Genomic DNA, 72089 nt, shown 5'->3' with positions numbered 1-72089 from the left:
CTGGGAGGGACATTAACTGTGATTAACCACCATCCTGATGGCTTTATGCTACAGCTTTGACTGACAGTTTAAAAATTGGTTTCTTAATTGACACGGGGTCTGGCTACGTTCACACTGCAGGGCTTAATGCTCAATTCCGATTTTTAGAAAAAATTAGATTTTTTTGCAAGGCTGTTCACATTTCCAATTAAATGCGACCTTTTGTGATCTCTTGTGTGAACGTGAAATGAACCAGAAGTGACCCGCATGCGCAGAAGAGTACTCAACTGTGCAACGGTGTTTGCGGAAGTAGCTAACGTTAAACATGGATGTCAACAACAGTGTAGTGAACAGCGGAGCTCTTTTAACAATATTAAAGTTATTTACCCAACGGAGCCAGCACAATTACAATCTTCTCGTTTTATGAAGAAAATTAAAAAGAAGCAGGAGAGCAAGGTTTTTGGCCATGGCGTTTTGTGGAGCAGTGTTAGCAACGTCGGTACAGAGAAATGTTAGTTTACGGAGTCACAGCCAGGAGTGGTGGGATACTGACGTGAGTGGCTCTTCTCGTTCCCGCCTACTTCAACGCAGAATTATGATGTTTGTAGCGTATCAATGACGTACGGGTCGGATATACATGTGGCCTGGCCGTTCAGACGGAGGTCGCACTTCAAAAGATCGGATACATATCGGATTCAGGACCCCATACCGAAGTGGCCTGGGTCACATTTGAAAAGATTGGATCTGTTTCGTTCAGACTGTAATGAAAAGATCAGATACAGGACGCATAGCTGCAAAAAAAAATCGGAATTGGGTCGTTTCAGCCTGCAGTGTGAACGTAGCCTTAAATAATGGTAATACCTGATAATAACCAATCTGGTATTTTCTGTTACACAAATACTGACACAGGTGATGCAAATGCTGTCAAGACAGACAGACATGGGGCAAACAATAGTTAGGTACTTGAACAGTACTTGAAAATGGATTAGATAGTTTATCTTGGTTAATTGTATAGATTAGCATGTATCTTGGCATTTTTAACTAATCAATGTCAGGGATTAATATGTTTTCCTCCTCACATGTTTCAGACCCCCTTTACCAGCAAACAGTTGACCCAATTGCCATCGAGGCACCAGGACAATGGAGGACAAGGCAAGTAATCAGCCTAGTACATTTGCCCAGTCTGTGTATATACTGTATTTACTAGTGGTTAAAAATGAGGGGCTTGTACTCCACCATAGAACAGACAAAAGACACCTGTGAATGAACAAAGGAGAAAAAGAAACAGTGAAAAATAATGCAAAAGAAAAGGTATAGCAAGAACTTAGTTAAAATTAGTTGGTTTTGCTTAAGAAATGCCTCAGATATTATTATCCAATATAGGAAAAATCAGGCCCAATCAGATGAATGAACTGCAAATTCTTACCAGGGACATGAGAGAAGTCAGGTATTTCCAGCACAGCATGAATAAGTAGTTGGGACTTGATTTTGTCATGTGATAAATAAGTTGTGTGTAGAGGATTTAGCTTCTTTGGCTTTCCAGCATTGATGTTGTATTCTGTTGGCTTTAATGATGTTAAGGTTTATAGCCTGTGTGTGATTTACCATTAAGGGCATATTGTAGTCAAACAACAGGAATACATACATCACCCCCTGCAGGTCACAGTATAACATAACAACACATAAAGATATTGTGGTGTTAATAATATACAATGCAAATTAAAGAAATAAAATTGCACAGACCCTCGGTCTTTCAAATTTGAGAATTTTAACAGTAGGCCTTTATACTGTAGGCTCAGTTGATTTTTGTTAATTTTACTCTTATAACACAAAACACTCTCCTTTGACCTCTGTAACCATGATGAATTGGCCCAAGAAGCAAGTGAAACAGAAGAGCAGGAGGAATGTTTCTCCCCGTCCTGCCCTGTGCAGAATCACTGGGAACAGATCCATCACTGATGTCGTGACGGCTTCCACTGGAACAAACTTCAAAGGGATAGTAATATAGTTATGGAAGAATATGAGAGTGAGTAAATAATGACATAAGTTTTATTGTTGGGGGCGCTATCCTTTCAAAGCACTGAAAGCTGTTTTTCCAACAAACACCAAATTATCTAATTTACCTAAATAATCATTTAGTAATTTTTTCTTTTTTGTAAAATAAAACCATATATTCAATGTAAATATAATCTTAGTTATACATATAAATGTTAAATATAAATATTAAACTATCATTCAGAGAACATGCAAATTAGTGCATTTGTATTTATATTTAAATTCCTTGTTGATTTTATATTGTAATAAAAAACATTTCTAGTAATTTGCAGTTCAAGGCATTACAACTTATTTGTCTGTTTTATGTCACCTGTATCTGGCCCCAGCAAAATAATTATGATGAAGAAACAAACAGCCCACAACTGAGGGAGAGACATCATGGCTACTGCCTGGGGATAATCTATGAGCACTAGTCCTGGACCTGTCAGAGACAGGGTGGGATTGGATGTTGGATGCAGTCAGTACCAGGCCCGTCGCAACAAGGCAGGCAAACCAAGCAATTGCTTGGGGCCCCGAGCTGACCTGGGGCCCCAAGACAACGACTGGTTAAGAATAAAATGCAACGACACTGTGTGAGCGCCCCTTTGATCGTCAATGCAGTAACATGTAATGACACTGTTATCGGGATCCCCCTCAAGGGGCCCCCTCTCAGTTGTCGCTGACAGCAGCAGGCCAACCAAGTCAAGTGATCTCTGCTTTTTTTTATTCGAACGGAAGGAATATTGTTACTGTAATATGTTTTTTTTTTTTTTTTTTTAACGGGATAAGGAAAACGCAGATCAGAAATCGCAGACTGCAAGGAGTCAGCAGTGTTTTGATTTGAGGGCTCAGGCAAACATAAAGAGAACGTCGTGGCGTGTTTCGATTGCAAGAATCGCGGAATCCAGTCATAAAAACGGAATTTACAGTTTAAAGCAGAATGACAGGTAATTTGCCAAATTTTGAATGAATGAATTAAAAATAGGTCATTGCGCTTACATCAAACCACGATACGGACTAATATCTGTAAATATTAAGCAGGAACAGTCTGTTTAAATATGAATCCTGCATGTTTTGCGTGTCTCTGTTAATGAAAGGAGCAGAAGCGCGTCTTCCTTGAAGACGCACTTAAGCGCGCGTGACGCTCGCGGTGATTTCAGTCTCGCGTCTGATGTCTCACTAAATAATAATGTGAACGCATGAACAACATCTACAGAACTGCTCTTAAAAAAAAAAACTTTAGTTTGCTTAATTTTCAATAATTAAAAGATAAATTAATGTTTGGTGTTTAATGTGCATCTCAGAAAATGCTTTATTTAAAAACCCACCTGAATGGCACTTAAATGCACTTAATTCATCTGTCAACTTTATTGTCATTGTTCAAAGTACAAGTAGTACAGACAGAGAAACAATTATTAATAATTAAATGTTTTTTTGTTTTGTTTTTTTTTTATGTATGCATTGCATTCTATGCATTTAAAAAAAAAATCTAAAAAAGGAAACTTAGTTGTTCATTTAACGCACCCCTGAGCTGGTAATAGTGACCTCTTTCAATATGCTAACAGGGAAATGGTAAAACGTACTTCACAGGTAATTTCAGATTTTTGTTTCAATTATTTCCCAGCTACACCATCAACTTCATCCTCAGCATCAACAGATGCATCACTTCTCAGTGCTGATTTTTCATCTATAAAGCACAAGGTACCACAAGCTCTATAATTATAGCTGATATCCTGCACAGCCCAGAGTTTAAACTAAGTATGTGCTGTCATATTATTAGAAGAAAAAAAAAAAAACAGTGCAAATCACTATTGAATTCCCACCAAACTATTTTTTCAAGCAGTATTTGCACTGTAAACTTTTTTTAATTTATATAAGGTGCGGGTGAACTTAAACTGTATGGATATGCTGTGGTTCCTGTAGGCTTTGCGTGTGTGTGGTGTGTGTGTGGGGGGGGGGGGGGTGTTGGGTTGTTGTCGGGGGGCCTCTATGTCCATTTTGCTTGGGGCCCCCAAATTCCTTCAAACGGCCCTGGTCAGTACTCATTACTTTAATAAAGTCTCTGTTTGCCACATTTCATTATGCTTTCAATTCTCCTAATACAGTGTGTTTGAATGTTGCACGAATGTTGCATTACCTCTCACCTCTGTAATGGGGATTCCCTGCTATTGGGCCATAAAGCCCAAGACTGTTAACACAGCAAAGATGGCCACTAATCTGATGTATGCGTTCAGAAAACAAAGCCACAAGCTGTCCCTGATAAACATTGATTATAAAAACACATCCACATAACGTCATTCATTGTCTTGCATTTTCTGGCTGAGCAACATTTTTTCTAATAGAACAATGCAAATATAGTTATTTTTTTAATTGTTGATTCATCCATTTTTTTCTATTCTTTGTTATTTTACTGAAAGCTCAAATACTAACCTGTAGCAGTTGTTGTTATTTATTGTAGCTTGCCAAAACATTGAGAGTTCCAACAGACACACTGTAGGAAAATAAGATCCCAGCGCCAACCTCCAACCAAACCTACACACCGCAATTTCAATATATCATACATTGTAACAGATTTGATAGATTTGCAAAGTTGCTAGTTACTAAAAAGAAAAAAAAAAAGAACCTTTCAGTGGTATATCAAAAGTGTTAAATATGATGATATTCCAGTGATTGAAAGTGGTACACTGTACCACAACATGACCTTATTGTCAAGGTTCTTGAATTTGCTGGCTCATGCTCTCTGTGTGTACTTGGTTGTGTTGGAGATGTGGCCACTGATTACCACTCACCTGATCACCACCAACAGCTGCAGTCACTTTTCACCTGCCTATATATGTGCTCATCCCACTTCCCAAGAATGTCATAAACAATATGCTTTTGTTTTGGTAACACTTTATTTTGATAACCCGCTTTAGACAGTCTGTTAACAATAAGTAACTTTGCAATTGCGTGTCAACTACCAGTCATTAGAGTATTAATAGACTGTCTGTTTAATGTTTATAAATGTTCTTGCAAAACTCTGTATGACTGTAATTATTTACTCCCATAACTCAGTAGCTGCAGGCATTGAATTAATCAGCATTGTCCGGTTGAGGATCAAATTCTTTGCAGCAAGATTTATACAGTCATCTAAGAAAAAATAAATAAATAAATACAAAAAAAAAAAATTAGATTTTGTGATTTTATATTCATCAGAGAGCAGCAGATGGGTGTATTGTTTATTTATTTAGATTATCATGTCTTCCAGGTGTTGTCACAACCGGCCCATGGCAGTTGGGAGCTGAAAGAAGAGATGAGGAAGAAAAGCGCCCAAGCCATGGCAAAAGTGTTTGCATGGGAAAAGAATAAACAAATTTAATTACACAATATTTACAAATTTCTGATTAAAACTTTTATAATACATGTAGCAGAGGAATGGAAATCTCCCAATTTTCAACCACATTTCCTGCCACAGCCAGAAGAAACTCAAAGACTCAGTGACCTCTCTCTTCTGTTTGTCCTTTTATTCTGTCCATTCCACACAGTTTTCACACATTTCCATTGATGTCCAGGCTGCACAAATTCTGGTTAGCATTAGTTTCTACAAATGTGTCAAGGTATTCATTGACTGATCCTCCCCAGCTAAACTGACAAACAGGTTTACATTATTTAAGAAACAGAAAAGACAGAATAATGATAATATCCAAATCTTATGCAATAGTCATCCAAAATTATTCAAATAAAGTGGCTAAATGAAATAAAGTGACCGGTTTTAAAAACATAGTTTGATTAATTAATATGTAAAACCTAAAGCTTCCAGTTTAGGAAGAAATTCAATGTAGAAGACTTGTTCTTTCAATTACAGTTTTTTTTTTTTTGGTTTGGTACAACATTTATAAATAAGGTGTGCATTTTCTTTTAATACTAATATCACAACAGATCATCAAAAGTGTACTATTTTTTTTCAAATATTTCAGCATATTTTCACTTGTCTTAGTATGATCCACAGAATCAAAAAGAATCCTTTTCACTACACAAAATAAGTGTTGCATCTATAAATGTTTTATTCACAGTAACAGCCTTTCATAAAGCTGTCATTATCAAACTTTTCATTTGCATGTCTTCTCATTCAGTTACATTTGTCTATTATTTAATCTAACTCATCTGAATGGTTAACCAGTTAATCATTTGGTGCATCTATGTATAGATACATGTAGAAATATAATTCAGTAGATATAGTCTCTAAAGAACTTGCCTGCAATTTATGGATAATCAAATGTAATTAATAATTTTTACACTAGTGATTAATTTCGTAAGGGTAAGTTTTAGGAATAGGGTTAATGTAGGGGGATATAATATACAGTTTGTACAGTATAAATCCCATTACTCCTATTGAATGTCACCTATAAAGATAGGAATACCTACCTGACAAAATCACCCAAAACCTCTCTTTGAGGATGTCCTGATTTGTGAAACTGTCTGTTTTTGCAATTTGTGAAAATACAGCAGGATACAAGGGAGAGGAACTGATCAGAGATTGATCAGAGATGTATCAGAAGAAGGGAGACAGATGGCATCAAATACAGTATTTTGCATTACATTGTGCCATGTGATACTGTATGTAGTGACATACCTGTATACCAGGGTAGAGACAGCACATATAACTCACCTTCCATCTGAAAAGTTCAGTTACAGTATAGATTCAGTCATTGTCAGGGTTATGGGCTGTCTGTGTGGGCTTGCTCTGTGTGACCCAGTTTCTTCCTCTTGTTAATGATTAATTCGAATCCAGGTGTGTCTACTCATTAGTCCCTTAATTCTCTGTGTATTTAAGGTCTTGCCCATTCAATTAGTTTAGTTGGTTCTGCATGTCTTTTCCGGTGTCTTCTATGTTGTGAGTGGTTTATTAAAGACTTTGATATTCAATAACTCTTTGTTTCCTCAAATCAGTCATCAAATCATCATAATAATTTTGTAATATGTTTATTTACAGGACTGTGAAACAAGCTACCCTTAAAGTGCCCCATAATGGATTTTTTTTATTTAAATGCAGTGTTGTAACACAAACATAAAAGTTCACCGAGTATAAAGTTATTGTCTTTCAAAAGAAAGAGTCGACTCTGAGTCATGAAAACGAGTCGTTTTTAAAATGACTCCTAAGCTGTTTCAAGTTGACATCAAAAATAAAAACTCACATATTTATGCCCGCCCACATGCAGACCCAGGAAAACTTGAACCTCCCCTCCCTTAAACACAGTAGGAGCGGTTTCCTGCAGAAGAGTGTAACTGCAGCCTGGAGATCTCCAAATGGGGGTGGAAACTCCAAAACGTGGTGGGAGCAGTAAACAGGAGCTTCTTCCCATTGACAGACAGGTACATGACACACATGCAAAAAAATGTTCTCCCAATCCACTTCAGTGCAAACTCTGCCCGACAGCTGATTATAAAGTTTTTATTGGTTGTGTAATATCAATTGACTGACTGCAAGGAGGGTGCTGAATAGCATGGTAATGAAAGTTGCACTTCAGGAGATGAACAATTAATAAGATTGTGTGATATGATATAGTTCCATGACTCCCCAACTGGACCTCACCGGACAACGGCACCTTTTTAGTTACTCCCAGCATCACTGCCCCCCTCCTACCCTGTGTATTTCGTGCCCTGGGACGCCCCCATTGCTTGGAACAAAGATATAGAGTAAAATATTTCCCCTGTACTGGGAAAGCTGGCATGAGAGCTCGTGGGTTATTTTAATTGACATCATGAAGCAGAGGTTGAAACTCAGGTTCGAACACCACCTGCCACCACCAGCCACCACCAGCTTTGGGCTCTGCTCTCAGGGAGGATATTTATTTATATAGCATATTTTATTTTAAATGAACTAGACACAATTATTCATTTAGACAATTTTATTTAAAATGAAGTCCATAAAAATTGCAAATGGTGACAGTCTTTTCACGAGGAGACCCCATCCCATTTTTGAGGTTCTGCCTACTTTTGGAGTTCAGGCCCCATTTTGCATATCTCCAGTCTGCAGCTATACCTACTTGGATTCCTGTGGAGAAGACGTTGTGCTCTGCACTGTGAGGGTAAATCTGTATGGTACACGTAAGGCTTAAAGGGATAGTTCACCCAAAAATCATAATTATGTTATTAATAACTCACCCTCATGTCGTTCCAAACCAGTAAGACCTCCATTTATCTTCGGAACACATTTTAAGATATTTTAGATTTAGTCTGAGGGCTCTCAGTCAGTTCAGTCAGTGTACTGTTTGAGTAAATGAATTACTCCAGGATATTGGTTTGTTTTAACTCAGAGGGAGTGTCAGCCACATTAAAAAAGTTAACAGCGTAAGTCATTTGTGGATTAATGCGTATTGGAGGAGCGAACCGTTTAAAACGATTCAGTTCGATTTGGTGAACTGGTTCAAAAAGATCCAGTTACATTGAATGATTCGTTCACGAACCGGATATCACAAACTGCTTTGTTTTGAGCTCTCTCATAACAGACATGGAAGAGAAGAAAATGCTGAATAAAGTCATAGTTTTTGCTATTTTTGGACCAAAATTTATTTTCGATGCTTCAAAATATTCTAACTGACCCTCTGATGTCAAATGAACTACTTTGATGATGTTTTTCTTACCTTTCTGGACATGGACAGTATACAGTACACACAGTTTCATGGAGGGGCTGAGAGCTCTCTGACTAAATCTAAAATATCTTAAACTGTGTCCCGTAGATAAATGGAGGTCTTACTGGTTTGGAACGACATGAGGGTGAGTTATTAATAACATAATTATGATTTTTGGGTGAACTATCCCTTTAAGGCAATTCTTCAAACAAAATCGAAGAACAAACTGATATGATGTCATTTTGAACAAAATCAGGCAAAAACTAAGTTTGTTTTGAATTTGTTTCACTTGTAAGATCGTTCGCAGAGAGACTTAGAAGATTAAGAGAAAGCATTTAATTCCTAGAAAGATATTGCAATGAAGCTTGGTGTCGACGAACTGGAGTCATATATAAAACGATCAGTGTTGGGTATAGTTACTTTGGAAAGTAGTTAGTTAGGTTACAACGTTACCATCAATTAAAAGTAATCAGTTATGATCAGTGTTGGGTATAGTTACTTTGGAAAGTAGTTAGTTAGGTTACAACGTTACCATCAATTAAAAGTAATCAGTTATGATACAGCGTTACCTATTCATAAAAGTAACGCGTTAGAGTACTCTTGCGTTACCAAAAATTAAAAGCCGTTTGCAGCGGCTCACACATGACAGACACAGCCCCCGGCCCCTTTAAATGCACCTAGAAGTCGTGACTCCCGACAATGAATAACGTCAGTCATCCGACTAAATTAACACTTCAGGATAACAATAACAGGAAAGACAGTCAGCAATCGGCTATTCCACATGGCGTTTTATTTATTTATTATCACAGAACATATTATTAATCAAAATTCGCACCTAACGTTACCCAGCCCGGGTAGCCTAGGCTTCTGTATATTATGAGCACCACAAGATAACTCCTGATTTTTCTTTAACTTTAATAAATGCAGTTATCAAAGTACAAGTATGCTTACTTGTAAACACAACCATAAACAGGCTTGCAGATTTAAATCCATTTAGAAATGATGAACAACCAGCCAGCCAACGATCTAACAGAAATTAACAGCTGCCTGTCAAACAAAACTGATAACAAACCGAATTAAATCCTTCACTGCCACACAGGCAAATGACAAATCGCTTAATAGCGAACTAATTATTATTAAAGTGTCACTCACAGTCACAAGCCTAAATTCGCTTTAACACAGTCCTCTTACATTTACTCTTCAAAGTAGTGACTAAAACGTAACGTTAAATTTGAGGTAGAATTTTTGGCGGTCGACAGAAGCTTTTCACCAAAGCAGAGTGTGCATTTTACCGTTATGTTCTTTTCTTTTTCGTTGACAAATTGAAAATAATGTGCGTACTTCCATAAACCAAACGCTGTCCTCTCTGCTATCTTGCCGGGAGTTCGAAAAAAAAAACAAAAAAACACCCACACACAGACAGGGTCAGGCGCAGGGCACAGACGCATCACAGCCATTGACTTTACGATCACAGAGCTTCGGCTCCGCTGACATCCGCAGGTGGCACAGTAGACCTAGGACTACTGTCTGACAAAAAGCAGGCTGCAGTCGGGATTTTCCTTTCCTTAAAATAACGGATTACTTTTTTAAAAAAAATAACGAAGTTACTGATTACTTACGCACGAAACTAACGCGTTAAGTTACAAATTTCAGGAAAAAAGTAATTAGAGTACTCTAACGCGTTACTTTGTAACGCGTTACCCACAACACTGAAAACGATGTAGAGAAACATCTGAGACAAGATTTCTTGACCAAAGTCTCTCTTAGCTCTTTTTCTCTTTCCACTGGGAAGAAACTCACAATCACCATCAAGTCAGAACATCTTGGGAATTCATCACTCTTAAAACTTGAAGAACGTGATCACAAGTTCAAAACCTTGAAACCATCAAGACTTTCAACTGAGAGTGCATCCGGACAATCATCAATGACCAAGATAATGCAAGTATTGTACATTTAACTAAAAGAAACAGAGGTTTTGTATGAGCTATAGACCCCATTATAAATGCCACTGATGGTTTTGCTGTGATCTCCTCAAACATGCTGCCAGTGGTGTCCATGATGGAGACCAATGCTGGGGGCTGCTGGACACTGAAGAGCCTACAGGTTTCCACAGACTACATCACTTATGCATTTTCACTAGCAGTCTCCACTCCTTTGTGCTGCCCGATCTCTTCAGAACTGCGATCCACCTCAGTAATGAGGGCTCTCTTACAGCATGTCAAGTCAAGTCACCTTTATTTATATAGCGCTTTAAACAAAATACATTGCGTCAAAGCAACTGAACAACATTCATTAGGAAAACAGTGTGTCAATATTGCAAAATGATAGTTAAAGCAAGTTCATCATTGAATTCAGTGATGTCATTTCTGTTCAGTTAAATCGTGTCTGTGCATTTATTTGCAATCAAGTCAACGATATCGCTGTAGATGAAGTGACCCCAACTAAGCAAGCCAGAGGCGACAGCGGCAAGGAACCGAAACTCTATCGGTGACAGAATGGAGAAAAAAACCTTGGGAGAAACCAGGCTCAGTTGGGGGGCCAGTTCTCCTCTGACCAGACGAAACCAGTAGTTCAATTCCAGGCTGCAGCAAAGTCAGATTGTGCAGAAGAATCATCTGTTTCCTGTGGTCTTGTCCTGGTGGTCCTCTGAGACAAGGTTTTTACAGGAGATCTGTATCTGGGGCTCTAGTTGTCCTGGTCTCCGCTGTCTTTCAGGGCAGTATAGGTCCTTTCTAGGTGCTGATCCACCATCATGTCTGGATACGTACTGGATCCGGGTGACTGCAGTGACCCTCTGATCTGGATACAGACTGGATCTGGTGGCTACGGTGACCTCGTAATAAGAGAGAAACAGACAAATATTAGTGTAGATGCCATTCTTCTAATGATGTAGCAAGTACATAGGGTGTTATGGGAAGTGTTTCCGGTTCCGGTTTACCTAATTAATGCAGCCTAAAAATCCTTTAACGGATTTGGATATTAAAAGCACATTAGTATGTTATGTGTAAGCCAGGTTAAAGAGATGGGTCTTTAATCTAGATTTAAACTGCAGGAGTGTGTCGGCCTCCCGAACAATATTAGATAGGTTATTCCAGAGTTTAGGCGACAAATAGGAAAAGGATCTGCCGCCCGCAGTTGATACTTGATACCATACTTCCTGGTTCTAGTAAGAACTCTTGCTGCTGCATTTTGGACTAGCTGTAGTTTGTTTACTAAGCGTGCAGAACAACCACCCAGTAAAGCATTACAATAACCTAACCTTGAGGTCATAAATGCATGGATTAACATTTCTGCATTTGACATTGAGAGCATAGGCCATAATTTAGATATATTTTTGAGATGGAAAAATGCAGTTTTACAAATGCTAGAAACGTAGCTTTCTAAGGAAAGATTGCGATCAAATAGCACACCTAGGTTCCTAACTGATGACGAAGAATTGACAGAGCAACCATCAAGTCTTAGACAGTGTTCTAGGTTATAACAAGCGGAGTTTTTAGGTCCTATAATTAACACCTCAGTTTTTTCCGAATTTAGCAGTAAAAAATTACTTGTCATCCAGTTTTTTATATCGACTATGCATTCCATTAGTTTTTCAAATTGGTGTGTTTCACCGGGCCGCGAAGAAATATAGAGCTGAGTATCATCAGCATAACAGTGAAAGCTAACACCATGTTTCCTGATGATATCTCCCAAGGGTAACATATAAAGCATGAAGAGTAGCGGCCCTAGTACTGAGCCTTGAGGCACTCTATACTGCACTTGTGATCAATATGATACATCTTCATTCACTGCTACGAACTGATGACGGTCATATAAGTATGATTTAAACCATGCTAATGCACTTTCACTGATGCCAACAAAGTGTTCAAGTCTATGCAAAAGAATGTTGTGGTCAATTGTGTCAAACGCAGCACTAAGATCCAATAAAACTAATAGAGAGATACACCCACGATCAGATGATAAGAGAAGATCATTTGTAACTCTAAGGAGAGCAGTCTCAGTACTATGATACGGTCTAAATCCCTCCTTCCTCCCAGGTTTGGGTACCAATATAACAAAGATCATAGATCAGGGAAGGAGGAGGCAGGAACTAGCAAACATTTAAATATAAAACGTTAAAAATCAAATAAACGAACACAAAATTAAAGTGAAAGCAGCAGCCCCTAAGGAACGACTGCCACATAAAACATAATAAAACCACAACATAAACAGTCCAGGCCTGGTCCTCTCTTGTCCTTCACTTTTTTTAACTTTTTGTTTCACTCTTTTTTATCCATCTGGAGATCCTCCGTGGGTCTCAAGCCCAGTTAGTGGCACATGTGTCGCTCATTATAAGTCACTCTACCAGCCTGGCTCCGTTCCCATGGCTCTCGGCCCTGCCCCATTCATTACAGTATATTATATGTAGATATCTATGCAACATGTTAGTGTTCTAAGAATCTTCAATAGTTTTTGCATTAGCACCCAATTCTGTTGCATATGCAAAATAATATGCTTCGAAGACAAAGAGATGAATGTAACGGAGATGTTCTTCAAACTGACTTATAAATAAAGAGGTGAATCTCATTAAATCTATAAAGAACATTTCCAGGTTATATTTCACCCCAAACTTGAAGTAATAAGAAATTATATTTTTTAAATAGTAAAAGTAAAGTAAATTAAGATTATTTGTTATTGTCCCCCTTGAGGCATCCTATGTTTATGTGTCACAAATGTACACACAAACAGAGAAATCCAATTTGCAGTGTTTTATTTAGGAGAATACAATATCGTAGTCCAGACAGGCAAGAGGTCAATATTCACAAAAGCAGTCCAACACAAGAAACATGACAAACACTAGGGAACAGGAGAAAGCAGGGTGACATAAACCAAGGACTCCATGAAACTGCTAGAAACAAACTAGGTATATGTATGTGTGTGTGTGTGTGTGTGTGTGTGTATATATATATATATATATATATATATATATATATATATATATATATATATATATGACAGGTGAAAATGATGAAAGTGGGAACAGCTGAGTGCAATTAACAGGTGTGCAATTAACAATGATGAATCGGACAAAGGCTTGTGGGAAATGTAGTGCCTGCAGTGGGGTGACTATATGGGGAAGTGAGACCACTAATGGACACCCAGGGATACACAGACCAGACACTGTGACACTATGTGACTTTCCTCTTTCAGAAAAATCCAATTAAAATTATATTACAAATTACCCCTTGCTCTTTCTGTAGGGGGAAGTGGGTGATTGTTGTCAACTGAAGAAGTGAAATAAAGTGGACGTATCTGTAATAAAACATCCCAATACACCTTTGATGGGTGAATAAAGGCCCACAGTAGTAAGATAAATATCCACATTTCAAATGTAATAAACTCTTTTTTTCTCAGTTCTGCTGACTGTGGGGAACCGTAGTTTAAATAAAAAGTACAATTTTCAATTTCAGTACACTTTACTGTTAAGGATTTAAATGACAGGCTTTTTTCAAGATTATATATGTATATCAAATATAGAAACCAATATTTTGTCGGGGGTATTGTTTTATGCTCTTCAGTTCTGTCTTTTGCTTAACATGAAAACACACACCATGCTCACTTGCCCCAAAAAAGGCCTTTAAATGAATTTACAACCACATTTGGGTGACAACCTTAAATTTGAACACAGATTTACACAATAATGCAACCCAAAATAATCTTCTGGCTTGAATCAGTGAATATTCTTAAATCTGTTTATTTAGATTAGATAAGATTTCACTTTATCGGCATTGCACATGTAAGATACAAAGCAATGAAATGCAGTTAGCATCTAACCAAAAGTGCAGGATATACAGTGTCTACAATATATTACAAATGTACATAAATAAGGCAGTACTATGGAAACAATTTACAGATCAAAATCAAACAGATTTTTTATCAATCAGCATGTTATACAGATAGGTGTACTATGAGCATACTAAACAGATGGATTATGTAACAAGTGTATGTACACTATAAGCAGAAATATCATTTATGCTAGTGCAATGGACATTAAAAAAGTGCATAGAAAAATATTCCAGTGTGCAATGGATTATTCAGTATTGTGGATAAACAGACAGTAGTGCAAATAATAATAAGTGGAAGTATTTTGTTGTTGTTGTGTGTGTGTGTGTGTGTGTGTATATATATATATTTCCATTGCAGTTGTTGTCACCATTAATGCGGCAACATGCATTTATGGCTTTTGACCTCTCAGTTGCGAATCTTGCGATGTTACCATATACCTTAACATGTTAGGCTCTAATCACATTTTGTAAGTAGCATGACAGAGAGGACCATTTAGCATGAATAAATGAATAAATAGACAAATAGATAAATATAATTATTTCATTAATTTTTTTCTTCAGCTCACTCAGCGGTGAAGTTGCATTCTCAATACAAATGTGACATTAAAACGTTTAATTTTGCAATATCCTTCTAATATCACTGGAAAGTACTGCATGTTATTGGAAAACATTTTTTTTTTGTCATCATCTGAACTACTAGCACATTATTAATTTATGTGGTTGGAGAGTCACTGACATAGTGGTTTGTGTGTTGTATTTAAAATATGCAACACGCTGACAAACTCTATACCTTTTTTAATTTTCTTGTCTTAGTTTAACTCTGCAAAGACTCTATATCTACAGATCACATGACTGTTAATGTTACCATGGAAGAAATGATCACTTTCTAAAAAACAAAAAAACAAAAATAGATTGTGAACATTTCTCTGTGGATCAGTAGTGGATTCATAGATATACAGTAGCAGTCAGAAGGACATTAACTATTTTGAAATTTATGTTGAGGAATAATGATTATTCATCCGAAAAATCCATTGTGAGTGGTGAATATTGAAGATATGTAGTTCTATTTAAATGTTTTATATGTAAAATACTGTACATCTGTTAGCACTGTTTGACAGTGTTTCCGCATTCAGAACGCCTTCACAGCATGACTATAACTGTACCTTAGTGAAAGCACTGCCTTATTCTATTCACTACAGGGACCCTGTAATAGCATATAGGTCATAAGCTACGGGAAACTCAATTATTTTGTGCAGAGAAGGCTAATAAAATCTAAGCAGCCATGATTGGTGTGCTTTTCTTTGCATGTAAGTACTGAAATTACAAAATCTATCATTAATGATCAATAAATGAAATCTCCACAAATGCTGGTGGTGTTGGTTTAAAAAAAAAAAGTATAATTTTTTTTAGATATCACAGTGAATCTATTCCTTAAATGTCAAGGTATGGTCCAATAACACACTTAATAAACAACTCAGTAAATGTACTGTTGTATTTATCAGGTTGAAAATGTCCCAAACTTCTTACCTTCTCAGGTCAAACGATTCATCAAGCTAAGATTTGGAGTGAAAATTCAGAAGTTCCAGAAGGTGGAAGACTGGAGGTTACTTGCAGCACATTTGGCTTTACAGAAAAGGCAGTTTATTCATATCTGTGTAAAAATGGTAAAGCTATTCGTATGAAAAAAGGGACAACTCGAAAAGACACCACCTTTAAAATAGACAGAATAGAAATGAACGCTTCAGGCAACTACAGCTGTGTGTTTTCAGAAGAGCACTTGGAAATAACCAAAGTGTCAGGATATGGTCAAAATTACATCTTCATAAATGTGATCGGTAAGATTCACAACACTTTTGCTTATAAAATATTGCATTACTTACAAATTGCCTTTTAATATGAGAGAAATGTTGGATATTGAAAGTCTGTGTGTGTGTGTGCGTTTGGGGGTGGTGGTGGGGGGGTGAACTTACATTTAATCCTAAGTTTTCTCTTTCTCGCCACAGAATCTTTTATTTATGCACAGATACATTTGCTCAAACCTGAGGTGCCAGTGGGAAGTGATGCTGAGTTTAACTGTTCGACGTCCAAACCTTTAAACAAAAACCAGTCCAAGAACATGATTTTGGTTTATCTCATAAATAATGGAACACCTGTTGAAGTTAATATTTGGGACACAGAGAAGATGATGACAACATTCACCCTCAGAGATGTCAGGATTGAAGATGCTGGGACATACAGTTGTGTTATATTGTTAAACATACTCCCTTACCGTGGAATGAGACTTCATCAAAATATGAAAGTCAATCTTGAGATTACTGGTAAGAATGGGAGGGGACAAACAAAACAAAACAATTTAGTATTATAATTTAATCAGTTCAGTGGAAGTTGTAAAAGTAGTTACTACAGAAATAATGAACTTTAAAAGAATATACTTGAGTGCAAACTGAATGTAATGTTTTCAGGCACTTAACAATGTCAATTGCAATTACATGAAGATGTGTTTATAATTTAAATGCAGCTATTATATTAGATGAAATTTAGAGTTGTTTTTAACCCACCTAATTAAGACTTAAGCGATGTGCAATTTTATAATGTTGTCTACAATATGGTTAAAGTGTGTTGCCTTCTGTACACCTTTACTGAAACGTGTATGTCATTTATTTACATATATTTGCAATTAAACATTTGTAATTAAGTTGTAATTTAGTGCATTTCAAATATAATAACTTTAAATGTAATAGTTAACAACACACATCAAAGTTAGTTTTACATGTTTATTTAAATGTGCATTAGTACAATATTAAACACATCAAAGTAAGTGCGTTGAAACATGACTAAAGATTTTTAAAACAATGATTTAAAATGTACTTTAAAATAAAACAATTCATAAAACATTATTTCGGTGCACACTTTTTAAGTGTTCTTAATTGTAAAAAGTGCTGTCTTGAACTTGAAAAGGTATTATTTTACCTATATTACATATTATATTACCTGAAAATACCTTATACAAGTATATACATTCAATATAAATAATGCATTATAGTTAACTACAGTACTAACCTATAAGAATTAAGTTAACTGTCAAAATAAGATATTTTTGTGTGTTTTTCTTTGACAGCGACATCTAATAGCAGCATTGACAAAGTCATATTTGTCGTAAGGTACTCTAGCATAGTTTTGCTCTTCAGTCTGTTGCTGGGAATCTCGGCACTGATCCGAAAACGAGGTAAAACTTTCTCTAGATCTGCAAACACTGACATTCAATTTTGTTGAATTGTTCTGTTTAAATCCTAAAAATATTTATTTATTTATTTATTTTTTTTGGTATGCCTGGATGCCTTAGAATCAACAATGAAAGGTCAGTTTGAAAAGCTACAAGAAATTAAAGTAAATTAAAAATGTAAAAACATCAGATATTAGATTTAAAACAATTTTAATGCATTCCTAGTCAACAGATCCCCCAAAAATATCAGAGTCAGAGCTCACAGTAACAAAAAATTTTTTCTACGAAGGTATTCATTTAATGGTTCTTGTTTCTTGTTGGATTATTTCTTATGGAAACAGAAGGTTTGGGTATGCTGTCACTATACATAACATCTGAGCTCATGGATTTCTATTAACTCTATTAACTTGTTTATTAACTTTCCTACATTGCAAAGTTTCCTGATCTCATGAGAAAATCTGACAACTTTACAATGTGGTAATATCATATGAATACGTACAATAATAGAAAAAAAAAATGTAAGCATGAAGTTTCATCAATAGGGAATATATAGGTAGATCGAATTAATTCATACAAATTCTATATTTTGCTGGTCCACTCATTCATAAAAGTTTTAGATATTTCTGTACATAAATGTAAGTGCTGGTGTTACATATTTGGGGATGGTTCACCCAAAAATGTTGGCTTACCCTTATGCCATCCCAAACCACTTTCTGTGGAATACAAAAGTTTCAGATTAGAAACTACAGAAAGACTATATATATATATATATATATATATATATATATATATATATATACAGTGGGGCTCGAAAGTTTGGGCACCCTTTGCAGAATCTGTGAAAATGCGAGTAATTTTAAAAAAATAAGAGAGATCATACTAAATGCATGTTATTTTTTATTTAGTACTGTCCTGAGTAAGATATTGTACATAAAGGATATTAACATTTAGTCCACAAGACAAAAAAATTGCTGAAATTATTAAAATAAGTACAATTTAACTTGATTTTCAAATTCCAAAAGTTTTCACCCCCCAGCTCTTAATGCATTTGTTATTTGTTAGTATTTGTTATTTGTAAGCATTTAGGAGTATACTTCAATTCTACAATACAGATAACCTCAAAGTTAAAGAAATGGACTAAAGCCCCTTAAAACTCCAGTTTCTCGACTCACTTCTTCTGTAATTTTATATCTTACATTAACAAATCTATCTTCCAGAAGTTAACAATCCTCACACATCTGGTACTGGTGACACACAACATGTTGTCTGGTAAGCCATAATTTATGTATAAATATGTTTTGTTCTGTTTTATCTTTGTGTTGTTTTCATCTCTTATTTTTCATACTTCTGACTGATTTCACGTCTTTTGTTTTGTCTGTTGCAATTTCAACTTTCATACGAATGATTGATTAGTTTCTCTCTCTTTTTTTCTTATTTATTTACTTTTTCAACACAAATGCTGTAAATCAATGTCCATAATGACTCAGGAGTGCCTCAGAGTTTGCTGATTCCTCTGAAAGTGGTAGGTCTGCACTGAATGAATGAATGAGTTAATGCGGTGTAATTATTAAAGCAAGTATTGTAAAAAACAGTAATATATACACAGAAATTTAGTCATTTTGTGCTGTGCAGTTACAGTGAATAGCCTTGTCTACATAACACAAATGTCTTTTATTTTTACAGATGAAGAGTATAATGACGTGGGAAGCATTACAGTATGATTAAATTATGCTGTTGCAACTTCGTGGTGTTACCTTTGCTTTTGCTATTTTACAACGGTTGCTTTTTGTGGTCTTTTTTAGCCTGTCTTTTTAAGTTTCTGGTTTAATCTGTTTGTAATCTGTTTATTGTCACTATTGTTGGTTTTTGTTTTATGACACGGACCTACTGACTGATTGTTGACTATCCCTTTAGTCACTTTTTTCATGTAAACATTACTGTAAATTATCTTTCAAGACTGGACATTAACTCCCAGCATTCATACAAAAATACAATATACATACTGTTAATGTAACATTACATTATAGAATACAAACTAATGTTGGTTTTATTTTATATATATATATATATATATATATAAATATTTATATAAATATATATATATATATATATATATATATATATATATATATATATATATATATATATATATATATATATATTATCTGCAGTGTGTTAGTGCTTTCACAAATGTATTGAAGAATATCTCACAATAAAATGCTTGGAATTGAAAGATATTTCACTAGGTATAGATCATATTTCCATGTTTTTTATGCACTTTACAAAATCGACCTTAATCGACGATATTTTAAAGGTTGATTGTACTGTGGAATGTACTAACTGTTAACATTACATAAAGAATACATTAAAGTCAATTTTATGTCATTTAATATGAATAAGTTAAAATAATAAAATACTAAGTAACTTATAAATAACACTGATGATACACTTTGTTTAATAATTGGGCCTTTTTTTGGTTAAAGCATGGGGACCTGTGATGGTATAGATTTGTTTTTCAGAATCAGTAGATATTTTAGCTCCATGTAGTGTTTTTAGTTATATTTGGCTGTGAAAGTAGAGTAATTCATGTTTTCTTCTGTGAAGTCCATTGACAGACCTGCCAACCTTGGAATTTCTTTTTGAGTACCGTCAGGTGGGCGGGTGAGGGGGTTAGGACCTTATGGGTTTTGGAGTGGGGGTAAACAGTTTACAGTTTTACTTTTAGCAATTTATTACTGTTTACTGTGACTATTAAGTACATTTTTGCTATTTACTTTATGTTATACAAAAAAAAAACTTTAATTAAATTTCAGTACACTTCTGTATAGGGCTTGGCAATATAAGCAAATATTATAACGCTGTATTTTTTGGCTGAAATAAAACACAGAATTTATTTAAATGGCAAGAAAAAAAAAAAAAACCCGCTATGAGTGGTTGAACTCTTCATCTTTTTCTGTTGATTGTTTTGAGTACTGCATGTGGACAGGGGCATCACTAGATTTTTGCATAGTTTAGATTGACAAATCGTACCAGCGTACTTTGAGGGTAAAATGCGTAGCCGGTATGCAAAATGCATACATGTTGGCAGGTCTGCATTGCAATAAGTATATACATCTTGTTTTGGAGGAAAGAAGTAGCTCTATCTACCCTGGTCTTAAATTGCTGGGGTATATTTTTAGCAATAGCCAAAAATACACTGCATGGGTCAAAATGATTGATTTTTCTTTTATGCCAAAATTCAGTATTGTATTAAGCAAAGATCATGTTCCATTAAGATATTTAGCAAATTTCCTACCGTAAATATATCAAAACTTATTTTTTTTGATTGGTAATATGCATTGCTGAGAATTCATTTGGACAACTTTAAAGGTGATTTTCTCAGTATTTTATTTTATTTTTTGCACCCTCAGATTCCAGATTTTCAAATAGTTGTATCTCGGCCAGATATTGTCTGATCCTTGTAAACCATAGATCAATTGAAAGTTTTATTTGAAATAAATTTATTCAGCTTTCAGATGATGTCTACATCTCAATTTTGAAAAATTTCCACTTAAGGCTGGTTTAGTGTATACACAAGATAGACTTAGAAAAGAACAAAGGACATCTATACCACAATTACGTAATATTGCAAATTCTGATTTTACAACATAATTGTTCATTTTCAAAAATATTATCTTTATTATCTTGAAAAAATATCAACAAAAAGTATAATGCACTGTGAAGGAAATCTGCTTATATTGTACAAATATTCAACTCATACGTGAAATTCAATTGATACTATCTTTTATATAATACTAACACTAAAATGTCTGTGTATGTCTATTTTTACTGCATAAAAGAATCAATATTTTTGCAGTGCTTGTAAACTAAACTTTCAGAGATATATCAACTGAGCAGAATGCAACGTCTTTAACTGCAGGAAACTACTTTATGTACAACTGCTTCTGTCGGTCTTTGAAGAGGCTAATGCAGTTATATTTTAGATAAATTGTTTCACATAAAAAATGATCTGAATTCTAAATTTCACTACTATAGTGTAGATTTACATTTGAGATACATTGGGTTTCTTTTTAGTAGTATTTCAGTGTAAATGCTTAAAACAGATTAAACTTGTCTAAACACATTTGCATAAAAACACCAAACTGAAATTGAAATAAAATTTTGGTGTGTTCACAAATTATTTGTTTTTCTTTGTTTACTTACATACTTTGTTCACTGTGTGCTTACATAAATGATATATCACAGGGAGATGATGTCTGGGTTTGTTGCAGTAGATAACTCTTAACTTGGAAACGTGCAGAAATAGATCAGAAAAACGCAACCAATGAAACACATAAAATATCCAGAATCAAACTAAACCAAACAGGAAAAATGTATACACAATGCAAATGAGTGAACTAATGAGATAATTAACAATTTATTAGATGACTGAAATGACTGATAAACCATACTGAAAAACTAGAGCAAAGGATGCTGATGAAAAGTCCATTATCATGACAGATGACTTCCGATTACAAAGAAGAACGAGTACAAAGAAGAACCACTTAAGCCATGTGTGTAAAATTGCACCTGATGGAAAATTTGCGAAAGGTTTCAGTGGTAGTGGCTTAGGTGTCTATGGGTATGACCTTTATGACACACAGTACACACTTAATAAGCATATTACAGAAGGTCAGAAGAGGCTAAATATGAATTGGCTGGTCAAATTGAGAAAAATTAAATCAACAGACAAGCAAACATATTTTGGGCAGTATTACAGGTTTTGAACTAATGGCCAAGTGCATATGCAACACATGTATAACCACACACACACACACACACACACACAATCACACATGCACCTCACATCCTGTATTTAACCACCTTCCTATCATTCATCTCTGCAAATGGCGCTTCACTAAAGGTGAAACTAGAAATAGAGCTAAGTTCTGCATCACACATCTAGTACTGCATTCATATATATCTATACATGTCTACTCATATAATAGCTTTAACCACAGTCAGTTGCACAGTAGTGGAAATTTACACAATGACTTTCTGTAGCTCAAATCCTCTGAACTTCAAACGACAACGAGCAAAATGCACAAATTTGCCTGCTTAGCGGGAGCAGCAACTATCTATAAACTCTGTTCAACCTTTTAATTAGTTTCTATAAAACCTGATTTCTGCATGCATTTTGTGTATACTTTGCTAAAAAGATGTCTTCAGTTCAAAGTGCACAGATGCCATGGGTGCATTCATCAATCTGAGAGGTAAGGGATTGTTCCTATACGATGTGGAGGAAGAGGATGACAAGGAAGAGCAAGACCAAGAACAGTCATTTAAGATGAAATTAGAGCTACTGTGACTGAGACTATGTTTTTGTGCATGAAATGAGAGAGGACCGGACACATAGTTCAACCAAATTCGAGCAGATTCTCTGTGGCTCCCATAATCAGTTAGAAAGTTCAAAAGAATAGTGGAAGAGAATCTTGTGTAGAATTGCAAACTACCATGTCAGGCTGGAAAACATGGTCCATGTTGACATAAATAACATTTTTTCCCCCTGTTGCCTGCCTGTGACATAGATGAAGTCCTCTGATTCATTTTTTTAAATGTACTGTATGTATGCATATATATACAGTTGTGTTCAAAATTATTCAACCCCCTAGAGACTGCAGTACTTTACAAATACAAGCTTTTCTGAAGATCCAGGATATAATAAAACTTGCATCTATAACAGTTCACTGGCATATTAAAAGTGATATTGTCAATATATAATGTAATATATTTGAGTTATAAGATTTTTTAATAATACTGCTATGTGATAATTATTCAACCCCTATTCAAAATTGCAGTTATTAAATCACTTATTTGCATGGTGGGGAATAAAACAGTCTCAAAACACAATTAAGCCTTTAGAAACTCTATTAAAAACAGAATTAGCTTGAGCTGTTACACATACAGTTAGCCCATGCATGTGTTGAAGTTGAGTAGCAAAAATGTCAACAGAGATCTCACAAAAGCAAAAGAGAAGAAATATTGTATTACTTTAGAAAGGCTAAGGCTATATGATGATTTCCAAGACATTGAAAGTTCCTAGAGACACAGCTTTCAGCCTTATTCCTTAGCTTAAAGTGTGTTTTACCAGAAAACCTTTGAGGGTGTGGAAGAAAAAGCACAATATCATAAAATGTTTAATCAGAGCAACTGAGAAAAAACCTGCAATGTATAGCCAAAGACTTGAGAGATGACCCGATGAAAGGAGGAAAACCATTTCAGAGCAGTGTGTAAGAAGAACAATAGACAAGTATGGCCTTCATGTTGAGACATCTTGATAAATACCACCCTTGATCAAGAAGAACAAATTGATAAAATTCATTTGTGTTGACCTCTGGAGCTCTGGAGGAATGTTATATGGAGTGATGTGACCAAACTGGAACTTTTTGGACCCATGGATCAGCAGTATGTCTGCTGTAAAAAAGGCAAAGCTCATAAGCAGAAGAACACCATCTCCATCCTCAAACTTGGAGGTGGATCAGTCCTGTTATGGGGTTTCTTTACTGTAGAAGGAAGTGGAAATCATGACTGTATGAAGGACATCATGGATTCTTTAAAGTGTCAGGCCATTTTGACAAGAATTGTGTTGCCTTTGGTGCAGAAACTGAAGTTGAAGATCAATGGACTTTCCTACAGTCCAGTCATCCCAAAGTACACATCCAAATCTACTTCTGTTTGGTTCAGGGATCAGTCATAGAATGTTCTTAAGTGGCCTGTTCAGTCTCCAGGCTTAATTCTCATAACAAATATTTTATTCACAATAGAATATAGATAACATATCAAATGTTGAAAGTGAGACATTTTGAATTATCATGCCAAATATTGGCTCAGTTTGGATTTCATGAGAGCTACACATTCCAAAAAAGTTGGTACAGGTAGCAATAAGAGGCTGGAAAAGTTAAATGTATATATAAGGAACAGCTGGAGAACCAATTTGCAATTTATTAGGTCACTGGCAACATGATTAGGTATAAAAAGAGCCTCTCAGAGTGACAGTGCTTCTCAGAAGTCAAGATGGGCAGATGATCACCAATTCCCCCAATGCTGTAACGAAAAATAGTGGAGAAATATCAGAAAGGAGTTTCTCAGAGAAAAATTGCAAAGAGTTTGAAGTTATCATCATCTACAGTGCCTAATATCATCTAGAGATTTAGAGAATCTGGAACAATCTCTCCGCATAAGGGTCAAGGCCAGACTGGATGCCTGTGATCTTCGGGCCCTGCATCACATACAGGAAGGCTACTGTAATGGAAATCACAATATGGGCACAGGAATGCTTCCAGAAAACATTGTCTGTGAACACAATCCAAAAACTCTATAGGTCAAAAAAAGCCATATCTAAACATGATCCAGAAGCGCAGGCGTTTTCTCTGCGCCAAGGCTCATTTAAAATGGACTGTGGCAAAGTGGAAAAATTTGTTGAAAGTTCTTTTTTGGAAAACTGGGATGCCATGTCATCCGGACTAAAGAGGACAAGGACAACCCAAGTTGTTATCAGCGCTCCGTTCAGAAGCCTGCATCTCTGATAGTATGGGGTTGCATGAGTGCGTCTGGCATGTACAGCTTACACATCTGGAAAGGCACTGTCAATGCTGAAAGGTATGTCCAAGTTCTAGAGCAACATATGCTCCCATCCAGACATTGTCTCTTTCAGGTAAGACCTTGCATTTTCCAACAAGACAATGTCAGACCACATGCTGCATCAATTACAATATCAGGGCTGCATAGAAGAAGGAGTGGCCAGCCTGCAGTCCAGATCTTTCACCCATAGAAAACATTTGGTGCATCATAAAGAGGAAGATGCGACAAAGAAGACCTAAGACAGTTGGGCAACTAGAAGCCTGTATTAAACAAGAATGGGACAACATTCCTATTCCTAAACTTGAGCAACCTGTCTCCTCAGTCCCCAGACGTTTGCAGACTGTTATAAAAAGAAGAGGGGATGCCACACAGTGGTAGACATGGCCTTGTCCAAATTTTTTTTGATGCCATGAAATTTAAAATCAACTTATTTTTTCCCTTAAATTTATACATTTTCTCAGTTTAAACATCTGATATGTAATCTATGTTGTATTCTGAATAAAATATTGAAATTTGAAACTTCCACATCATTGCATTCACAATGTGTAGTGTCCCAACTTTTTTGGAATCGGGTTACTATGATATGATATCATATTTGATATGCAAAATTCTAAGGCCTCTAAATGAACAACATAATCAAAACTTTGCTTAAACTTGTGGTATTCAGTCTGCTACATTTTGTCTTATTGGTACAGCAGATATTTTTCTATCAAATAAAAACCCTTTTAGTATAGTAGTAAAAATGTCCACATTCAGGTCGTGGTACACGTATGCTTTTGCTGTGATATCTTTAATGATTTTTACAAATCAAACATAAAGGCTTTTTATATTGTAAGTAATATTTCAAGATTTTTTTGAGATTAATATTTCATATGTCAGGCTTTAATGCATTTTTAATTTAAGTATATACTGTATGTGGATATAGATGTGGACATTTTACAGCCTGAGTGACGCTGATTGAAAAGCTATATTTTATTTTGATTAAAGAATCATATTTACAATATGACCAGGAAGAATTTAAGATGACAAATGTAAATAGGGTTAGTTTTCATGTTGACTTTAATACTGTATTTATAGTCCAAGCAATAACTATCGATTTTACACATTATGTTATAAAATATATCTGCTCAGTCTCTTCATCAACCAAAGCATCATTAGCCTAAAAACATCTGAAGACCTCTTTTAGACTCTCATTAACATGTGTGCATATTTTGAGCAGGAGGTAGACTTTACAAGATAATGGAGGACCCATGGCTGTGACTGGCTTTTTTTTTTCTTTTTTTCTGTGCAGGAAAATGCACAGGGGTGGGCTTGCCTTTCTGGAGGAGGAGGAGCAGGAGACCATGACAGTGTGTGTGTGTGTGTGTGTGTGTGTGAGGGAGAGAAAGAGAGACACACACAAGCTGGTTGGCATGGACACAAGACATGCAAATGGAAAAAAAATCTAAAGATTCTGCTTTCTTTCAGTCTATAATCAGGTAAGGTAAAGAAAATGATGAAGTAAAAAATTGTGATAAATAGAAAGGGATCCACTGGTAGTTTGCAGACTGATGAATGTGTGTAATCTTATAAGAGAGGAGGATAGATACATGCTTTGTGTGCTTGTGTAAAGGTCAGTTCACATGCATGAGGCAGGACATGGTGAAATTCCTATAGATTACATATAACATGGCATGTGTATGCACATATATTTATGGTCATCTGCAAATACATGAAAGATGTAAAAGATGCAACATGCAGGTCTTCACATGCTTAATTGCTAGCATGCTTGTGAGTCTTTATTATGCACAAATACAATCTGAGCAGTTGTTAAAGTGCATGCATGTTTATGGCTGCTTCCAATTCTTTTCAGTAGCTTTGCTGCTCCTGGTACCAGGATGAAAGCTCAAAGTGCTGTCAGATCTCTCCTCCCGCTAGTTTGCTGTGCTGTCCTCTGCTCCTCTATAGGTGAGTACCTCTGACCTTGGCTCAATGCCTAATCTAACATATGTGCCTGAAATCTCATAAAACCTCCTAAGAACATGCCCATGTCAATTAAAAGAAAGTAAGATAACACTTTGTATAAGGCCCGCATTTATAATACATTATAAGGGTATTTTTAAAAAAAAAAACTTACAAAATGTTGTATCATCTCATGAACATTCATAAGAACAGTTTTAATATATTATAATATTTACTTATTTGTGATTCTAGCTTTTAAGAGCATGATGATTTATAATACAATGAACATTTTGCATCCACGTTTACAATTTATTATATTTCTCATAGTTATAATGTATTATAAGTCTCATATCTGTAATGACGCGGAGGTGGCGTTAGAATCCATGTGCAGTTTAATAACTTCCACAGCTGACAAATCCAAACAGTAGGCAGAGAATCATACACAGATAGGCAGTCCAATCCAAACAACAAGACAATGGGCAAATCCAAAGACAGAGACAGGGAAACCAGGCAAAGATCATACACAAGAAGGCAAACTATGGCAATGGGAAAAACGCTCGGTAAGGCAGACAGGCTGGCAATACTTCGCAACGTGATAGTGGTGGCAGCCATGCTTATACATAGCACAAACAGGAAGTACATGTGAAGCAGAGGGAGTGGAACACAGTCAGTACTCGGGAGAGGGCTCCCTCTGCTGGCGTGGCGTTACAGACCCCCCCCCCTCTACGAGCGCCTCCTGGCGCTCTACGAGGACGTCCCCGTGGTCGCGGTTCTGGACGATCGGGTCTGGCTCTATGAAATTCCTGAATTAATGAGGGATCCAGTATGTCGTGGGCGGTTACCCAAGATCTCTCCTCTGGACCGTATCCCTCCCAGTCCACCAAGTATTGAAGCTGACCCCCTCTTCATCTGGAGTCCAACAACTCCTTTAACGCATAAGCCGGAGTTCCATCAATGTCCAGCGGTGGAGGTGGCTCCCGGTTCTCGACGTTGGGGTCAGTATTCGGGTGGAACAGTTTCAGGAGGGAAACATGGAAGGAGGGAGAGATACGGTAGTTAACAGGCAGCTCCAGTTCATAAGTAACCGCATTTATCTGTCTCAGGATCTTAAATGGGCCTACGTACCGTGGGCTGAGTTTCTTGCTGGGCAACCGCAACTTGAGGTCCCGAGTGGAGAGCCAGACCCTTTGTCCCGGTTGATAGGGGGGATGTGGACGACGTCTTCAATTGGCCTGAATTTCCTGATTCCTGATAGCCCTTTGTAGACGCACATGAGCACTGTCCCATACCCTCTCGCTCAGACGAATCCAATCGTCAACTGCAGGTACCAGCGACGGTTCTCCAGACCACGGGAACATAGGGGGTTGGTATCCTAGCACACACTGGAACGGAGTAAGGCCTGTGGAAGAATGTCTTAAAGTTTTTAAGCGTACTCTGCCCAGGGAAGGAACTCTGACCATCGATGCTGCTCACGTCCGCAGTAGGATCTAAGGTATCTGCCGATCTCCTGATTCAATCTCTCCACTTGTCCATTCGATTGAGGGTGGTAACCTGAAGTTAAACTGACATTGATATCGAGCTGTTTACAAAAAGCTCTCCATACCTGGGACGTGAATTGTTGTTCCACGGTCTGAGACAATATCCTCGGGGATACCGTAAATCCTGAAGACATACAGCTTGAGCTGTATCCATGGCTGTGGGAAGACCTTTCAGCGGTACGAGTCTGCATGCCTTTGAGAAGCGGTCAATGGTTACTAGGATAGTGGTGAAACCTTCAGATGGGGGGAGATCGGTGACAAAGTCAACAGATAGGTGTGACCATGGTCTCTGTGGTATCGGTAAGGGTTGCAGCAAACCTGATGGGAGTTCTTTGGGGGTTTTTGATTGTGCACACACAGGACAAGACTTGACAAAATTTGCTATATCCTTGACCATACCAGGCCACCAGAAAGAGTTCTGCGTGAGGTGTAGTGTGCGAGAGATACCTGGATGCCCGGAACATAGTGAAGAATGGACCCACTGTAAAACTCTTGGTCAAATCCTGGATGGAACATAGTGTCGACTGGCAGGACAGCCCTGAGGTGTGGGTTCGTTACGTTGCTCCCTTTGAATCTCCTCCATTATGTCCCACGTGATTGGTGCTATGATGATGGACGATGGTAGGATAGATTCGGGTTGATTATCGCTCAATGGGTGGTCATGCCTTCTGGACAGGGCATCAGCCTTACCATTCTTACTGCCAGGTAGGTGCCGTGGAAAAGCTGTTCTTGAGGTTAGTGAATGCCCGTGTAGCTTGATCAGTCCATTTTAACTTGGATGGCTTCCCCTTCAATAATGATGTCATAGGTGCGGCTGTGATACTGTAATTCCTTATGAAACGTCAGTAGAAATTTGCGAATCATAGAAAGCGTTGCAGTTCCTTCACGGTGGTGGGTTGTGGCCATTCAGTGACTGCCTTAATCTTTGACTGATCCACTCCCACACCCTGATGGTTGACATTATAACCTAGGAATGAGGTTCTTGACACATAGAATTCACATTTCTCTGCCTTGACATAGAGCTGATTCTCTAATAATCTGGTAAGTACCATTCTGACATGATCCTTGTGTTCCTCTTCAGTCTTAGAGTAGATCAGAATATCATCGATGTAGACGATAACAAATTTATTTAAGAGGTCCCTGAAAATTTCATTCATGATTGACTGGAATACTGCAGGTGCATTTGCTAGCCCATAAGGCATAACTTGGTACTCATAGTGCCCCCTAGTGATCAGGAATGCCGTCTTCCATTCATCACCCTCTCTGATTCTGATGAGATTATATGCACTACTCAAATCTAATTTTGGCCTCCCTGAGTTGTTCAAGTGCTGCAGGAACAAGTGGCAGTGGATATCGGAACTTGACAGTAATATTGTTCAAAACCTCTATAGTCGATGCAGGGGCGTAGACCTCCATCCTTTTTCTCCACGAAGAAGAATCCTGCTGCAGCTGGGGACGTAGATGGACGGATGAATCCAGAACTGAGAGCTTCCTCAACATATGCGTCCATAGCCTGACTCTCCGGAAGTGACAGTGGATAGATCTTACTCTTGGGTGGCATGGCATTAGGTAGTAGTTCTATGGCACAATCCCAATGACGATGAGGTGGTAGTTGAGTGGCCTTGGATTTACTGAAGACTTCCCTAAGATCCTGATAAGAGGATGGAATGGTTACAGGCTTACTTTCTGGACTCTCGACGCTGGTGGTGAGACAAGGTTTAGACAGGACATTATTCAGACAGGTAGAGAAACAGAATTGTGACCAACATTTTATCTCTCCACTCTGCCAGGAAATGGTTGGGTCATGGACAGATAACCAGGGGTATCCAAGTATGATTTCATGGCATTGTGAATTGATGACATAGAAAGTAATGGTTTCCTGGTGAAATAGGCCTATCTGCATCTTTACAGGTTGTGTTTGTTGAGTGATGCCGCTTCCAATTGGTTTATTATTAACAGCTTTTACTTCAATAGGTGGGTCACATGGTAGAACGGGGATATGGTATGTATCAGCAAGATCCCGATGAATGAGGTTTAATGCCGAGCCGGAGTCAATCAGTGCAGTGAATTCAAACGAATCATTCTCAGTAGATATCTTAACCATGGTAGTGAGATTCTTTACATTGTGCTTGGAAACACTCACCCGGCTGTTATCATTGTAGTCCTTTCGGGCCTTGAGCGGACACATTGCGTTGCGATGGGCCGGACTACCGCAGTAGAAACACAATCTCTGAGTGACCCTTCTTGATCTTTCTTCAGATGACAGTCTGGTAACTCCTAGTTGCATAGGCTCAGAATTGGCATGATCACCGACATGGCATGTTTCAGACATCAGTGTTGTTATAGGGGCAGGCATGACATTCGTAAACTTGGCTTGAGGGCGATGGTTACGGATGAGATTATCGATCCTGATAGCCAACGTAATATAATCAGAAAAGGAACAGTCCTCACCTTTACAAGCGAGCTCTGCCTGTAACTCCAGGTTTAAACTGCGACGAAACATGACCTTAAGTGCAACATCGTTCCATCCACTCTGAGCAGCAATTGTTCTGAATGCGATGGCATGGTCGGGGGCCGATTTGCGGCCTTGAGTGAGTTGAATTAGTTGAGTGGAAACATCCTTGCCCCCTGCAGGGTATTCAAACACATCCCTGAGTTGTTTGATGAAATACGGGAAAACTGTTTGTAACATACGGTCGGTTTCTCAAACTGCTGCGGCCCACTCGATCGCTTTGCCCGTTAGCAAGGACATGAGGAACGCACACTTCTTCTCATCAGAGTCAAAGCTTTCCTCCTGATACATAAAAAAAGATCTCAAATTGCCGAATTAAACCTTTACATTGTTCCGCGGAACCGTTGAATTTATCAGGCAGAGCAAAATGTACCTTTGCGGGCTTGGGTGGTGGTAGCGATCGCATGTACTGCGTGAGATAGTCGTTAGCCACTTGAGCCTTAGCCAGTTGGTCGCGGTACTCCATGAGAACGTTGTCCTGATAAGTCAACGCGGCCTGTAGATCTGTAACCTCTGCTGTATTCTTCGGTGGCGAAGTATTATGTAATGACGCGGAGGCGGCGTTAGAATCCATGTGCAGTTTAATAACTTCCACAGATGACAAATTCAAACAGTAGGCAGAGATTCGTAATCGTAGGAGGCAGAGAATCATACACAGATAGGCAGTCCAATCCAAACAACAAGACAGTGGGCAAATCCAAAGACAGAGACAGGGAAACCAGGCAAAGATCATACACAAGAAGGCAAACTATGGCAATGGGAAAAACGCTCCGTAAGGCAGACAGGCTGGCAATACTTCGCAACGTGATAGTGGTGGCGGCCATGCTTATATATAGCACAAACAGGAAGTACATGTGAAGCAGAGGGAGCGGAACACAGTCAGTACTCGGGAGAGGGCTCCCTCTGCTTGCGTGGCGTAAGACCACTTAAAAGTAGTAGTAGTAGTAGTAGTAGTAATAATGATAAAATTCTCTCTCAAACAGCCATAGGATCAGATATCAGATCAGATGAATGTGTAATATGACACACTTGTTTTAATTATTTTTATTGTGCTATCAGTTTGATTATTTTGATGGTGCCCTTTAGACAGTATAAGTATGTCTGATACTGTAAATATATGCTAAAACTTTATTTTGATGGTCAACCAACAGATAAACTGACTATAAGTGTCTTTGCAAGTACATCAGTTTATTCTACCATACTAGATTCTACCATTTTTGAGCATACTGATACTCTAATTAGAGTTAGTTGGCATGTAGTTGCAAAATAGCTTATAGTCGACTGATTAAGGGGGTTTATCAAAATAGAATTTAACCATTTAAAATATTGCATTTTTTCAGTTGTTGGAGTATTAAGCACACAATAATTAACTGACATAAGACCCAAAGGAAACACATAAATAACACTTAACATCTAACCACTCACAAACTGTAGTAAAATACTGTGCAGAACAGTGTCAAGATATGATACAGTCCTTTATACTGTAAATGAAGTAGTTTTAGTATGGTAAACTTATAACCACAAATACGTAGGTATTATGCTGCATTATAATTGCTGTTATGATTATTCATAAGTTGATATAACATATTATTAGGATATTTATAATGCATTGAGTATTTATTAAAATTCCTTATCAATAGCCTTATAATGTATTATAAATACAGGCTTCATAGAAAGTGTTACAGAAAGGGATTATAATTTATATATAGATAATTTATATAATTATTTTAGGACTTTTAAAAAAAAATACCTGCAATGGAAGCCAATGATCACTTAAATTTACTTAAAATATACATACAATATTTTATTTTTCATTTTTCCTCAGTGGTGGGGATTTTTCAGTCTAATAAAGACAGTATATTTTTAATATTTATATAATGACATATTTTTTTTTTATGACTGAAAGCCAGTATAATTCTGACATCTCTATGAAATATTTCAGTGAACGTGGTTTCACCAAGTACAACATTCCAATCAACCAATCAGAATTGAGGGATAACTGTTTTATGCTTATAATCAGGGTTAGTTAATTAACTATCATTTCACACTGATTTTAGGAATAAATTATAGGTAGGGTTAGGTTTTGGGTAGGGGTGCTCCGATCACGATCGGCCGATCGTTATGCGTATCTCGTCAGTAAAGCGGTTCTCTAATCAGCGGTTAATTCCATCAGGTGCCGGATTTCACATAGAGCAGCTGTTACTACACAGAGCCATTGTTAATAGAGAAGATGGACAAATCCACTTCATTTTCAGCGTTTTTTGGTGCATCTTCTCTATTAACAACGGCTCTGTGTAGTAACAGCTGCTCTATGTGAAACCACGCACCTGATGCAATTAACCGCTGATTAGATAACCGTCTTTACTGACGAGATGCGCATTAACGATCGGCCGATCGTGATCGGAGCACCCCTAGTTTTGGGGTAGGGATTGGGTTAAGTCTATATTTTTGGACAGTAATGTTGATCCAGGAACATAGCTTACTTGGCAATATCACGGCGACTGAAATAGTCCCCCCCCCCAACATTAATATTTAACCATTGATAAGCCATTCAACATTACAAAGCTATCAATTTTAACTTGTATTATACTACTTACAATAACTTCTATTTTAAGTGAACTTAAAACAATCTTCACATACCTGTTATAATGTCATATTTATATGTGCCCTTCAGTAAGTAGGAAATATACAGAAATTGAAAATAGTTATCAAACAATAAATTCTAAATCAAATATAGGTGAATACTTAAAGCTACCATTGATTACCAGACATCACACCAGCTGGTTATTATGTTTTTTTTTTGTCTGCTGTCCCTTTAAGAGCTGCCGATGCTCAGCATGATGCAGATCTGACACACATCTTTAAAGGGATAGTTCACCCAAAAAAATCAAAATAATGTCATTAATAACTCACCCTCATGTAGTTCCAAACCTGTGAGACCTCCATTTATCTTCGGGACACAGTTTAAGATATTTTAGATTTAGTCCGAGAGCTTTCTGTCCCTCCATTGAAAATGTGTGTACGGTATACTGTCCATATCCAGAAAGGTAAAAAAAAAAGATTTTCAAAGTAGTCCATGTGACATCAGAGGGTCAGTTCGAATTTTTTGAAGCATTCGTCCAAAAAACAAAAACAAGACAAAGAATTATACAGTAGATTATTTTTAGATGCAGTTTAGGTTTGTGTGCATTGAAAAAAATGCATACAGTACATACACATATTTATTGCATACAAGACAGACATAGGTCTGTAGTGTATGAAAATGGAATACTATTGTTAGTTTAGCAACATTCTTACACCAGTCTCCTTTGAAATCATTTGTGCTTATATCAATTGTGGAGTTGACTGCATATATAAAGCATTCTAAATTAGTCCCTTCTGAAGTTACATTTCAGTTAGGATGCTTTCATCAGATGCAACAGCATGTAGGTAGCAGACAACGAACTGGGTTTGGGAACAGAGGTATAGTGTATGACATTTCACATTAAAGAAAATCCCTCCCACCAGTAATGGTAACACAACAAATTATCTAAACCAATTTAACACTCAGAGATTCATAAATCTACATTCATAATTCTGCCTGCCCCCACAGAAATGAACACGTGTTAAGCTAATCATGGTGCGTTTCCCTTAGTGACTGTAGAGACTCTGAGAGGAAAATGTGATCACACAGGATGTTAGCATGATAGCAACAGCTGCTGGAGATCCAATAACAGTGCCAAATGAGCTTTATTAGAGTTGATCGAGTATATCTGCACATTACAAACAGAAGTTATTTTTTTTACTTTTAAATGCTCAAGCTCTGATATTCAGATATTCCATCATTCCAGTAAGAATTACTTCTGTTGTTTTGAATTTGTCAATGACAAAATTCTAATCTAATTATCACTATAAATATATAGCACTTATACAATACAGATAGTTTCAAAGCAGCTTCACAGTAATAAACAAGAAATTAAAAGAATCCATAATGCAAACTTCTTCAAAATGTCAGACAAATTCAAATTCTGCTGTAAAACAGTTGTAAATAGACAACAGTTAGTGTCAGTTCCATTCAATAACTGTGTGAAGTTAATCAATTATGAATCAGTTTAAATTCAGCTATAAGAAGCTCTATAGAATGCAATAGTGTTGTTACTGATGTCAAGTCAGTTCAATGTTGATTCAGTTCACTTCAATAACTGTGTCGATGTGGCAAAACTACGGTGGCCGAGACAGCTCAACATGCTGCAACTTAAGAAAACACATGCAAATTGAAAAAACATCAGCAAAAGAAGAAAACATCTTCATCAGTTTGACAACACAAGGGTTGTAAATCATCACAAACACATGCATATGACGAAACGCGCTGCAAATCCTTCACAACACATGCATATGACGAAACGTGCTGCAAATCATCACAACACATGCATAAACGAAACGCGCTGCAAATCATCACAACACATGCATAAACGAAACGCGCTGCAAATCATCACAACACATGCATAAACGAAACGCGCTGCAAATCCTTCACAACACATGCATTAACGAAATGCGCTGAAAATCCTCACAACACATGCAATTAACAAACGCGCTGCAAATAGCACTGACCACAATGGAAATGTTTCAAGGTGACCTCAAAAAGTGTCATACCCGACTTGGATTTGTTTATCGTGCAGTGGCTACTGGTCAGTGGAGTTGTTGGTGAACTGAAAGGTGAGTTTTTTTTTCTTTTTTTCATGGTGTTTTTCAACACCATGATTCCTTTATCTTTTTGATATTATTAGACTAAATTGTCAGGATCCTGCCCTGACAGTCCTGTCCATCTTGTCTCTGTTTCATGTTTATTTGTTTGTCTTGTGTCTAAGCACATGGTTCTGTCTTTGTTCGTGTCTGCCACGTGCTTCTCTTGTCCCACCTCCTTGTTACCCCTGGTCACGCCCCCTTGTTTAGCCATTGTCTGCTTGATTGTTTTCACCTGATCCTCATGTGTACTGTTCTATATATTGGGTTCTCTTTCCTTGTGTCTCTGCTGGTTCGTTTTTGGTGTTTACTTGTCTCTTGGCCCAGAGTTTATCCCTTTGAGCTTGATCATTATTTTTGATCTCTTTTCTAGTTATTTATATCCTTTTTGGTCTTTAGTTTTGTCTAGTTTAAAAGGAAAGAAATATTTTTGTGTATTCTAATCTAGTTTTGTTTCTCATTTGATTTAGATTTTCATCTATTCATGTATAAGTGGATTTTGTTTTTGTTCATACTCTTGGATCATATCTTTGGATAGCTTTTGGTTTTCTTTTACTTTGTTCTAATTTTGTTTTCAAATGTCCGTGTCATTTTGAGTCTTGCTTGTTTTTGTGTATTGTCCTGTCTTGCCCACACTCCGGTTTCCTGGCCACTGAACCCCACTGCCTGGAAGCAGCTCACCTCTCTCACGTGTCAAGTCTCTGGTCTCGTGAGTCTCTACCTGGCGACTAGACTGGTGATGTTTGAGTTTCACTTGAAGCTACGGGTTTCCTGTGTCTACCTTGCCCTTCCTCTGGTGCTGCCTACTCTGTGCTTGGGCCCGTGGTCATCTTGGACCGTCTCAGTGGTCATCCCTCCTGCCTGTATTGTCTACCCTGCCCATCTGTTTGAACCGTTTCACTGCAATTTCCCCCAGCTGTTCCAGTCTACATTTTGTTAAAGGGGGGGTGAAATTCTATTTCATGCATACTGAGTTTTTTACACTGTTAAAGTGTTGGATTCCCATGCTAAACATGGACAAAGTTTCAAAAATCAAGTTGTACGTTTGTTTTTCAACACCATGATTCCTTTCTTTTTTTTTAATGTTATTAGCCTAAATTGTCAGGATCCTGCCCTGACAGTCCTGTCCATCTCGTCTCTGTTCCATGTTTCTTTGGAAATAAGGATAAGGAAATTCCGCTCCATCTAACGTCACACAGAGCCATACTTTGGGAAAAAAACTTTCCAAAACTTGTGACAAACACAAGTTTTGGAAAGTTTTTTTTTTTTGAGTATGGCTCTGTGTGACGTTAGCTGGAGCGGAATTTCCTTATATGGGTCCTAAGGGCACTTCTGCCGGAAGAGCGCGCACTCCCATATAGCAGAGCACTGAGAGCACAGACATTCACTGATCAGAGCGAGAGCATCACGAAATGTCACAAAAGAAGTGTTTTTGGTTGCCAGGGCAAGACATCCCTGCACCGATTACCAAAAAAAAAACGCATTAAGAGACCAGTGGATGGAGTTTATTTGAAGTGTTTTTGTTTGTTCCCTGCATTTCGAAGATGGGATACTGGTGGGATGTGAGTGGCTCTTCTCGTTCCCGCCTACTTCAACGCAGAATTATGATGTTTGTAGCGTATCAATGACGTACGGGTCGGATATACATGTGGCCTGGCCGTTCAGACGGAGGTCGCACTTCAAAAGATCGGATACGTATCGAATTCAGGACCCCATACCGAAGTGGCCTGGGTCACATTTGAAAAGATTGGATCTGTGTCGTTCAGACTGTCATGAAAAGATCAGATACAGGTCTTGCTGCAAAAAAAAAAATACATAGCTGCAAAAAATAAATCGGAATTGGGTCGTTTCAGCCTGCAGTGTGAACGTAGCCTTAAATAATGGTAATACCTCATAATAACCAATCTGGTATTTTCTGTTACACAAATACTGACACAGGTGATGCAAATGCTGTCAAGACAGACAGACATGGGGCAAACAATCGTTAGGTACTTGAACAGTACTTGAAAATGGACTAGATAGTTTATCTTGATTAATTGTATAGATTAGCATGTATCTTGGCATTTTTATCTAATCAATGTCAGGGATGAACATGTTTTCCTCCTCACCTGTTTCAGACTGCCTTCACCAGCAAACAGTTGACCCAATGGCCATCCAGGCACCAGGACAATGGAGGACAAGGCAAGTAATCAGCCTAGTACACATGCCCAGTCTGTGTATATACTGTATTTACTAGTGGTTAAAAGTGAGGGGCTTGTACTCCACCATAGAACAGACAAAAGACACCTGTGAATGAACAAAGGAGAAAAAGAAACAGTGAAAAATAATGCAAAAGAAAAGGTATAGCAAGAACTTAAATAAAATTAGTTGGTTTTGCTTAAGAAATGCCTTTTATTATTATCCAATATAGGAAAAATCAGGCCCAATCAGATGAATGAACTGCAGATTCTTACCAGGGACATGAGAGGAGTCAGGTATTTCCAGCACAGCACGAATAAGTGGTTGGGGCTTGATTTTGTCATATGATAAATACGTTGTGTGTAGAGGATTTAGTTTCTTTGGCTTTCCAGCATTGATGTTGTATTCTGTTGGCTTTAATGATGTTAAGGTTTATAGCCTGTGTGTGATTTACCATTAAGGGCATATTGTAGTCAAACAACAGGAATACATACCCCCCCCCCCCCCTGCAGGTCACAGTATAACATAACAACACATAAAGATATTGTGGTGTTAATAATATACAATGCAAATTAAAGAAATAAAATTGCACAGACCCTCGGTCTTTCAAATTTGAGAATTTTAACAGTAGGCCTTTATACCGTAGGCTCAGTTAATTTTTGTTCATTTTACTCTCATAACACAAAACACTCTCCTTTGACCTCTGTAACTGTGATGAATTGGCCCAAGAAGCAAGTGAAACAGAAGAGCAGGAGGAATGTTTCTCCCCGTCCTGCCCTGTGCAGAATCACTGGGAACAGATCCATCACTGATGTCGTGACGGCTTCCACTGCAACATACTTCAAAGGGACAGTCATATAGTTATGGAAGAATATGAGAGTGAGTAAATAATGACATAAGTTTTATTGTTTGGGGTGCTATCCTTTCAAAGCACTGAAAGCTGTTTTTCCAACAAACACCAAATTATCTAATTTACCTAAATAATCATTTAGTAATTCTTTTTTTTTTTTTTTTTTTGTAAAAGAAAACTATATATTTAATGTAAATATAATCTTAGTTACATATAAGTGTTAAATATAAATATTAAACTATCATTCAGAGAAAATGCAAATTAGTGCATTTGTATTTATATTTAAATTCCTTATTGCTTTTATATTGTAATAAAAAACATTTATAGTAATTTGCAGTTCAAGGCATTACAACTTATTTGTCTGTTTTATCTCACCTGTATCTGGCCCCAGCAAAATAATTATGATGAAGAAACAAACAGCCCACAACTGAGGGAGAGACATCATGGCTACTGCCTGGGGATAATCTATGAGCACTAGTCCTGGACCTGTCAGAGACAGTGTGGGATTGGATGTTGGATGCAGTCAGTACTCATTACTTTAATACAGTCTCTGTTTGCCACATTTCATTATGCTTTCAATTCTCCTAATACAGTGTGTTTGAATGTTGCACGAATGTTGCATTACCTGTCACCTCTGTAATGGGGATTCCCCAAGACTGTTAACACAGCAAATACAGCCACTAATCTGATGTATGTGTTCAGAAAACAAAGCCACAAGCTGTCCCTGATAAACATTGATTATAAAAACACATACACATAACGTCATTCATTGTCTTGCATTTTCTCGCTGAGCATCACATGAAACAGTATACATATATTTCAAGAACATTTTTCTAATAGACCAATACAAATATAGATAATTTTTTTAATTGTTGATTCATCTATTCTTTGTTATTTTACTGAAAGCTCAAATACTAACCTGTAGCAGTTGTTGTTATTTATTGTAGCTTGCCAACACATTGAGAGTTCCAACAGACACACTGTAGGAAAATAAGATCCTACCGCCAACCTCCAACCAAACCTACACACCACAATTTCAATATATAATACATTGTTACAGATTTGACAGATTTGCAGAGTTGCTAGTTACTAAAAAAAAAGTGTTAAATATGATGATATTCCAGTGATTGAAAGTGGTACACTGTACCACAACATGACCTTATTGTCACGGTTCTTGAATTTACTTCTTCTTCTTCTTCTTCTAGTGTTTAATGGCGGATTGGCAGACCAACATAAATGGTGCATTTCCACCACCTACTGATCTGGAGTGTGGAGTGTACTTGGCTTTGGAAGAATTTTTTTTTTTTATTCTATTTACTGTTTTATTTAGATATTTAAATAATAATTCATGAATTCTTGATTGTCTTGTCCCATTTCCTAGTAATACTTTTATTGAAATTGTATCAACTCCCATCCTTCCTAACTCTTGACTTAACTGTTGGGGAAGTCGTGGCCTAATGGTTAGAGGGTTGGACTCCCAATTGAAGGGTTGTGGGTTCTAGTCTCGGGCCGGACGGAATTGTGGGTGGGGAGAGTGCATGTACAGTTCTCTCTCCACCTTCAATACCACGACTTAGGTGACCTTGAGCAAGGCATCGAACCCCATAAATGGCTGCCCACTGCTCCGGGTGTGTGTTCACAGTGTGTGTATGTATGTGTGTGTGTGTACACTGCTCTGTGTGTGTGCATTTCGGATGGGTTAAATGCAGAGCACAAATTCTGAGTATGGGTCACTATACTTGGCTGAATGTCACTTCACTCACTGTTGTCTCTCCCTTTCATACGGTATGCAGCACATTCTAAAAAGAATATGCTGGACTGTTTCTAACTCCCCGCAATTATCACAGTTTCCTGTATCATGCTTCCCTATTTTATAAAGACTATAATTTAATGCAGTGTGACCAATTCTTAACCTTGTAATAATTACATATTTTTTCCTACATATTTTTTCCTATTTCCATATCTTTTCCTTTCATTTCCAACCCCTTCCTGAATTTGATAAAGATGTCTTCCTTTAGAGTCATTATTCCATATCTTTTGCCATTTTTTACTAATTTCAATTGCTATTAATCTCTTGATTTCTGATTTACTTAATGATACATTAATTTCTATTTGTGGATGCTTTAATGCTTTCTTTGCCAACTTGTCTACCTCCTCATTACCATCCACACCCACATGTGCTGGCACCCAGAGGAAGAATACCAATACCCCTAACTGCCTTGCTCTAAATAAACCTTGCAAAACTTCAAATATGTAATCTTGTCGAGATTTCGATTTTCCACTCATAAGACTAGTGAGAGCAGCCATTGAATCCGTACATATCACAGTTCTTGAGGGTTGAACTTCTTCAATCCACTGTAGTGCTAATATGATAGCTAGTAATTCAGTAGTAAATACTGACACATGATCCGATAATCTTTTTGCAATTGTTATATTAAATGTAGGAATGAATACTTCTGCTGCTGTTCTACAAGACTCTGGTTCCTTTGACCCATCTGTAAATACCTGTAATACTGAATAATATTCTCGATTTACATACTGTTTAACTACTAACTTAGTTGTTATGCTTATTTTATCATTTATTTCTTTATGTATTTGTAAGTAAATTAATGGCATAGGATACATCCAAGGGGGAATTGCTGGTATTGGAACAGAAGGGGCTATTAAATATTCTTTCAATCCCAAGCTATTTGCCTCCTTCCCTACTACCCAAACAAAGCTTGTTATTTCTTTGTATTCATACTCCCAACATTCCTTCAAAAGTATTTTTACTGGATGACTTTCCAGATGTCCACATACACCAGACCAGTATCTCATCCTCAATTGAAGTCTGCGTTGTTCCAATGATAATTCTCCTAATTCAACTTGTAATGATACTACCGGAGAAGATCTAAATGCTCCACAACAAATTGGCAATGCCTGATTTTGTATTACTTGTATTTTTTTAAGTAAAGTTTTATTCGCAGAACTGTAAACCATACTTCCATAGTCTATATTTGACGTGATCACTGCATAATAAATTATTTTCAGTTACTGGCAACTTGCTCCCCAATCCACACCTGACAAGCATCCTAAGACATTTATTCCTTTTTACACTTTTCTATCAAATTCTGAATATGAACTCCAGAGTTTAATTTATAATCCATCCACATACCCAGAAATCTCACTACATTGACTTGTTCCATCTTGAATTTGCTGGCTCATGCCCTCTGTGTGTACTTGGCTGTGTTGGAGGCGTGGCCACTAATTACCACTCACCTGATCACCACCACCAGCTGCAGTCACTTTTCACCTGCCTATATATGTGCTCATCCCACTTCCCAAGAAACAATATCATAAACAATATAATTTTGTTTTGGTGATGCCCGCTTTAGACAGTCTGTTAACAATAAGTTACTTTGCAATTGCGTGTCAACTACCAGTCATTAGAGTATTAATAGACTGTCTGTTTAATGTTTTCTAACACTTTATTTTGATGTACACATTGTTCTTGCAAAACTCTGTATGACTGTAATTATTTACTCCCATAACTCAGTAGCTACAGGAGTTGAATTAATTAGCATTGCCCGGTTGAGGATCAAATGCTTTGCAGCAAGATTTACACAGTCACCTAAGAAAAAATATAAATAAATACAATAAAAAATTAGATATTGTGATTTTATATTCATCAGAGAGCAGCAGATGGGTGTATTGTTTATTTATTTAGATTATCACGTCTTCCAGGTGTTGTCACAACCGGCCCATGGCAGTTGGGAGCTGAAAGAAGAGATGAGGAAGAAAAGCGCCCAGGCCATGGCAAAAGTGTTTGCATGGGAAAAGAATAACAAAATTTAATTAAACAATATTTACAAATTTTTGATTAAAACTTTTATAATACATGTAGCAGAGGAATGGAAATCTCCCAATTTTCAACCACATTTCCTGCCACAGCCAGAAGAAACTCAAAGACCTCTCTATTCTGTTTGTTCTTTTGTTCTGTCCATTCCACACAGTTTTCACACATTTCCATTGATGTCCAGGCTGCACAAATTCTGGAGTGGTGATGTACTGCATTCTGGTTAGCATTAGTTTACACAAATGTGTGAAGGTATTCATTGACTGATCCTCCCCAGCTAAACTGACAAACAGGTTTACATTATTTAAGAAACAGAAAAGACAGAATAATGATAATATCCAAATCTTATGCAATAGTTATCCAAAATTATTCAAATAAAGTGGCTATATGAAATAATGTAAATTTTGCATTGCATTATGCCATGTGATACTGTATGTAGTGGCATACCTGTATACCAGGGTAGAGACAGCACATATAACTCACCTTCCATCTGAAAAGTTTAGTCACAGTATAGATTAAGTCATTGTCAGGGTTATGGGCTGTCTCTGTGTGTTTTTGCTCTGTGTGACCCAGTTTCTTCCTCTTGTTGATGTTTGAATCCAGGTGTCTAGTCATTAGTCCTTTAATTGTCTGTGTATTTAAGGTCTTGTTCATTCAATTAGTTTTGTTGGTTCTGAATGTCTTTTCCGGTGTCTTCTATGTTGTGAGTGGTTTATTAAAGACTGTGATATTCAAGAACTTCTTGTTTCCTTAAATCAGTCATCAAATCATCATAATAATTTTGTGATATGTTTATTTACTTGAGTAAATTTTTTGGGTAACTAATACTATTGGGGTATATTTAAAGATGGGTACTTTTACTCTTACTTTGGGGAAAAATCTGTACTTTTACTTCGTTGTTGTGGACGAAACTGCTCTCATTACTTTATCTTAATGCAATACAAGTTATAAATGCTTTATTTTATTCTAAATGCGCCATATACATTTCTCTTGGCAATAAGTGATGCCCATTCGCAAATGATTAATTCTTACGTCAATTCTTGAGTCAATTCTTGAGTCAATTCTTGAGTCAATTCTTGAGTCAATTCTGTCAAAAGGCTTGATCAAACCAGTTGTCAAACCAGTGAATCGGTTTGTGAATCAATTTGAATAATTCAATTCAATGTCAATTCTGATAACTCTGGTTTAATTTCTCAAATGGATGCAGGCAGAGCTCCCCCACTCCCGCCTTCAGGGGAGCAAATCATGATGGCCTTGGCTTACCTGGGGGTAAGCACAGACAAAAGTAGACAAAAGGATAAGGAGAGACTGAGACGAGAGAGAGGAGAGAAGAAAAAATAAATCCTCTGCCAGGTTCCCGGACACACTGATGCTTGTTCCTCAACCATCCCTCAGGAACGACTGCCGCATAAAATATAATAAAACCACAACATTAACAGTCCAGGTCTGGTCCTCTCTTGTCCTTCACTGTCATCACTCCTCTTTTTATCCATCTGGAGCTCCTACGTGGGACTCAAGCCCAGTTAGTGACACAGGTGTCGCTCATTATCAGTCGCTCTACCAGCCTTGCTCCGTTCCCATGGCTCTTGGCCCTGCCCCATTCATCACAGTATATTATATGTATATATCTATGCAACATCTATGTTAGTGTTCTAAGAATCTTCAATAGTTTTTGCATCAGCACCCAATCCTGTTGCATATGCAAAATACTATGCTTCGAAGACAAAGAGACGAATGTAACTGAGATGTTCTTCAAACTGACTTACAAATAAAGAGGTGAATCTCATTAAATCTATAAAGAACATTTCCAGGTTATATTTCACCCCAAACTTAAAGGTCCCCTTCTTCATGATTGCATGTTTTAAACTTTAGTTAGTGTGTAATGTTGTTGTTAGAGTATAAATAATATCTGTAAAATTCTAAAGCTCAAAGTTCAATGTCAAGCGAGATATTTTATTTAACAGAATTCGCCTACAAAAAACGACCCGTATAGACTACATCCCTCTAGTTCCTGCAGTAATAACGTCACTAAAACAGTTTTTTTGACTAACCTCCGCTCACATGAATTCACAAAAAGGGGGGCGTGGCCTTGTTGCTCTCCGACGGAGAAGAAAGAAGAGCTGTGTTTGTCGCCATGTCGTTGAAATGCTGTTATTTTCATCTCTGAGTCCAATAATCTTTGTTTGGGCTTCCCAGGGACGCTGTACTTGGAGATTAATGGTTACAATTTATGTTTAACTCGGTTTCGGAAAATTATAATCCACATGTAAAACTATGTGCAGCAAATTTTGCTGAGGACAGCTTGCTCAGGACAACTTTCTCAATCTCAATCAGTTTAATGCCGGATTCGCACAAAGATTATTCTTGAAAGATGGAGCAGTTCCCTCTTTATCTGGAGAAGGTGTTGTTTATAGACCACAACCGGTAAGTGTATTTTATTATTTAAGTTGGTGCAACAAGGAAGACATCAGCCCGTTTTTATAACAGTGAAAACAGCGGTATACACAGGTGAATTGTGTGAAAAATACTGTGTTTTTTTACACGCGAAACAAGAACACGTTATATTGCACGCTGTAGACACAATCAAAGCTTCAAAAAAGCGCGTAAAACGGGACCTTTAAAGTAATAAGAAATAATATTTTTTAAATAGTAAAAGTAAAGTAAATCAAGATTATTTGTCCCCCTTGAGGCATCCTTATTCACGAACGTACACACAAACAGAGAGATCCAATTTGCAGTGTTTTATTTAGGAGAATCCAATAATCGGACAAAGGCTTGTGGGAAATGTAGTGCCTGCAGTGGGGTGACTATATGGGGAAGTGAGACCACTAGTGGACACCCAGGGATACACAGATCAGACACTGTGACACTATGTGACTTTCCTCTTTCAGAAAAATCCAATCAAAATTATATTACAAATTATCCCTGCTCTTTCTGTAGGGGTAAGTGGGTGATTGTTGTCAACTGTTCAGAAGAAGTGAAATAAAGTGGACGTATCTGTAATAAAACGTCCCAATACTGCTTTGAGGGGTGAATCAAGGCCCCCAGTAGTAAGGTAAATATCCAGATTTCAAATGTAATAAACTCTTTTTTTCTCAGTTCTGCTGACTGTGGGGAACCGTAGTTTAAATAAAAAGTAAATGTTTCAATTTCAGTTCACTTTACTGTTAAGGATTTAAATGACAGGCTTTTTTCAAGATTATATATATATATATATTATATATAACTGTTATTGTTACTATGGAAGAAATTATCACTTTCTAAAAATTAAAAAACAAAAATAGATTGTGAACATTTCTGTGTGGATCAGTAGTGGATTCATAGATATACAGTAGCAGTCAGAAGGACATTAACTATTTTGAAATTTAGGTTGAGGAATAATGATTGTTCATCCGAGAAATCCATTGTGAGTGGTGAATATTGAATGTATGTAGTTCTACCTAAATGTTTTATATGTAAAATACTGTACATCTGTTAGCACTGTTTGACAGTGTTTCCACATTTAGAACACCTTCACAGCATGACTATAACTGTACCTTACTGAAAGCACTGCCTTATTCTATTCACTGCAGGGACCCTGTAATAGCATATAGGTCATAAGCTACGGGAAACTCAATTATTTTGTGCAGAGAAAGTGAATAAAATCTAAGCAGCCAGGTGTCCTTCTCTTTGCATGTAAGTACTGAAATTACTTAATCTATCATTAATGATCAATTAATGAAATCTCCACAAATTCTGGTGTGTTGGTTTAAAAAAAATATTATTGTTTTTAGATATCACAGTGAATCTATTCCTTAAATGTCAAGGTATGTTCCAATAATACACTTAATAAACAACTCAGTAAATGTACTGTTGTACTTATCAGGATGAAAATGTCCCAAACTTCTTACCTTCTCAGGTCAAAAGATTCATCAAGCTAAGATTTACAGTGAAAATTCAGAAGTTCCAGAAGGTGGAAGACTGGAGGTTACTTGCAGCACATTTGGCTTTACAGAAAAGGCAGTTTATTCATATCTGTGTAAAAATGGTAAAGCTATTCGTATGAAAAAAGGGACAACTCGACAAGACACCACCTTTAAAATACAGAGAATAGAAATGAACGCTTCAGGCAACTACAGCTGTGTGTTTTCAGAAGAGCAGTTGGAAATAACCAAAGTGACAGGATATGGTAAAAATTACATCTTCATAAATGTGATCGGTAAGATACACAGCACTGTTTGCCTACATTTGTGAGTATGTTTGATAAAATATTACTTACAAATTGCCTTTAATAAGAGAGAAATGTTTGATACTGAAAATATTTGTATGTGTATGTGGGGTAGGTTGATTTGTCCTGGAATATATTAAGGGATACACTACAACATTTAATCGTAAGTGCTCTTTTTCTCGCCACAGAATCTTTAATTTATACACAGATTACTTTACTTAAACCTGAGGTGCCAGTGGGAAGTGATGCTGAGTTTAACTGTTCGACATCCAAACCTTTACACAAAAACCAGTCCAAGAACATGATTTGGGCTTATCTCATCAAAAATGGAACGCCTGTTGAAGTTAATATTTGGGACACAGAGAAGATGATGACAACATTCACCCTCAGAGATGTCAGGATTGAAGATGCTGGGACATACAGTTGTGTTGTATTCCTAAACATACTCCCTTACCATGGAATGAGACTTCATCAAAATATTACAGTCAATCTTGAGATTACTGGTAAGAATGGGAGGGGACAAACAAAACAAAACAATTTACAATTAAGTATTATAATTTTATCAGTTCAGTGAAAGTTGTAAAAATAGTAATTATTACAGAAATAATGTACTTTAAAAGAATATACTTGAGTGCAAACTGAATGTAATGTTTTCAGGCACTTAACAATGTTAATTGCAATTGCATGAAGATGTTTTTATAGTTTATATTAAATGCAGCTATTATATTAGCTGAAATTTAGAGTTGTTTTTAACTCACTTAATTAAGACTTAAGCGATGTGCAATTTCATAATTCTGTTGTCTACAATATGGTTAAAGTGTGTTGCCGTCTGTACACTTGAAACGTGCATGTCATTTATTTACATATATTTGCAATTACACATTTGAAATGAAAAAGTTGTAATTTAGTGCATTTAAAAAATATTAACTTTAAATTTAATAGTTAACAACACACATTAAAGTTAGTTTTACATCTTTATTTACATGTGCATTAGTATAATATTAAACACAACAAAGTAAGTGCATTAAAACATGACTAAAGATTTTTAAACAATGATTTAAAATGTACTTTAAAATAAAACATTTCATACATCCTAATCACAGTGCACACTTTTTAAGTGTTCTTAATTGTAAAAAGTGTTTTCTTGAACTTGAAAAAGGTATAGCCTTTTATTTCATACATATTATATTACCTGAAGATACCTTTTACAAGTATATACATTCAATATAAATAAAGCATTATAGTTAACTACACTACTTAACTATAAGAATTAGGTTAACTGTCAAAATAAGATGTTTTTGTGTTTTGACAGCGACATCTAATAGCAGCATTGACAAAGTCATATTTGTCATCATAAGGTACTCTATCATAGTTTTGCTCTTCAGTCTGTTGCTGGGAATCTCGGCACTGATCCGAAAACGAGGTACCACTTTCTCTAGATCTGCAAACACTGACATTCAATTTTGTTGAATTGTTCTGTTTAAATCCTAAAACTCATTTTCTTTCTGGTAGGATGCCTTAGAATCAACATTGAAAGGTCAGTTTGAAAAATTACAAGAAATTAAAGTAAATTAGAAATGTAAATATATCAGATATTAGATTTAGAACAATTTTAATGCATTCCTAAATCAACAGATCTTCGAATAACGAGACAGAGCTCAGAGGAACAGAAATTTTCCACGAAGGTATTCATTTAATGGTTATTATTTCTTGTTGGATTATTCCTTATGGAAACAGAAGGTTTGGGTATGCTGTCACTATACATAACAACTGATCTCATGGATTTCTATTAACTCTATTAACTTGTTTATTAACTTTCCTACATTGCAAAGTTAGCCTGATCTCATGAGAAAATCTGACAATTTTATGATGTGGTGATATCATATGAATTTGTACAATAAAAAAAAAGTGGTGGTAGTACATATTTTAAAGGGATGGTTCATCCATGACTAATGAAAATGAAGCAATCATTTACTTACCCTTACCACTTTCTGTGGAGCACAAAAGTTTAAGATTAGAACACGAGGTGTACGGTGTAAGGGTGTGTATATATATATATATATATATATATATATATATATATATATATATATATATATATATATATATTTATTTATTTATTTATTCATTTATTTATTTATCTGCTAAATGTTCATTTGTAAGCATTTAGGAGTATACTTTAATCCTACAATACAGACAACTTCAAAGTTGGACTAAAGACCCTAAAACACCAGTTTCTCGACTCTCTCCTTCTCTTATTTCATATCTTAAATTTTCAAATCTATCTTCCAGAAGTTAACAATCCTCACACATCTGATACTGGTGACACACAACATGTTGTCTGGTAAGCCAGTTAATTATGTATAAATATGTTTTTTTTTGCTGTTTTATCTTTGTGTTGTTTTCATCTCTTATTTTTCATACCTCTGACTGATTTCACGTCTTTTGTCTTGTCTGTTGCAATTTTAGCTTTCATATGAATGATTGATTAGTTTCTCTCTCTTTTTTCCTTATTTATTGACTTTTTCCACACAAATGCTGTAAATCAATGTCCATAATGACTCAGGAGTGCCTCAGAGTCTGCTGATTCCTCTGAAAGTGGTAGGTCTGCACTGAATGAATGAATGAGTTAATGCTGTGTAATTACTGAAGCAATCTTACAGTATTGTAAAACACAGTAATATATACACAGAAATTTAGTCATTTTGTGATGTGCAATTACAGTGAATAGCCTCGTCTGCATAACACAAATGTCTTTTATTTTTACAGATGAAGAGTATAATGATGTGGGAAGCATTACAGTATGATTAAATTATGCTGCTGCAACTTTGTGGGGTTATCTTTGCTTTTCCTATTTTACAAATGTTGCTTTTTATGGTCTTTTTTTACGTTTCTGTTTTAATCTCTTTGTAATCTGTTTATTGTCACTTTTTTATGAGACTGACCTACTGACTAATTGTTGATTATCACTTTAGTCACTGTGCACAATTTTTTTTTTCATGTAAACATTGCTGTAAATTATCTTTCAAGACTGGACATTCTTACAACTCATTCATACCAAAATACATTATGAATATTGTTAATGTAACAAATTTTAGAATACAAACTGATGTTTGTTTTATTTTTTTCTCTAAATCTGCAGTGTTTTAGTGTTTTCACAAATGTACTGAAGAATATCTCACAATAAAATGATTGGAATTTAAAGATATTTCACCAGGTACAGACGTTATTTAATTATTTATTTATTTTTTTGCAGTTTAAAAAATCTTTATTTTGTCATACAAATTCTATTTTAAAGGTTGATAGTGCTGTGAAATGTACTAACTGTTAACATCACATAAATATTAAATTCAAGTCAATTTTAGGTCATTTAGTGTTTAATGTTAACAAATTAAAATAATAAAATACTAAATAACTTTTAACACTGCATATATTTGTTTTCAGAATCAGTAGATATTTAACTCCATGTAGTGTTTTTAGTTATATTTTTCTGTAAAAGTAGAGTAAATCATGTTTTCTTCCATTGAAATATATACATCTTATTTTGGAGTAAAGAAGTAATTCTAAATGTGTCTTACTTCCATGAGGTATATTTTTAGCAATAGCCAAAAATACATTGTAAAAATGTTTTCTTTTATGCCAAAAATCATTATTAAAATCATTTTACAAATTTCCTACCGTAAATATGTCAAAAATAATTCATTTAATTTAGTTAATTTAGTAATTTTTGATTAGTAATATGCATTTCTGAGAATTCATTTGGACAAATTTAAAGGCGATTTTCTCAGTATGTAGATTTTATTTTTTATTTTTTGTTTTATTTTTTGCACCCTCAGATTCCAGATTTTCAAATGGTTGTATATTGGCCAAATATTGTACATTTAGAAAAATTTCCACTTAAGTTTTGTGGTCACATATAAGCTTTTCAGTGTGCTATGAACATAAATGTACACACAAGCTGATACACAAGATAGACTTAGAAAAGAACAAAGGACATCTATAACACAATTATGTAATATCCAAATTCTGATTTCACAACATTATTGTTCTTTTTCAAAAATATTATCTTTATAATCTTGAAAAATATCAACAAATGAGTATAATGCACTGTGAAAGGAAATCTGCTTATATTGTACAAATATTCAACTCATATGCGAAATTCAATTGATACTATCTTTTATATAATACTAACATTAAAATGTCTGTGTCTGTCTATTTTTACTACATAAAATAATATCAATGCAGTGCTTTGTAAACTAAGCATTCAGAGATATATCAACTGAGCAGAACGCAACATCTTAACTAACTTAAACTACTTTATGTACAACTGCTTCTGTCTGTCTTTGAAGAGGCTAATGTAGTTGTTCCCAACACTGCACATTTTGCATCTCTCCTTTGTCTGACACCCCCAATTCATGTCTTGTAGTATCTACTAATGAGCTGATGATCTGAATCAGGTGTGTTTGATTAAGGTGACACAGAAAACATGCAGTGTTGGGGGGCCTCCAGGAACATGCTTGGGAACCACTGGGCTAATGCAATTATATTGAATGTTTGTTTTTTTTTAATGAATATTTTCACATAAGAATTACCTGAATTCTGAATTTCACTACTATAGTGTAGTATTTCAGAGTAAATGCCTTAAACAGATTAAACTTTTCTAAAAACATTTGCATAGAGACACCAAACTGAAATTGAAATAATAAATCAGAAAGAATGTTGGTGTGTAACACATTATTTGTTTTTCTTTGTTTATTTACATACTTTGTTCACGGTGTGCTTACATAAATTATATATCACAGGGAGATGATGTCTGAGCTTGTTGCAGTAGATAATATGGAATATCTAAAAAACAGTATTTACTTAGAAACAAGCAGAAACACAGATCAGAAAAATGCAACCAGTAAAACAAATAAAATATCTGTCATCAAACTAAATCAAACAGGAAGTATTTATACAGAAGGCAAATTAATGAACTAATGATATAATTATCAATGTATTAGGTGACTGAAATGACTGATAAATCATACTGAAAAACTAGAGCAAAGGAACAAACTGAAGGTCTATTATCATGACAGATGACTTTGTCTGTCCGATTAAAAAAGAAGAACCACTTCAGCAGTGTGTGTAAAATAACCTGATGGAAAATTTCAGTGGGTAGCGCCTTAGGTGTCTATGGGTATGACCTTTATGACACTCAGTACACATTTAATAAGCATTTTACAGATGGTCACAAGAAACAAAATATGAATTGGCTGGTCAAACTGAAAAATAATACAATGAACTGACAAGCAAACATAATTTGGGCAGTATTAACTAATGGCTAAGTGCATATGCAACACATGTATAATCACACACACACACACACACACATGCACCTCACATCCTGTATTTAACCACCATCTTATTATTCGTCTCACAAATGCCGCCTCACTAAGGGCGAAACTAGCAATAGAGCAAAGTTCTGCATCACATATCTTGTACTGCATTTATATATGTCTACATGTCTTCTCATATAATAGCTTTAACCACAGTCAGTTGCACAGTAGTGGAACTTTACACAATGACTTTCTGTAGCTCCAATCCTCTGAACTTCAAATGACAATGAGCAAAATGCACAAATTTGCCTGCTTAGCGGGAGAAACTCTGTTCAGCCTTTTAATTAGTTTCTATAAAACCTGATGCATTTTGTGTATACCTGGCTAAAATATGTCTTCAATCAAGATTCTAAACTGAGAGAGTGAAACTGTGCCCCAATCATTTGCTTAAATAATTTAGAAAAATGTGCGTACTGTATATTGAATACAGGAGAAGGAGTAAAGCAGAACCTTGTGTCACTCCAATCTTTATTGGTATTAAATTAGATAATTCCTAATTTAAATAAACAAAATGGTAACATATTTCATAGATATGATTAATTTGTACGGAGGTGCATAATTGAGCAGACACATTTATTTCTAATATTTTAGACACAAACAGAATTTTTGAAATGAGTGGAATTTGCTAATTCATTTGCATCTAGTTAACAAATTATTCTAAAGACACTAAAACCCATTCTCTGAACCAAATTCTCAATAGCCTAAACCAGTGGTCTCAAACTCAATTCCTGGAGGGCCACAGCTCTGCAGAGTTTAGCTCCAACCAGCTCCAAATCACACATGCTCAGAAGTTTCTAGTAATCCTGAAGACCTTGATTAGCTGGATCAGGTGTGTTTGATTAGGGTAGGAGAAAAACTGTGCAGATCTGTGGCCCTCCAGGAATTGAGTTTGAGACCACTGGCCTAAACCAATGTTAAATAAGTCACCCTGTACTTTTCAAACAAATTCAGGTAGTTTAGACACTGTTTGCAGATCTCATGCACTCTTTTTGCAAAACTCTAAACATATTCCCACTCATTAAATGCAATTTACACTGTGATAAACTTGGGATGCAAAACCCTAAATGCAAAAAAGCTAAATGGTTGTCATAGTTTACATACAATAATTCAAAACTGTTTACACTAGTTTCTAAATATGTGAATGTACAAAATATAAACCAATTCAAAGTGCACAGATGGCATGGGTGCATTCATCAATCTGAGAGGTACAGGAGAGTTTCTATATGATGTGGAGGAAGAGGATGACAAGGAAGAGCAAGACCAAGAACAGTCATTTCAGATGAAATTGAAATTTTTTGTGCATGGAATGACAGAGAACCGGACAAAGTTTTCAATCAATATAATAATCAGTTGGAAAGTTCAAAAGAATAATGGAAGATAATCTTGTGTACAATTGCAAGTCTACCACGTTAGGGTGGAAAAACTGGCCCATGTTGACACAAACAAGGTTTTTTCCCCTGTTGCCTGCCTGCGATGTAGATGAAGTCCTCTGAGATATATATATATATATATATATATATATATATATATATATATATATATATATATATATATATATATATATATATATATATATATATATATATACACACACACACACACACACACACACACACACACACACACCGGTCCCCTTACATCATGCACCTGTTAAATTGCTTGGTACCACCAATTGCTAATTGAGAAAATATTTAGTGAGCGGCAGTAGTGTGGACGATAATGCCTTGTTGATGTCAGAGGTCAGAGCAAAATGGGCAGACTGGTTAGAGATGATAGCTAGGCAACAGTAACTCAAATAACAACTCGTTACAACTAAGGTATGCAGAATACTATCTCTGAACACACACCACATCGAACCCTGAAGCAGATGGGCTACAGCAGCAGAAGACCACACCGGGTACTTCTCCTGTCAGGTAAGAACAGAAAACAGAGGCTACAATTTGCAAGGTTTGTCTTTATTTCTGCTGCTACATTCAGATGGTAGAGTCAGTTAGAGTCAATTTGGTGTTCTGCCTTGACTCAATGGTTCAGGCTGCTGTTGGTGGTTTAATGGTGTGGGGGATATTTTCTTGACACACTTTCTGCCCCTTAGTACCAACTGAGCATCATTTAACTGGAACAGACTACAAAAGTATTGTTGCTCACCATGTCAATCGCTTTATGGCTACAGTTTACCCATCTTCTGATGGGTACTTCCAGCAGGATAATGCACCAAGCTCAATTAATCTCAGACTGGTTTCTTGAACATGACAATGAGTTCACTTTACTCAAATGGCCTCCACAGTCACCAGACCTCAATCCAATAGAGCACCTTTGATATGTGGAGGAACAGAAGATTCACATCATAAATGTGAAGCTGAAAAATCTGCAGCAACTGTGTGATGCTATCATGTCAACATGGACCAAAATTTCTGAAGAATTTAACCAACACCTTGCTGAATCTATGCCATGAAGAATTAAGGCAGTTATGAATGCAAAAGGGGGTCCAACCCAGTACTACCAAGGTGAACTTTATATGCACATCACACCTCTATTTATCAATGTGGCTACTGGCTACCAATAGCTGCTCACATAAAATTCAAGGCCATTGATGTTTGATTACAAAACCACCATGGGATCTGTACCCCTTTACCTAAATTCATTTCTTCAGACTTACTGTATGTGCCCTCTAGAAGCTTGCATTCTGCAAATGAACGTCACTTGATTGTGCCATCCCAAAGCAGCACAAAGTAACTTTTACAGACTTAATTAAATGTTTCCTCCTGTGCAATGATCTGCTCAACAAACAACTGAGTCCTTAGCTATCTTCACGAATCGGCTAAAAACATATCATCTTTATTTTGACCCTCTAACTTTAGCTCTCACTATTCTAATTCTATTCTTTAATAATAATAATAATAATAATAATAATAATAATAATAATAATAATAATAATAATATCTAACTTGCTTTCTAATATTTTTGTATTCTGTTTTCTTTTCAGTTATTATACAATTAACAAAAGCAAAAAAAAAAAAAAACAAAAACAAAAAAAAAACGCTCTAACACTAGCTAGCTCTATTCTTTTTCTATTCTATCTGTTTTCTTTTTATATATTATATTTTTAAAAGCCCTTGGTATGTGTACTCTATTAAGCTAACTGAGACTTGTTATAGAACTTGTATATCATTGCTTTTTAGATGATTTTGATTGTTTCCATTGTCCTCATTTGTAAGTCGCTTTGGATAAAAGCATCTGCTAAATGTATAAATGTAAATGTAAAGTGGGCAGTGAGTGATTATATATATATAATAATCATGAAGTGCTCTAAAACTTCCTGGTATACAGCTGTGTTGACCTTGGACCTCAGAAAACACAGTGGACCAACACCAGCAGATGACATGGCACCGCAAACCATCACTGACTGTGGAAACTTTACACTGGACTTCAAGAAACGTGGATTGTGTGCCTCTCCTCTCTTCCTCCAGACTCTGGGACCCTGATTTCCAAAGGAAATGCAACATGTACTTTCATCAGAGCAAATAAGTTTGTACTACGAAACTATGGACTCTCTCTTTTCTAGCATTTTAAATACAGTTGCTCCTTTACGCTTAAGGAAGGTTAAGGAAACCAGTATGACACCATGGTATAATAAGCATACTCGCACCCTAAAGAGAGCAGCCCGAAAAATAGAGTGCAGCTGGAGGAAAACAAAACTAGATGTATTTCGTATTGCCTGGCGGGAAAGTAACCTATCCTACAGAAAAGCATTAAAAACTGCTAGATCTGATTACTTTTCTTCTCTTTTAGAAGGAAACAAACATAACCCCGGGTATTTATTCAATACAGTGGCTAAATTAACAAAACATAAAGCCTCAACAAGTGTTGACATTTCCCAACATCACAGCAGTAATGACTTTATGAACTACTTTACTTCTAAAATCGATACTATTAGAGATAAAATTGTAACCATTCAGCCGTCAGTTACATTATCGCATCAGACAGTGCACTATAGACCCCCTGAGGAACAGTTACACTCATTCTTTACTATAGGAGAGGAAGAATTGTATAAACTTGTTAAATCATCTAAACCAACAACATGTACTGTATGTTAGACCCTATACCATCTAAGCTCCTAAAAGAGGTGCTTCCAAAAGTCATAGATCCTCTTCTGACTATTATTAATTCCTCATTGTCATTAGTATATGTCCCCAAATCCTTCAAACTGGCTGTTATTAAGCATCTCATCAAAAAACCACAACTTGACCCCAAAGAACTAGTTAATTATAGACCAATCTCGAATCTCCCTTTTCTGTCCAAGATACTAGAAAAGGTGGTATTCTCACAATTATATTCCTTCTTAGAGAAAAATGGTATATGTGAGGATTTCCAGTCAGGATTTAGACTGTATCATAATACTGAGACTGCTCTCCTTAGAGTTACAAATGACCTGCTCTTATCATTTGATTGTGGTTGTATTTCTCTATTAGTCTTATTGGATCTTAGTGCTGCGTTTGACCACAACATTCTTTTGCCTAGACTTGAACACTTTGTTGGCATTAATGGAAATGCATTAGTATGGTTTAAATCATACTTATATGACCGCCATCAGTTCGTAGCAGTAAATGAAGATCTATCATATCGATCACAAGTCGATATGATCTTATCATCTGATCGTGGGTGTATCTCTCTATTAGTTTTATTGGATCTTATTGCTGCGTTTGACACAATTGACCACAACATTCTTTTGCATAGACTTGAACACTTTGTTGGCATCAATGGAAGTGCATTAGCATGGTTTAAATCGTACTTATACAGTATTGTTCAAAATAATAGCAGTACAATGTGACTAACCAGAATAATCAAGGTTTTTAGTATATTTTTTATTGCTACGTGGCAAACAAGTTACCAGTAGGTTCAGTAGATTGTCAGAAAACAAACAAGACCCAGCATTCATGATATGCACGCTCTTAAGGCTGTGCAATTGGGCAATTAGTTGAAAGGGGTGTGTTCAAAAAAATAGCAGTGTCTACCTTTGACTGTACAAACTCAAAACTATTTTGTACAAACATTTTTTTTTTCTGGGATTTAGCAATCCTGTGAATCATTAAACTAATATTTAGTTGTATGACCACAGTTTTTTAAAACTGCTTGACATCTGTGTGGCATGGAGTCAACCAACTTGTGGCACCTCTCAGCTGTTATTCCACTCCATGATTCTTTAACAACATTCCACAATTCATTCACATTTATTGGTTTTGCTTCAGAAACAGCATTTTTGATATCACCCCACAAGTTCTCAATTGGATTAAGGTCTGGAGATTGGGCTGGCCACTCCATAAAATTAATTTTGTTGGTTTGGAACCAAGACTTTGCCCGTTTACTAGTGTGTTTTGGGTCATTGTCTTGTTGAAACAACCATTTCAAGGGCATGTCCTCTTCAGCATAGGGCAACATGACCTCTTCAAGTATTTTAACATATGCAAACTGATCCATGATCCCTGGTATGCGATAAATAGGCCCAACACCATAGTAGGAGAAACATGCCCATATCATGATGCTTGCACCTCCATGCTTCACTGTCTTCACTGTGTACTGTGGCTTGAATTCAGAGTTTGGGGGTCGTCTCACAAACTGCCTGTGGCCCTTGGACCCAAAAAGAACAATTTTACTCTCATCAGTCCACAAAATGTTCCTCCATTTCTCTTTAGGCCAGTTGATGTGTTCTTTGGCAAATTGTAACCTCTTCTGCACATGCCTTTTTTTTAACAGAGGGACTTTGCGGGGGATTCTTGAAAATAGATTAGCTTCACACAGACGTCTTCTAACTGTCACAGTACTTACAGGTAACTCCAGACTGTCTTTGATCATCCTGGAGGTGATCATTGGCTGAGCCTTTGCCATTCTGGTTATTCTTCTATCCCATTTGATGGTTGTCTTCCGTTTTCTTCCATGTCTCTCTGGTTTTGCTCTCCATTTTAAGGCATTGGAGATCATTTTAGCTGAACAGCCTATCATTTTTTGCACCTCTTTATAGGTTTTCCCCTCTCTAATCAACTTTTTAATCAAAGTACGCTGTTCTTCTGAACAATGTCTTGAACGACCCATTTTCCTCAGCTTTCAAATGCATGTTCAACAAGTGTTGGCTTCATCCTTAAATAGGGGCCACCTGATTCACACCTGTTTCTTCACAAAATTGATGACCTCAGTGATTGAATGCCACACTGCTATTTTTTTGAACACACCCCTTTCAACTAATTCAACTAATTGCCCAATTGCACAGCCTTAAGAGCGTGCATATCATGAATGCTGGGTCTCATTTGTTTTCTGAGAATCTACTGAACCTACTGGTAACTTGTTTGCCACGTGGCAATAAAAAAATATACGAAAAACCTTGATTATTCTGGTTAGTCACATTGTACTGCTATTATTTTGAACAATACTGTATGACCGCCATCAGTTCGTAGCAGTGAATGAAGATGTATCATATCGATCACAAGTGCAGTATGGAGTACCTCAAGGCTCAGTACTAGGGCCGCTATTCTTCACGCTTTATATGTTACCCTTGGGAGATATCATCAGGAAACATGGTGTTAGCGTTCACTGTTATGCTGATGATACCCAGCTCTATATTTCTTTGCGTCCCGGTGAAACACACCAATTTGAAAAACGAATGGAAAGCATAGTCGATATAAAAAACTGGATGACGATTAATTTCTTACTGCTAAATTCTGAAAAAACTGAGGTGTTAATTATAGGACCTAAAAACTCTGCTTGTAATAACCTAGAACACTGTCTAAGACTTGATAGTTTCTCTGTCAATTCTTCGTCATCAGTTAGGAACCTACGTGTGCTATTTGATTGCAATCTTTCCTTAGAAAGCCACATTTCTAGCATTTGTAAAACTGGATTTTTCCATCACAAAAATATATCTAAATTACGGTCTAGCTCCAGATACAGATCCCCTGTAAAGATCTTGTCTCAGAGGACCACCAGGACAAGACCACAGGAAACAGATGATTCTTCTGCACAATCTGACTTTGCTGCAGCCTGGAATTTAACTACTGGTTTCGTCTGGTCAGAGGAGAACTGGCCCCCCAACTAAGCCTGGTTTCTCCCAAGGTTTTTTTTCTCCATTCTGTCACCGATGGAGTTTCGGTTCCTTGCCTCTGGCTTGCTTAGTTGGGGTCACATCATCTACAGCGATATCATTGACTTGATTGCAAATTAATGCACAGACACTATTTAACTGAACAGAGATGACATCACTGAATTCAATGATGAACTGCCTTTAACTATCATTTTGCATTATTGACACACTGTTTTCCTAATGAATGTTTTTCAGTTGCTTTGACGCAATGTATTTTGTTTAAAGCGCTATATAAATAAAAGTGACTTGACTTGACTTGACAAGTGCAGTATGGAGTACCTCTTTAGAGAGGTCCCTTTGAGCCACTGGATTCAGTGGAGCTCAAGTTCCTGTCTCTTAAGACAACACTCCTGATTGCGCTCACCTCCTTCAAGAGGGTCGGGGACCTCCAAGCATTTTTGGTAAGTAAAGAGTGCCTTGTGTTTGGGCCGGCCTACTCTCACATTGTCCTGAGACCCCGGCCTGGATATGTGTCCAAGGTTCCCACCACTCCTTTCCGAGACCAGGTGGTGAACCTACAAGCACTGCCCCTGGAGGAGGCAGATCCAGCCTTGACATTGCTGTGCTGTGGCTCACAGGATAGTGGATGCCATCACCTTGGCGTACCATTTCCAAAGCAAAGCCGTGCCACCTAGGGGTGAGGGCTCACTCCACACAGTTTGGCTTCCTCCTATGCCTTGGCGTACCATTTTCGAGCATCCTCCAGCACCCTCAGCAGTCAGAATTGGCAGAACAGCCTGTTGCCAGGCCCAGTACCGGTGTTAGCCTGCCTGGAGTCCCGGTCAGCCCATGTACTGGGCAAGGTGTCTGTATGGCTTGATTCCCTATGGGTAATCCCATATGTGTATTCTTCCATGGTAAGGTTTCCCTCTTGGTAAACCTGTGTCTTCCCTTGACAGACCAGCTCAGTCAATCTCTTCTGGCAGCTGTTCCATCCCTAATCTAAGGTAGGACCTGCCTCAGAGACCCATTTCATATGTAGTACTGCCCCCTGGGTCAGTCCATATCAGTATCTCCTCATGTCACCTCCCTATGGGTAGGATGTAGTCACCGTACCGGCCTTTTCCTAAGGCTCACTTCCCCATCGTTCTACAAAGCTGAAAAAACAAATAGGAAAGTTTTGAAGCAATCTTTCACTGAAGGTTGGAATCCTTTCCAAAAACTTTTTGTGGTCGGAACAGCAGCATGGCCTTCTCCATCAGTGATGTACTGACCCTTTTTGTCCCCTTGGGTACCAAGGTAATTTAATTTGCGAATGAACTTTTGTGGCACCGCAGCTTGTCACAATTGTAGCACCACAGGGTTGTGAGGTTGTTCAGGTTGTGGCATTTTCCATAGGATGCCAAATGTCGTTCGACATAACTCGTAGTGACCGGCAGAGTCAGAGATGATTGGCCTCCCAAGTGAGACCCCATATGTTGTTCGACATAACGTCTCTGTTCCCTCCATCAGGGAATGAGGGTTAAGTACATAACCGAGACGTTCTGTTGAAGCACATTGCCTTTAAGGCAGCTCTCAGTGCATTCTTTGAATGAGCCTCCCCCAAGGCGGCGGTGTCCGCTCACGATTCCCTCGAAGCGATAGTGTCCACTCAGAAGCCACCAGAGGTGGTGGTGTCTGCTCTCAGTTCCCCCGACGTGGGTAAGGTCCCCCTGTGACAAAAAATAAAATTAATTATTTGCTCATAAAAAGTTTTCTCATAGATTCATAAAATTAGGGTTGAACCAGTTTTGTCACATGGACTATTTAAACGATGTCCTTATTATGTCCTTAATATGTCTTATTTTGTGTCCTGAAGATGAATGAAGGTCTTATGGGTTTGGAATGACATGCGGGTGAGTGAATTTTCATTTATGGGTGAATTATTCCTTTAAAAATTAGTTGGTATGGGATTACCATATAATTTAGATTTTCTTTGTTTATTAGTATTAGTAGTTTTTTGTGAAACATTTCATATTTATATTCAACCAAAGTTAAAGTTCAGAATATAAAGTTCTGCCAAATGTGTCATTGTCACTCTGACATGCATTACATGCATTACATTTTTACTTGATTGAATACATCTAAGAAAGTTACTCCTTGCAATATTAAGCATTAAATTAATGATTAAACAAATAATAATGCTAAATTTAAGACCATAAATCCTGTATAATTTCTGATGTGCAATATACTGTATATGCATTATGTAGAATTGATATGATATCATATGATTTGATTTGCAAAAGTCTAAGATCTCTAAATGATCAACAAAATCAACATTTTGCTTAAACTTGTGTATACAGTCAGCTACATTTTGTCTTATTGGTACAGCAGATACTTTTCAAGCAAGTAAAAACCCTTATACTATACTAAACATTTCCACATTCAGGTCGTGGTACACCTATCCTTTCTGTGAAATCTTTAATGATTTTTATAAATTAAACATAAAGGCAACTTTTTATATTGTTAGTAATATTTGAAGATGAACACTTACCTGACTGAGTCAAAATAAATTTTCCTGATTATCCATACATAATTTCTAATGTTTTTAAAAGGTACTAGTACTTAAAGAGCCAGTAAGATGAAAATTCTAAGCTTCCTATCACTGTTTATAAGTCCTGTACAATAGGTTTAAATCCATCAAGGTTAAAAAACATTGTCATTTTGTCAAAATATCATTTTAAAATTACCTCAATTCTCAGAGATCCCCAAACAGTTCGCGCGAAGCTGTTCTTAAGATTCAGTTTCCTTAAACCCCACCTTTCAGTAGCATACTGTGTTCTGATTGGTCAACTAACATAGTCAGTTTTGATTGGTTGTTCCGCACACAACTTCATGGTAAACAATGCGTTAGCATCTTTTTGGGGTGAATTATGTCTTATTCCTCTCATCGCGAAGCAAACAGTAAAATAAAAAACTTGAACAGTCTCGCTGCTTTTTCTTCTGTGTAGGCGTATTCAAGCCGCTCGCTTCAGTTTGAATCTGAATAGCACGTTCAGCGCGGGGCGTGGTCACATTAGATATAATAAAGGTAGACGTGAACAACGGACATCTCATTGTTTTCATATGGATTACTTTATCACAGAATATCTGTTAGCAGCACTTGTTACACTTCATTTTAATGACGTGTTTGTAAATGAAGATCAGCACAGACAAAGGCTGCAGACAGCCCACAAACTGATAAGATGCACGGGAGAAAACAAACACATAACTTCATAATCATACTTGGCGTTGTGATTCGGAGATGCTTGTTGGTCTAAATAAAGTTGGTAATGAACCCTCTTTTATGGCCAAACGCTTTGAAAATCCCGCCTTGTATTCATCGAGATTAGAAAAGCAGTCATCAGTGAAATGTTGTGTACACAACAAAAGGGATTTGTTGTACTGCTCTGTTATTGTGGTAAAAATGAATTTTAGCCATTGGTTCTTCTGATCTTTACGGAAGTTCTAAGCGGCCATACATTATAATTTTTTTTCCTTTTTGTTTTCTCGTTATAACGACTTAATTTTCTCGTTATCTCGACATAACGAAAGTTTTTTTCTCGTTATAACGACTTATTTTTCTCATCAATATGGTTAACAATAAAGATTAGTAATAAGGAAAAGAAGCACATCAGCCTACATCGTAAAATCCCGTCCTACTGTAGATAAACAGAATACAATGATGTCAACCTTGGTTTTGATAAGCAGTTATTTTATGACACAGAACGCGTTGGTGAAACTCATGCATCTAGCAGGAACTTAATACACAAAATATTCATATTGATTCAAGCATTTAACATTTATGAATTAATTAAATGTCAGTAATGAAGACTGCACAAATTATAGCGATCACGAGGAAGGTCCGCGTACAGTAAAGTGGATAGTGTACAACACCCCTTCAGTTATATTCAGGTCTATAGTGCCACCTGCTGGCGCAGTTTTGTAACTTCTTAGAGAAAATTAAGTCATTATAATGAGAAAACGAACTTCGTTATGTCGAGATAACGAGAAAATTAAGTCGTTATAACGAGAAAACAAGAAGAAAAAATATTATAATGCATAGTCGCTTAGAACTTCCGTAGATCTTCATTCTTTGGCAGTGAAAATAAAACAAACTTGCCTTTACAATTAAAAACACACTGTCTCCTCGACATGATGCTATCACACCAACCAAAGCGTCTGTGTGGGGGGGTGGGGCAGGTCAGAGTTCCGTTTCTCCCAAGACGGTAGGCGGAGATTATTATGTAAAGTGTTCCTAGTGACGTACATAGAGATGGGCAAAAGATTTGAAATCTATAACGACTCGTTTCAGCGATTCAGAATCGACTCCTTACTTTAGAAGCCAATAACTTTATAAATCGTGTACTTTTTGGTTTAATTACTTTGCACATTGTTTACACAGACTTTACAAGATAATGGAGGATCCATGGCTGTGACTAGCTGCTTTTTCTTTTCTTTTTTCTGTGCGGGAAAATGCAGGGGGGTGGGCTTGCCTTTCTGGAGGAGGAGGAGCAGGAGACGGTGACAGTGTGTGTGTGTATGTTAGAGAGAGAGAGAGAGAGAGAGCAAGCTGCCACATGCAAGCTGGTTGGCATGGACGCACGGCAGGCAAATGGAAAATAAAAATGTTACATTTTCCGCTTTCTTCCAGTCCATAATCAGGTAAGGAAAGGAAAATGACGAAGGAAAAAATGGTGCTAAATAGAAAGAGGTGCACTGGTTGTTTGCAGACTGATGAATGTGTGTAATCTTAACAGAGAGGAGGATAGATATACGCTTTGTGTGCTTGTGTAAAGGTCAGTTCACATGCATGAGGCAGGACATGGTGAAATTCCTATAGATTACCACATAACATAGCATGTGTATGAATAGATATATTTATTGTCATCTGCACATATCTGAAAGATGCAAAAGATTCAGCATGCAGGACTTCACTGCATATCACATGCATGCTTAATTGCTAGCAAGCTTGTGAGTCTTTAATAACAGCTCAGATTGTATTTGTGTGTAATAAAGTGCATGCATGTTTATGGCTGCTTCCAGGTGTTTTCTGTGGCTTTGCTGCTCCTGGTACCATGGTAACAGCTCAAAGTGTTGTCAGATCTCTCCTCCAGCTAGTGTGCTGTGCTGTCCTCTGCTCCTCTATACTGTAGGTGAGTACCTCTGACCTTGGCTCAATGCCTAATCTAACATATGTGCCTGAAATCTCACAAAACCTGTTAAGAACATGCTCATGTCATAATTCAATGTAAAATTAAAAGAAAGTAATGATAATTTATATACACATAGATAATTTCTATAATTATTTTAGGACCTTTAAAAAAATACCTAGAATAATAAAAAAAAGTGTTAAAAAGTGCTGAATTTGGAATGTTGTTTTGTACATGCAATTGAAGTCAATGATCACTAAAATTGTTTGGTTACCACCATTCTTCAAAATATACATACAGTATTTTTTAGTTCATTTATTTTTTTGCCTATTTTTCAGTCAATCAGCAGGTTGCACCATTATTCATTAAAAAAAAAAAAAAACACACTTTCTTTACTTTGTGATAATGACTGTAACATATCATCACCAGACGGGGAATCTATCTTGCAAGCTTTATTGAACAACTCGTGGTCGTACAGGCAAGGATCAGTATCAGCAAACACTATAGTAGAGGTAATCCGAATCGTCGTCAAACACAGGCAATAGATTGGGGTAGCAAGCAATATTCAGAGTCCAATAAACAATCCAAGGTCAAGAGGCGGGCAGCAATGGTTCAAGAGACGGTAAACAAACACAACTGGTAACAGGAAATCAAACACGGGAAATAACGCTTGGAAATGTCAGCCGGAGCAAAACAAGACTTCGCGTTTGACTGATGGAGTTGTGCAGCTTATATAACCGTACCAATGAGCTGCACCTGTGTGATGATCAGAGTCCGAGGCACGGGGATGATGGGTAGTGTAGTGCGAATCAGTATAAGTGAGTGTGAGAGTCAATATTCAGTAGATGGAGCCCTCTGCTGGCCAGTAGCGGGAATCACGGGGTTCGTCTCCGTGACAGAGCCCCCTCCCTGCGAGCGACTCCTGGCGCGAGATAGTAGACGACGTCGGGGTCTACCGCATGGTCGAGGGGCCGGTCTCTCCGGATGTAACTCAGTGATGAGGTTGGGGTCTAGTATGTTGTCAGCATTGACCCAGGATTGTTCCTCCGGACCGTACCCCTCCCAGTCGACCAGATATTGCAGGATGCGTCCACGACGCCTGGAGTTAAGAAGTTCTCGCACCTGGTAAGTTTCCTCAGTCTCAATCTGGACGGGCTGGGGACTCTGCTCACGGGACCTCCCCTCTCCCTCCTCTCCAGGGGCCACAGCGGGCTTGAGCAGAGATACATGAAAGGTGGGAGAAATGCGATAGGTGTCAGGTAATGCAAGACGGAATGAGACAGGAGTGATCTGATGTGTAATCTTGAATGGACCCACGTACCTCGGACTTAACTTCTTGCAGGGTAGTCGGAGACGGAGATCTCGGGTAGAGAGCCACACCCATTGTCCGGGTTGGTATACAGGCCCAGGACGCCGACGAGTGTCTGCATGTTCCTTTTGATGGCTGATGGCTCGCTGAAGATGTACGTGAGCTTGGTTCCAAGTCTCCTCACTGCGTTGCAGCCAGTCCGTGACAGCGGGTACGTCGGTGGGTTCCCCGGACCAGGGAAACATGGGAGGCTGATAGCCTAGGATGCACTTAAAGGGAGTTATTCCAGTAGCTGGCTTGACCAGGGAGTTCTGTGCGTATTCAGCCCAAAGGAGGTACCGTGCCCAATCTTCTTGGTTGGAACTAAAGCATGATCTCAGGAACCGGGTGAGTTCCTGATTGAGTCTTTCGACCTGACCGTTGGATTGAGGGTGGTAACCGGAGGTCAGGCTTACGTTTACATCAAGGGCTTGGAAGAAGGCTTTCCAGAGACGGGATGTGAATTGAGGACCTCTATCGGAGACGATATCCTCCGGTAGTCCGTAGAGACGGAAGACCCAGTTACAGAGTAGTTCGGCTGTTTGTAGGGCAGTGGGCAGTTTGGGCAGAGGAATCAGGCGACAGGCTTTGGAGAAACGATCAATCACAGTAAGAATAACAGTGTTACCTTGAGAGACAGGTAGGTCAGTGATAAAGTCTATTGCCAGGTGGGACCAAGGTCGTTGTGGGATGGGGAGTGGTTGGAGTAATCTGGCTGGCAATTGGCGAGGAGTCTTGTGCGCATTACAGGTTTGGCATTGTTGGATGAAGGCTATGGTGTCTTTGGGTAATGATTCCCACCAGAACCGGTTCTGAAGCAGATGAATGGTTGCCGTGATACCTGGATGACCGGATGCGGGCAAACAGTGCGTGTGGTTGAGTATTTGATCGCGTAGAGTAGGTGGTACGTAAACCTTATCAGGAGGACAAGTTGTGGGAGGTGCCTGTTGAGAGTTGTGCTGTTGGATAAGTGTCATGATGTCCCATTGTACGGGTGAAATGATTACCTTGAAAGGGAGTATAGGTTCAGGTTCGGAGTAGATCTGTTCATCCTCGTGAATACAGGATAGCGCATCTGCCTTTGTGTTCTTGGAGCCCGGGCGGTAGGTGACTGAGAAGTCGAATCGGGAGAAGAACAATGACCATCTTGCCTGCCGTGGATTGAGGCGCTTGGCTGAGCGTAAATACTCAAGGTTCTTATGATCTGTTAGTACAGTGAAAGGAAAGTTGGCCCCCTCCAGCCAGTGTCTCCACTCCTCGAAGGCCGCCTTCATAGCTAGGAGTTCACGATCCCCTACATCGTAGTTACGTTCAGCAGCATTGAGTTTGCGGGAGTAAAAGGCACAAGGGTGGAGTTTACCGGTAGAAACCTGGCGTTGAGAGAGAATAGCCCCGATACTAGTGTTGGAGGCGTCCACTTCGACGAGGAACTGAAGAGATGGGTCAGGATGGTGGAGTATGGGTGCAGTCACAAACCGTTCCTTTAGGTCTTGGAATGCCTGGAGAGCAGCCTCTGACCAGTGTAGCCGATGGGTTCCTTTTTTGACCATTGACGTGAGAGGACTGACCACAGAGCTGAAGTTTCTGATGAAACGGCGGTAGAAGTTAGCAAATCCCAGAAAGCGTTGGAGTTCCTTCAGTGTTTTGGGTTCAGACCATCTGAGAACGGCATTGACTTTGCTCTCATCCATCGGCATCACCCGGTATTCGTAGTGCCCCTTGGTGGTTGAGAAAGCTGTTTTCCACTCGTCCCCTCCCTAATGCGGATGAGGTTGTATGCGCAGCGCAAATCCAATTTGGTGTAGTGTTGTGCAGTTCGTAGCTGTTCTAATGCAGAGGGCACCAGTGGAAGTGGATAGCGAAACTTTACTGTTATCTCGTTGAGTCCACGATAATCGATGCAAGGGCGCAAACCTCCATCCTTCTTACGGACAAAGAAGAAGCCAGCTGAAGCAGGAGAGGTGGACGGACGTATGAACCCCTTCTCCAACTCCTCCTCAATGTACTTGGCCATGGCTTCTGACTCGGGTAATGATAATGGAAATACTCGACCCCGGGGTGGTGATGAGCCTGAAATTAGATCAATGGCACAATCATGACTGCGGTGTGGTGGTAATGTGTTTGCTTTTACCTTGCTGAAGGCGGTGGCGAGATCGTGATACTCCTTGGGCAGACTGGGAATGTTGGTGGACTCCGAGCCTAACGTTACGACTTGCACAGTCATGGGAGAGATGGTTGAAAGGCATGATTTCTGACACTGGGTGCTCCATCTAAGAATTTGTCCCTCTCTCCACGACACTTGAGGGTCATGCAGTCGGAGCCAGGGCAAGCCCAAAATAACAGGAGTGTTAGATACAGGGAGCACGTAGAATTGAATAGTTTCTTGATGTAGCAGACCAGATAACATTTGCAGTTCTTGAGTGTGGTGAGTGATCAATCCAGACCCCAAAGGGCGTCCATCTATTGTGGCTACAGACAGAGAGTTCGTACATGGAATTAGAGAAATGTTATTCCTTTTGGCAAATTCTTCAGAGATAAAATTCCCAGCTGCTCCGGAGTCAAGTAGAGCAGTGGTAGCTACACAAACGTTGCTAGTCTTGATTACCAGCGGAACTGAGACACAGTAAAAAGAGGCACTCACCGACTTGGGAGTACAGGAAGAGCGGCGTGACGGACAAGTAATTCGTTGATGTCCCGGAGCGCCACAGTAGAGACAGAGTCGATGAGACATGCGACGTTGACGTTCCTCAGCCGTCAGATGATAGGAGTTGATCTGCATGGGTTCTGTATTTTCTGCGGACCGTGTTGTTGTAACAGGGAAGAGGCGTTGAGCACTGACACTGCGAGAGCGTTGCAGGTTATCAATGGTGATGGTAAGCGAAATGAGATCACTCAGAGTTCTCCCCTCATCACGGCAAGCGAGTTCGGTTTGCAGTTCGTGATTAAGCCCCTTGCGGAACAATACTTTCAGCGTGTCACTCACCCATGATGTTTGAGCAGCCAGTGTACGAAAGTTCATAGCGTATTCCGCTGCTGTTAATCCTCCCTGCGACAATTCAAGTAGACGCTCACCCGCTCCTTTCCCCTCTCGGGGGTGATCAAATACCTCACGGAATCGCACCAGAAAGTCAGTGAAAGTGGTGAACGCTGTTCCATCCTCGCGCCATACAGCCGTTATCCATTCCAAAGCTCTTCCCGTTAATAATGAGCAAACGAAGGCGATCTTACCAGCATCAGTGGTGTAAAGGGTGGGTTGCTGCTCGACGAACAGCGAGCATTGCAGTAGGAAGCCCTTACACTTGGTAAGTCCCCGTCAAATTTCTCCGGGTAAGCCAGTCGTGAATTAACTTGCGCTGGCGTTCCTGCCGCGTGAGCAATGGCGGCCGCTGCCGGTGGTGGTGACATCACGGCAGAGCTGTGGAGGTTTCGAACAGCCTGTACCAGTTCCTCAGTGATTGAAGTCAAACGATTCAATTGATGCTGGTTAGCAGCGATTTGACTTGCCTGAGCTGCCATTGTAGCACACAGATGATCGTAAGCCGCTGGATTCGGTTGTGGCGAAGTCTTCTGTAACATATCATCACCAGACGGGGAATCCTTCTTGCAAGCTTTATTGAACAACTCGTGGTCGTACAGGCAAGGATCAGTATCAGCAAACACTACAGTAGAGGTAATCCGAATCGTCGTCAAACACAGGAAATAGATTGGGGTAGCAAGCAATATTCAGAGTCCAATAAACAATCCAAGGTCAAGAGGCGGGCAGCAATGTTTCAAGAGACGGTAAACAAACCGAACTGGTAACAGGAAATCAAACACGGGAAATAACGCTTGGAAATGTCAGCCGGAGCAAAACAAGACTTTGCGTTTGACTGATGGAGTTGTGCAGCTTATATACCCGTACCAATGAGCTGCACCTGTGTGATGATCAGAGTCCGAGGCACGGGGATGATGGGTAGTGTAGTGCGAATCAGTATAAGTGAGTGTGAGAGTCAATATTCAGGAGATGGAGCCCTCTGCTGGCCAGTAGCGGGAATCACGGGGTTTGTCTCCGTGACAATGACCATCTGATTTACATTAGATTATTATGCCACTTATTACATGGCTACTCGCCAAGTAAATAAATATGTGGATGTGAAATTGATTTAAATGATGTGTAATTATACAGCAGTTTCCTCAAAAAAAAAGAAAGAAAGAAAATATTCTAATACAATGTAGTAGACACTGCAACTATATTACACTAAAATTAAAAGCAAAACAAGGGAATTCTTGCAACTGACGAATCCAAATCAGTTATTCCAGAGTACCATATAATAATATAATATAATATAATATAATATAATATAATATAATATAATATAATTAGTGATGTGAATAGTTTAAAAAATAATGAATTAATCATATTTCTTTTATTATTAATCACGATTAAATGTGAGTGATTCCACCAAACATTACAATTTTTTTAAAATACTTTTACATAGCAGTAATTCACATTGCACATTCAAACCTCTAATAAATGTAGAAACAACTTAAAGACAGTATTTTTATATATATATATTTCTATAATGGCATCTTGTTTATGACTGAAAGCCCGTATCCTTCTGAAATAGTTCAGCGAGCGTGATTTCACCAAGTACAATATGTTCCTGCATCAACATCATTGTTGATCCTAGAAAAACAATCCAATTAACCAATCAGAATTGTGGGATAATATCTGTTTTAGACTTATGATAAGGGTTAGGTGCTTCTACATCCCTGTTAATCAGCTATCCTTTCACACTGATTTTAGCAATAAATTATGGGTAGGGATTGGGTAATGACAGTAATGTTGATCCAGGAAAATGTCACATTGACCGAAATAGTTTATCCACTAATATTTAACCATTGATTCAACATTACAAAGCTATCAATTTTAACTTGTATTAGTCTACTTAAAATAACTTCTAATTTAAGTGAACTTTAAACAATCTTCACATAAACCTGTTATGATATCATATTTAGTAAGTAGGAAATATAAAGAAACTGATCTTTTTTTTTCCCCTCATCTCAAGAAATGTCTACGGTGCCTGGGAGACATGGCCGGTTCACTTAGTTTTGTCGTGGCCACGACATAATAACTTGTGGGAACATCATATTAACTCGGGGGAACGTCATATTATGTAGTGGGATTATTTTGTCAGGGTTACGACATCCATTTCTCGTGGCCACGACTTCTTATTTTGAAGGAACAACATGTTTACAAGAATTTATGACGTGCCAGTGGCAGCGCTAGGGCGGTCCTTGATGGAGTCCCATCAGAAATTGTGCCTGGCACAAAACGTAGTTTCATTTGTCAATGAAAACACAAAATGCTTAATTATCATTTATCTGACAATTATGCCAATGAAGTTTGAGGTGATGTGATGATAAATGAGCGCGTTGTGTTTTAATTTACAAATGAAACTACGTGAATGATTAATTCCTCAAAGAAACTCTATTGTATTTATAATTATGGTCCATTAATTAGCTGAAATAAAAATGAAATATATGTTAAATTTAAAATGCAAAAATTGCAGTCAGCATAAACAAAGCTTGGATTTGAATGTTGAGAATTGTACTGTAGACTATTATTTACAAAAGTATTCAGAACATTAAGTAAAGAGATCGAAATGAAGCAAAAAAATAAATAAAATAAAAATAAAAAAGAGCATTAATATAAAAACAATAGAAATAGTCTATTAATAATAAGAATGATAATATATAAATATTACGGGGAAAAGACGATCAGTTAATTCAAAATAAAATATTAATCAATACATCTCTGATAATTCCAGGTTGCTATGGTCACGCAGGTTTGTTTATGTTTTAAACTCGTAGCCACGAGAAAAACATGTCGTTTCCTCAACATAAGAAGTCATGGCCATGAGAAATGCATGTCGTTGTCTCAACATAGCATCTCATGGCCACTACATATGGATGAGATCATCGACAAAATGATCTCGTTGCCACGCGAGATGTTAACTCGTGCCAAAAATTATGTTCGCACGAGTTAATATAACATTCCTACAAATT

The 72089-nt window shown here is 37.4% G+C and overlaps 3 long non-coding RNA genes and 1 pseudogene across 3 annotated transcripts; 2 read left to right on the top strand and 2 right to left on the bottom strand.

Annotated features, from left to right (window-relative positions):
* Nucleotides 1–1037: 1037 nt before the first annotated feature.
* LOC127934151 (sodium- and chloride-dependent GABA transporter 2-like) lies at nucleotides 1038–6652 on the bottom strand (annotated as a pseudogene).
* A 12211-nt stretch (nucleotides 6653–18863) lies between these two features.
* Nucleotides 18864–19735, top strand: LOC127934509 (uncharacterized). The gene is made up of 3 exons (XR_008147780.1): nucleotides 18864–18941; nucleotides 19160–19194; nucleotides 19356–19735. It is a non-coding gene; the product is annotated as an uncharacterized LOC127934509 (long non-coding RNA).
* Nucleotides 19736–39408: 19673 nt separating this feature from the next.
* LOC127934510 (uncharacterized) lies at nucleotides 39409–40054 on the bottom strand. The gene is made up of 3 exons (XR_008147781.1): nucleotides 39953–40054; nucleotides 39659–39718; nucleotides 39409–39519 (listed from the first exon to the last, which is right to left on the bottom strand). It is a non-coding gene; the product is annotated as an uncharacterized LOC127934510 (long non-coding RNA).
* An 8332-nt stretch (nucleotides 40055–48386) lies between these two features.
* Nucleotides 48387–48755, top strand: LOC127934511 (uncharacterized). Its single transcript, XR_008147782.1, has 3 exons — nucleotides 48387–48498; nucleotides 48588–48612; nucleotides 48711–48755. It is a non-coding gene; the product is annotated as an uncharacterized LOC127934511 (long non-coding RNA).
* Nucleotides 48756–72089: the final 23334 nt, after the last annotated feature.

This window comes from Carassius gibelio, chromosome A18 (assembly GCF_023724105.1).
Source record: "Carassius gibelio isolate Cgi1373 ecotype wild population from Czech Republic chromosome A18, carGib1.2-hapl.c, whole genome shotgun sequence".
NCBI lineage: Eukaryota > Metazoa > Chordata > Actinopteri > Cypriniformes > Cyprinidae > Carassius > Carassius gibelio.
Note: the sequence above shows the minus strand (reverse complement) of the source record. Positions and strands in the feature narration are given on the sequence as shown.